The sequence below is a fragment of the Thermobia domestica genome, chromosome 7 (genome assembly GCF_964235325.1).
Source record: "Thermobia domestica chromosome 7, izTheDome1.hap1.1, whole genome shotgun sequence".
NCBI classification, from domain to species: Eukaryota; Metazoa; Arthropoda; class Insecta; order Zygentoma; family Lepismatidae; genus Thermobia; species Thermobia domestica.
In genome coordinates, this window is record NC_137460.1 from 270,245,799 (window position 1) to 270,317,887 (window position 72,089).

The window sequence follows — 72,089 nt, forward strand, 5'->3', positions numbered from 1 at the left end:
ATAAATAAAGATTTAAATGTGAATCCTCACTCGATCTAGTGGTTGAGGCAAGAATTATGACAAGTAAGCTGTTCTCTGTATTAATTGCAGCTAGAGTTCTTCTCATAATATGCAATTAAGATATCTGTTGCTAAGACAGAAGTAAAATTTTCCATTGGCACTGTGTACAAACTTGCCAACTCGAGCACAAGTTGACTGTACAACCAAAATTTATTAACGTATTTTATGAAACTTTTATTCACTGTTTTCTGTTTTAAAAACTTCCACACAAATAAAAAAAATATATATACACATGTGATACTATACACTACACGAATTAGTATCACAAATTCACCCATTACTTCATTAAAAAAATTTACACCAAATTTTCATTTTCTGAGAATGAAAGTTCTCTTTTAGCCAGTTTGCAACAATGTGGATGACTTTGATTGAGAAGCGCGAAATCAGCGTTTTTCGAATCAAGGTTAATTCAAACATCCGCTTTGCTCTCTCATTCGGGCGTTGGCTTGTTTAAAAGTTAACTCGGTGATCCCACACAACAAAAATTTTAGTGTATTTTTGGAAGTTTTTGCGCCTATATTACAATAATATCACAAGGATAAAACGATTCCTTGTCGTCGCCATCCGTGTTTCCACTTTTCACAAGTTTATCGGGCGTAATCACTAAAATGTTTGATTGAAAATCGGTGACGTGTCCCGTTTTAGTCTCTTGGTGCTCAAGATTCAACACGTTATTTTTGGTGATACTTAAATTATGTTACCTTAATTTCATAAACAACGCCAGTGCTTAAGTAAGCTCTGCAAAATCTGGCATAGTGTGTAGTGATTTGTGGACAGTGATACAATAAACAATGTGTAAAAAAATAACCTACAATTACAAGAGTGAGTACAAGAACTATAATATATCAATATTTTAAATGTGTATATGTATTTACAACTACTTAATTAATTATCCTATGTTACTATGAAAATCAAATATTTATTGATACCTATCGCTAGATAACTGAAACCAAAACCCGTTTAAGATTCAGGGGTAATGAATCGATGGAACCTTGCATTTCCTCAAGATTCGAAAGAGCGTTGGTTGTTCAACGGCTGCATCCTAACCGTGAATTGTTTCCAGTTATCATAATTTACTATCTACTAAAATATATACAACAATAAAAAGTAAGATTTGTGTTGATTAATTTTTTTTTTAAAAAATCGATTCTTTTCCATACTCCTATTTTCTTTTCTTTTTTTTCAAATAGTCACGTCATGTCAAAAATTATAATCATATTTTATTTAATCAATATATTCGACTAAACTTAACGTCTAATCCTTGTAAACATAGTCACAATTGGTATTCTACCTCAGTTATTCGGATTGGTGGCCAACCATCAGCCAAATCACTTTGGCTGTAGTCATAATTATGTACTAAAATCTAAATACTACAAATTAAGTAATCGCGCGTTCTTAAAATTACTTTATTATTTATGTATTATATTATTCTTATTATTATCATTATTAATATTATTACTATTACTATTATTACTATTATTATTATTAGAACTGCCAACAAGGCCTAACTTGTGAAACGGATTACTGTAATCAGTCATTGGACCACGATATTTTCTATCCGTCTCGGAATGTTCTTACTTCTTTAGGGATTTACTTCTCAGAAACTAATCGTCTGTTATCCCCAAATCTAAATCTCTTCTTTTTTTCTTCTACCATATATATATTAACTTATATTCTTCATAATTCACTTCTTAGCATGCTATATTTCTTCTCTATATATCACTTATTTTTTCTATAATTCTATATTTCTTCTATTTCTCTATTTCTTATTTCTTCTCAATATATATTATTAATAACGTTATTTTCTTCATTCTTTTCTATATCTATATTTACATTTATTTTATTCTCTTTAAATCTATGTCAGGTATCTATATCTATTAATCATAATCGCAATCTGATATTTCTCTAGCTACATCCTGTTTATTTATTTATATGCTATCTTCACTTATTTTAATTGAACTATATTATTTCTATTCTCCTTCTTTCAAATCACATTCCTTCCAAATCCTTCTCTATTTCTTCACTTCCTTCATTCCATGGACAAATTCATGAAAAATTAACGGCTAGATTTAACTATTTACTTCTTAAGCATTCTACTAAAGATAGAAATCTATTTTAGCTATCCTAGGATGCTATCTTACTAGATATTATTATAAATATTTTCCTATTCAACACATTAACGTTATCCTATAACTAAACTTTAGAATTCTGATCATCTAAAAAAATCGGTAACTTATCTAAATTTAAATCTTACTTCCGTATTCACTAGGTTCTTGGCTAAGTAGGAAAGATTCACCACAAAAAAAAGTTCACTAGGTTAGGTTCAGTTACCTTCAAAACAGAGCCATGTATACTTTTACAATTTGGCATAAAAAATTACTATTGCGTATAAACACGGCGTCCGGATGTATACTACAGTGCTGGGTGCGTCCGAAGAAAGCAGGTGTGTCAGCGGTGGTGGGTATGAGTTGGTAGCGAAGCAGATGGTTTTTGGCAATTATACTAGCTTCAATAGCACTTCATATTAGTAAAGCTCCAATTGTAAACAGTATACTGTGTCTTTCACACAATTTCAACAACTGACATTCGTTACTTTTGTATAATTCTATAAAACGCAAACAAGATATGTCACAATCTTGACATATACGAACTATTACCACACTGTCTTTCCCACCACTAATCATAGCAAGTGTACTTCTCCGCCAAACAGTCACTTCCACCTCCACATACAGTATCCCTTACAATATCAAACCTAGCCTACAGAAATCACTATTCCCCTCACCTGACTTTCACTTACTCTTCCTCTGAAACCAAAATAAATTCTCCAATTCACCCTGTAAATTTCCAAAAATTGGTCCGGCGATAGAAGACTTACACGATGAAGTGATTGCACAAGCACAAGGTACAGGGATTTAGTAAACGTTCCCTTGAACGTAAGCACCAGAAGCCATAAACACAACCTATACAAACCAGTGAAGTGCAAGGTGCACTTAACCATGTGTATGGAATACTTACCCTTGCACTTTCAATTCCATACTCTTGATTTTCCTACATACGTTAATGGCACCCACGGAAAAGTCGGAATATTATTCAGATAAAGTCACGAAAATTAGCATGTTGTGCATGTTTTTTTAAAACTAGATTCAAAATTTGCATTTTATATTCAGCTTAACCACGAAAAATTGTTACAAAGGAACTATGGTTGAAATTACTGTTTGACTACTGAAATATAATAAACATTTTAGACAAGTTAATTCATTTAAATTATCCAGGTACAATTATAAATACAAAATAATCCATTTACTTTTATATGTGACTCGTTTGATTGGTTGCTGGAATCTTTCCAATCTTCATTCAAATAATGCACAAACAACACATAAACCGATAACACATAATATGGCGTATGTTCATGTTACCTTATTGTCATGGGTACATTCTTCGGTACGAATTTACTGTACCCATAAGTCTTCCGTGTACCCACTAATACATGGGTAAGAGGATGAGATGCAATGTGTGCACACTAAAGTTTTCGGTACATTGAATTCTCATAGGTACATCAGCGAAGTACCTTCTATTTCATACGTACTTGTGCAAAATCATGGGTACTGTTTTTAGAGTGTATCAGCAGTGGAACAACTGAGCGGTCGAAGATTTATCATGAGTAAGTGAAACATTAATTATTCGAGCCACCTGGCCACTCTTTTATTGAAGGAAAGCAAATAGAAATGAAATGAAAGGTTCAAACAATCAAATAAAATTGAACAAAAGCTACTTAACCGCTTGTTATCTCTTAATGTTCTCTTAATTTGTGTAATTCATATTCAGCAACAAATTCTTTGCACAGTTTAATTAGGTTTTTTGATTTGTATCGTAAAGTGGTTTCTTTTTTATTCGTTAATATTTGTGTTGAAATTAATCATTTTAACATATGTATATTTTACGGTCAACCGTATGTGCCAAGCTTCGGGTTTTCGATAAGATATAAGTTTGGATGTATACGTTCACGTTGTGAACAATTTGTATGAAAAAGGATGAAAATAAATACAATACAATACAACACAATACAATTGAGATTTCCCGTAGTAAAGCTGGAGTCAATGCTTAGGTTTATAGAATTTTAACAACGGCAAAAAAGCACGATTACAAACACATGGCGACCATGACAGGACAAAATCATGAATCTTCGGATGTAATTGTGCCCGAAGATACTACCGAATTACTTGGTAAATCCGACAGTATTTAGAACAGGTATTGTAGTGTTTGCGTATAGAATCCAGAGTTTGAGTCACGTAGTATTTGTAGCAGACTAGTTAAATTTAATTTCCTTAGAAACTGTTCAAATTCGTGAAAAAGGAAAGAGAAAATAATAAGCAGGCTTTAAATAACATAAAGTAAATTTAATTAGTATAGGAATATTACTAGTATAAGTTTTTCGTAAGACATTAAAATATAACATTTTTATCTTTGTTCGCAAAATTTTTCTCCCGTCAACTTGCAATATTACGCAAAGATGAATAAACAACAATCAGCTGATCACAGCCGAACACACACCAATATAGGCATAACCTTCTGTTTGCACCTTTATTTATACTTATGCTAGGAATATTGTGAGAAAATAATTATAGAATACGTGTTAAGATATGTTAAAATAAATTAATAAGTTTTGAGAAGTGTCAAAAAAGAGAAGGTTTTGCGCAATTGAAATAATGACACATTAGTTTCAGAAAGTTGTTTGTTTACACTTTGTTGTTGAAGATAGGCGTTCGTATTTTTCACTTTTATATTGTGAATTAGTTGTTTGTAACATAAATAAATACAGAGAGTAGAAGTAGAATACATTAGAACAAATTCAAGCATTGTTAGAGAAACAGTCTATTAAATTAGAGCAGAAACTAGAAAATAACAGTGAACGTTTAGAACATAGAATTGAAAGCAATAGAGAATGAGTAGATGAATTAATAGGCGAATGCAAACAGTCAATAACAGAATCAGCAAATGAATGTAAACAGTGCATAACCAAATTAGCGAAAGAGTGGACGTAGAATTGAGTTGAGTTAGAAAGTAGACTTGATGGTCTGAGTAGTACGATTACTGATTACTGAATTCAATAATACGATTACTGAAATACGTTTGGAATTAGCTAGCCTAACCAAACGCGTTGAATCACTTAGCGAGGAATATAGGAAAATGTTGGGCAATTACAGGCATCCATACAAACGGTAGAGATAGAGTGTAGGCAGTCCACCGAGGCCCAACATTGTGTTATTGATACTTTGAAACAGGAGGAGCCAGGGCTAAAAGGCCAAGTAGAGAAAATAGAAGAACACCAGGTGCTCACAGACAGAAAATGCGAGGTTAGTTTTTGTATGAATAGACAGGAAAGTGCCGTACGCGAATTAAACGGATATGTAAAGGAACTCGCGGAAAAGACAGGTGAGATAGGTGAAGAAGTACAAGCGCAACGGAAATTCTAAAACTTAACAGTGAACGGTCAGATGGAACCAAACAAACCTTAGAAAGTTTCAGTGAACACCATAAAGCTACTGTTGAAATGATAATGGAGCATTTTGAGAAATTGCCCGCTGTTATCGTAAAATCCGAACATGATCAAGATATTACTGAGGAAATCCATATATTAGAGAGAGTAAACCGAGAATTATTAGTACGAAAGGAAATATTGATAAATTGCGACAATTGCATATTGATACACGTACGTCACCACGTAAAGAGAATCAGTTCGATCGTGAGTACCACGGCTGACATTATCAAAGTGAAGGATTCGAATCCGACGGCCCCCTAGTGTATCTATGAATATGTAATATTTGGCATAATTTAAATGAAATTTGTCGTAACTTCCTCATATATATGTATATATATATATATATATATCTTCTGCGTGTGAGTGCCCCCCTCCAAATATACAGAGAAATGGGCGCCCTTGCGTAGTACTATATACCTAGGTACTTGCCAGAAATTACACAAGGTTATTCGCTTTATACCCACCCATTTTCGATTCGGTGCTGCCACCTGGCGTATCATACTGAAATTATGGTCTCCTTACAAGGGCAGTGTTTAGTTACTAGCAGACAGAGTTAAAGATGCTTTTATCATGGAATCTGGAATGTCCCCAAAACTTTCCCTTCTGTTCTTTGAGATATTTGTTAGAGATTTATGACCTCGTTACCTGAAAATGAACGTTGCTACTTCCCTCTATTTTCACTTTCTTTTATCTTCCATTCATTGTTTCTTTTTAATGCTGAATTTTGTTGTTTATGAAAAGTTACGGAAGTACGGCAACACTGAAGAGAATGACAGCGCACGTGCTGCTTAAGATCTGCCCTGAATTGTGTGTGTGGGGGGGAGGTGTAGTGTTTGGGGCAATATATATCTAAGTTTGTCTCCAGTAGTTACAGTAGGTGCGTGAGTGATGGTAGTGACTGTTATCAAGTGGCACTGAAAATCAATGTCTTATTCCACGAGACGCTTAGGCTTGTTTTAGACGGAAGCATTTATCGTAGCAAAAATCGTATCATCGATATCCTACCGTGTAAAGTAGCAAATGCTATAGGATTTCCCGTGCCATGGCATATCCTATGGCATTTCTTGTGGATAGAAACTGCTCTATTTCGTAGCATTTTCCCCAGCATTTCTGCTCCGATTGCAGCGCCGTGGTGTGTTAAAAGAAAGCGATGTGTGGGAAATTGAATTGTAGTAAAGAAAAAAGTTAGAGTAGGGATACTATTATTATGTTGATTAAAAAAAATATGAGGAACATCCTTGTTTGTACAAACTTAAAGCGTGCAGTTTCACTATATGGATAGCCTACATACAAAAATTCATTAAAAAAATTTCTCGTTTGATTTATTGGTGTGCTCTTGCATTCTCCGGTGCAGGATCACTTTAACAGGTGGTAACGTGTAGTTTTACTATACGGATCCATAGTATAAGTAGTAGTAGTACTAGTAAGAGGTGGAGGAGGAGGAGTAAGTAGTAGTATTAAGCAGCAGCAGTAGTAGTAGTAGTAGTAGTAGTACTAGTAGGAGGAGGAGAAGTAAGTAGTGGGAATGGGTTAGAAGCCCCGATGGGGATGGTTGGGTTCTGTTTTCGATACAAAATGGGAAAGTTACAGACCTGCCAAAATTTTATGGCAGATTATTGAAAATTGCGTGCATTTCAGGTTCGACTTTAATTTCTATATTTCCACATAAATACGCATCTCAGATGTAAGTGCACACCATATTTTCGTTACCATACTAGAAATTTCTTCTGAAAATTATAAAAACTATGGATTTGTATAGTATAACTGCACCGTTAAAAGTCCTTTGTATCATAATAACCATATGCGAAAACGGGCTTTAGAAGAAATAGTGACTGAAACATCTGCTTTTAGTTTTGGAGCCATAATTGCGCTCTTCTCCAGTAATTTGTTTGCTACGTCACGAAAAAATGCTTATCAAAATGCTACCATGTAAAAGCACAATATACTTTTCATGCCATAGAATATTATACGAGATTTTTGGCAGCACATCTGCTACGAGAAATGCTACGATAAATGCTTTCGTCAAAAACTGGCCTTACACATACATGCAAAAGCCACGACCAGTTATTGTTCACAAGCGGAAAAATTGTGTTAAAATATTAAATTGTACGCACTAAGTATCTTAAGTCGCGGCACAAGTCACAATCAAAAGTAGCACTTGAAGCAATAATAGCACGTATATTAAATAAAATTAGTATACGCAACGGGAGTTCGACAGTCAATCAAACCGCAATGGCATATAAAAATACAGGATTTGCTATTCCCGCTAAAAGGATAAAGATGGATGGATACATTCTGAAACAAGAGAATAGCGGTATGTGATATTGAGCTACACTAGCGACAAAAGATCTCACTTGCCCGAAATCTGAACTAAAACGGTATACATCCTGGTTCCATTTCACTTTCATCCGGCTGCTACAATCAAACAAACAATTGCCGAGAGAGCGATCGGTGCTAAGGAAATAAGAAACTGCAGGAGAAGATGATTTTAAATATAAAGTTGCTTTTGTGAACGTTCTTGTAAATCATTTCATTAACACTGGCAACATAAAATATACGGGAAGTATAAGAACAGTGTTAAATTCTTATTATATTTCAATTCACAATGGCTGGTGAGCCGTCTGTTAAGTTGGAATTCTTGTGCAAAGAAGAAATTGCTTTTGACTTACCTCAGGAAGATCCACTCGAAGGGAAAGGGTGGACATACGAACAGATGACTGACAAGAAAGAGTTAATATTATCCACAACCGAAGGAGAGGAAACAATGGACAAGGATACAGCTATGTGTTCTTTGAATGTGAAACTAAACATTGATAGGGTAAAATCAGAATTAGCAGTAGAAGATGATCCTAAATTTGAAAGGAATATAGAAACGCCTAGAAAAATAGTGGTTCAGGAGACTTGCGCGTCGTACTCTAATGACTCCCAACAATTAACAACAAAAAATTTAAATTCATTTCGCCCAGAAAGGTAATGTTCAATTTTTCATATACTATTTGGCTCAGATTGATAATACGGTTACATGTGTTCGGAAATTTTGTTGGCTAAAAGCAATACTTCACGAGAGATATTTAGGTATGGGAGATATCTCGAACGTAAGTTAGTAACCTACAATTTGGAAATTGCATGACACCGATAGACAAGCTGTATACCAAATAAAAATAAGATCGATACGACTCATACAAATCTTATGTAGTTCAGATCTTGATAAACTAAGTATTTCTTTATTATTGATTACACACTTCTCATTAATTGTTGCACATATTTAAAATATGGGTGCTCGACAATATTGTTTTATTTATGTAGAGACTTATGTAAAATAAGAAATCGTGAGAATGGTATTTATCCTAAAATTTTCCAAATTTAAACGTGGAATGTTTTATATTGGAACAAAAACTATGGACTTTTGTGTTTTTACTTAGAATTTAACTCAAATGTGTCTAGCCTCATTTTTCCGGAGGGCTTCGAAAGACATTAGTAAAATACAAGATAAATAATATTTTAACCATCAATGGATGTTCATTAATTGTAGAGGTCCAGACATCAAACCATTTCATAGCTGCACTCATTTCTTTCAAGGAAGTCGACTCTTTACATTTCCAGGAATCATTTCTAGAGTATGGGCCTAAATTACTCAATATATATTTACTTTAGTGGCTTAGTGAATGTACATGATAAATGAATTGTTGTACAAACAACCCTAACCAGCATGTGCTAGATGTCCGGTAAACATAAGATTGCTGTGCTGATTACGGCATTACGCAGAATGTTGGTAAACGAGGATAGCGCAAAATTCTGTATTTAGGATAAACTTACATGTCTTACGTGTTGAATGTGTTCTTGTACGAATCTAAGTGTTTTATAGGTAACGTTCTGAAATGCTTTCTTTGCTTGTATATTTGTGTTCCAAATTAACAGAATATATTAGGGATGTAATTTCTTAATTATATGAATTCCTTCTTTCACAGACGTTTTTCTAGCTTTTTGTCATGATTTGGCACATTCAATTTTGATATTTCATTTCGCTTAGAATGGTAACTAGCTACCTTAACACGGGGTTACTTTGCACATCGGGCATTACTCCCACAATATATGAAAAGAGATTCAGTCATCTGTTAGTAAAACCATGAACTGTAAACAGATTGGTGGTAGTTCATATTTTTCTCACTGGGTGTCTGTACAGTCATATGGTACATTGTTACTCTGCCGGCGTCACATATTCTGTCTGCTTGTATGTGTGGAATGCGGTGAGCGGGTAATTGAATTTTTCCTTCATGGCAACGATCGTGACAACTATTCTACAACCAACCTTACTGAATAAATATCTTAGTTTTCATTTTTAGTATTTAAGTTCAACAAATTTAGATTTGTGCTTTTTACAACTTATAAGAAATTTATAAGAACATCCCTAGGTTTAGACTACAAAGAAAATTTTCAATTCGTTGTATTTCAAGCGCTTTCCAATTCGTTTTTTTTTTTTTTTTTTTTTTTGCGCTGCTTTGAGCCTATTGTAGAATATGTATTTGACATCCAGCTATTCCTAGTAGAAAAGGCAAGTAGCTCGCGAGTATTCTTTTTTTTTAATGAAGAAGGAAGTATTAATGTCCGTACTGACAAACAATGAAAGAAATTTCGATCCTAGCATTAAATTTGTTTCAAATTTAGTGATCAGAACGGCTCCTACTCTGCGGATGATATAATTTGAGATCGTTTCATTTCTTTTAGGCGAGTGAAATGAATTGAAATCTTATTTGAGAATATAAAGGAACGTAAGAATATCTCAGGTACAAAGCATGAAAAATTTCCCAACCATTCTATTTTTAACATTTTTCAAACTTTAACAGCTATTGCCAGTTATTTTGCTTCTAACTGCAGTGAATCTAATTTGAGATCACGTCTTTCTTATTAGGTGAGTTAAATAAATTTTGTTATTCTGCTTTTAGATTTTGGATAGAAGTGAGAATGGCCATAGATACAAGTCCCGCAGAATTTTGTGTTTTTTATTTAAGAACAGTTTTGGAATAGAAGATTAAGAATAGATTTCAATACAAAATAACTATGCAAAGTATCTCTTTTGACAAAATAGAATCTTAATGAGTTTTAAAAATGTGCCCGACGCCGGTTTCTTCTTTTTGGGTTCCCTTTAAAGGTGGATGGTCATTATGACTACAAATCGATTTCTAAGTAACGTTAGTTTCAGTTTTGCTTATTGGACAGCAGCATTTTATCTGATAATGTTCTCGTTGTACTGTTGAAAAGGGTATTTTATAAACGACTTTTCGTTCTTCTACATAGAAATGTAGAACTTCTGTATAGAGCATCATTATTATTTAAATTCATTTCAGAGCGATGTAAAATCAAATTTCATTGTGGGTTAATGAGATGTACTCATAAAATGCCAGCGAAACGTTATTTATTTATTTATTTATAAATTAGCCGTGTACAGTACAGATTAAGAATATCATAAATACGATATTTTAAGTACATCCCGCCTTTCGAAGAAAATTTCTTAGTATGATAGAAAACTATATCATTTAAGCTGCATTTCATTCTTGAATGTAGGTTTACATTAGTAAAGCTCGATGATGGTTGAGTCCAAGTTCTTATGAGGCAACGATTTAAACTGCTTTAAGAAAAATTATTTTCAACTTTTATTATATTTCTTACACGGGGCAATATATTCTATGATCCAATCGAAAGTGCAGGAACGTGAGAGTACAACGAACCAAGACAGACAAAAAGGTTATGGAGCTAATAGTTTATACTTTACTTGTGTATCGTTTTTTTTATTAATTATTGTATTAATTTGTATTAATTTCCAGTTTTTTTAAAACAAAGAAGTTGTTACTGCTAGTATCCCCCCCCCGCTCAAGGTCAATTGAGAAAAATGTGCTGTAACTAAAAATAGCAACTAGAGTTCTCACCTTTAACTAACGTGTCATTCATATATCTTAATTATATCCCTCTCGTGTTTCAGATATCGGGTTTTCTTAACAAATAGGCAAAACCTAAAAGAATGTTTCACTTTCTGAGTAAAACTTCACAATTTTCCTTGTTTTCTAGTTTAAGTACCATTTTCCCTGATTTGTATCTTACTTTTTCGTAAAATTTCGTAAAGGAGAAATTTCCGATACTTCCGTGATTTCTAGATTTGTAATGTAGCAAAAAAGTTTTCGAACTGCCACAAAATATGGTTAGAAATTCCACCTGAAGACTTTTAAGAGGTCTATGGAAACTCAGCCACGGGGAGCGTACAAAAAATATGTTACAAACATGGAGAAGCATTGACAGAACTCAGATCAGATAACCTCCTGGTTGCTATTTTTTATTAGGACTTTTCTATTATATGCTGTGAAAATGTATAATTAAGAAAAAATCCAGGTTTGTTGATAACTTCCAGGTTTTTCCAGGTGCAAAAACAAATTCCAAGTTTGCCAGGTCAATAGACACCCTGTGTTAAATACTCGCTCGTACAGATGAACCACTCGTCCCAGGCGAGTGGTGGACTAGAGTATTAAAGTAGGATAGGACTCACCGAAAGTAGATCTATAAATAAATAGCAAAATATTTTAGGTTCACTCGAGCAGACGGTTCTACCAAATATCATATTTATCGGTAAAATACGATGTGAAACATTTTTCGTGAAGAAATAAGTGTGAATATAAGTAATTACTGCACATCATATTGAAATGAATTTCGAGTGATAGTGAAAGTATTGTATGTGTAAGAGTGCTTTCCACTATCCTCGTTTATGCGTGTGCTCCCTACGGACGCAGCCCTCGTCGCCGCTCAGGTCTTCCTGCTGCTCTCCTAATCTGACTCAGTTAGATAGCATTCGTGCTTTTTAGTCGCCACCTAGCATAAGTTGATTCGTATTTCATGCACTGTACGCAGTTTTTATGCCATACGTCCACGCTATTTATACTGAGCCGTCAATCTGCAACTAGTAACGGCGTATCTCATTTAGTGCATGATCGGCTAAAAGAAATACTAAGCTCTAACCTAACCTGAAAATGTAAAAGTGCCAAAATTTAGTAGAACCGTCTGCTAGAGTTATCCCATGATATTCGTGTATTAACTTTCTTGTGTTTATAAATATAATTTTTTTGTGTGCGTGGCGGGGGGTACCGCCGTGACTTCATCTCGGATGTCTGCAGGGACCAGAATTTTTAGCGAATTTGTAATGTGAGACCCGACCCAAGTCCGAAATATGTTTTAACATTTAGGCCTGTGCTCGTGTGATAATCAAATGAATCCGAAATAAGCACAAATTACAAAAACTTTTATGCAGTTGTGCTCTGAAAGTTCCCCAGAAAGAATGGTCCAATAAATATCGTTGGAGAGCATATTTACAAAGTTAGGCCAGAAAAATATTTTTTTATATTTAATAATTTACTACTCAGGCCCGATGTGATTTATGCTTTGTAAGCCCGAATCCGGCCCGCGAGCTCAGTCTGAGCTCGTGCAGACCTCTACTTCCAGACTTTTTCCATTTGCTTTTATACTTTTCTTAGAAAACTACCAATCCAAAACATAAATCACACGAAAAAGTCACTTTACTGCTCAAAAAAGTAAGTTTTACTGACAAATTTGAAAAAAAGTAACTTCTAGTAACCAACTTGAAAACAAGTAAACTTTAGTTTAAAAAGTGAATCGCTATGAGCCTGTTCCATTCAATGAATTTACATGAATAAAAATATACTTTACAAAAAATTAAGCTAGCGCCAAATGTATTCCCGCACAACACTAGACTCAGTCTAAAAATATATATAATTCTTACTTCGACCGATCTCTTCATTTCTGAAGAACGTTTTGACTACATCCTTCTAACGTTCGTCCGTTGATACACCCTTTGCAGAGCAGGCTCGAAACCACCACAGAGGTTTGGCGGGCCATGAATATGTTAGGAGGGACAAAGTCATTAAAAATTCTCTTACAAATATCCAAATATTGCATTTTGTATTGAAGTCTGGAGGGGACATGAAAAATTTGGGGTGGGCCAGTCCCTCCCTAGCCCCCCTCTGGTTGCGAGCCTGTAGCAGAGTAGTACTTACCAACTGAATCTGGTATAGACTTATTACTATATTGTCACATTTTTCTTTATTGAGGAGGAAGTAGGTAGTGACCGCTGAAGACGTTGCCAATTTCAGTCATATGCATCTGTCCATCAATCTCTTTTCTCGGAAAGGACCGCGGAGCCCAGAAGGGTAGATATGAGCGGTCTGGTTTGTCAAATGTTTCGATCGAAATATCGCCCGAAAAAATGATTTCATGTGGTTCTCGAAGCCGTACATCAGAACGAGGTCGCTTCGTATTTTGAAGTGAAATAAATGAATAAGAATGTTGCCTTCTTTCCTTAACGCTAAATCTTTTTTAACTTGATGTAATAAATAACCTATATGATACAGATTGATACAATTGGATTTGGGGAAGTATTCCTTTTCCAATCAGGGGTGTGTGTAAAGAAATTTGGAGGGGTATTAGGGGGTGTAGATTACTCCCTGCTGCTTGTAGTAGACAACGCTAGAAGGAGACGATACAAGCGAGTCAGTTTTGTAGCATTCTGAAAAAAAAAATCCATTGGTTGTATAAGAAGTGGTGCCTCTTATAATAATCACTCTACGAAAGAAAACGCACAATTACCTGCCGCCCGAAATAATTCGTTCTCCGAAATAATTGGACTCGCAACAATTAACTTTCATTCACTTTCGCTATCTGACCTTTCACTTTCACTATTTGACCAATACAACACTTGTGGCCTATTTAGGCTTCCGCCTGAGGCACCACCACTCCTGTTACTGATAATAGTGTGCAAGAAAGAAAACGCAACCGCAGACGAAGAAGATTGAGAAAATAAAGCTACTTTTCTGAAAGTTCTCGTAAATCATTTCATTAACACTGGCAAAAAAAAAATAAAAAAATATAAGGGAAGTATAATAACAGTGTTAAATTCTTATAATATTTGAATTCACAATGGCTAAAGAGGCGTCTGTTAAGTAGGAATTGATGTGCAAAGAAGAAATTGTGTTTGACTTACCTCAGGAAGATCCATTCGAAGGGAAAGGGTGGACATACGAACTGATCACTGACAACAAAGAGTTAATATTTTCTACAACAGAAGGAGAACAAACAATGGACAAGGGTACAACTATGTATTCTTTGGATGTGAAACAGACCGTTGATATGTTGAAATCAGAATTTGCAGAATCAGATCCTGCATTAGAAAGTAATATAGAAACGCTAAGAAAAATAGTGGTTCAGGAGACTTGCGCGTCGTACTCTAATGACTCCCAACAATTAACCACAAAAAATTTAAATTCAGTTCGGCCAGAAAGGTAATGTTCAATTTTCATATACTAATTGGCTCAGATTGATAATACGGTTACATCGGTTCGGAAAATTGTTGGTTAAAAGAAATGCTTCGCGAGAAGTATTTAGTTATGGGAGATATTTCGAACGTAAGTTAGCAATCTACAATTTCGAAATGGCGTGGCACACATACACTAGATATATACCAAATAATAACAATGAATCGATTTTTTGTCAAGATATAAAGAATCGTTTTTTTTAAGATATAAATTACTACTCATACAAATCTTATGTAATTTATTTTTTGATAAAAAAGATGATTCGTTTATTACTGATTACACATTACTCACTAACTGTTGCACGTATTTAAAATATAGGTGCTCGACAATATTGTTTTATTTATATAGAGACTTTTGTAAAATAACAAATCACTAGAATGATATTCATCCTAAAATTTTCCAAATTAAATGTGGAATGTATTATATTGAAAAAAAAAAACTAGGGACGTTTGTAATTTTGCTCAGGATTTAGCTCAAATGGTTCTAGCTTCATTTCTCCGGAGGGCTTAGAAAGACATTAGCAAAATACAAAATAAAGAATATGTTTTATCAACAATGGATGTCTCATTAATTGTAGAGGTCCATACACAAATCCATTTCATATTTGCATTCATTTCTTTCAATGAAGTCGACCTTTTATATTCCCAGCAATCATTTCTAGGGTATGGAACTCCATTTCTCAATATAGGATCACTTTAAGGCCTTAATAAACGTACATGATATATGAATTATTGTTCAAACAACTCTAACGAGCATGCGCTAGATGGCCAGTAAAAAGAAGATTACTATGCAGATTAGACCATTACGCAGAATGTTGCTAAACGAGGATAGCGAAAAATACTTCATTTAGGATAAACTTACACGTCTTGCGTGTTTAATGTGTACTTGAACGTTCCTAAGTACTTTATAGGTAACATTCTGAAATGCTTACTTTGATTGCATATTTGTGTTCCGAAGTACCGCAATACATTAGGGACGTAATTTCTTAATTATATGGATTCCTTCATTCCCAAATATTTTTCTAGTTCCGCGTCATGATTTGACACATTCAATTTTGATATTCCATTTCTTTTACAGTGGTTACTAGATGCCGTAACACGGGGTTACTTTGCAGATCGGTCGTTACTTTGCACCAAAATTGAAAAGAGTTTCATAGTCCTCTGTCGGTACAACCATGAACTGTAAACAGCTAGTTTCAAATAAGCTGTAACATAGAACATGTAACTGTAATTTGGCTATAATGTTGGGGGTTAGAATCAGTTCTAATTACCGGGAGGATTTGTTGTAGTGGTATGGAAAGCAGTTATTGTAAAAACTGCCTAAATTTCAAAGAATTTCCGTCAAAGTCAGTTTCGTAGAATACTAGTGTGTATAATTGGACTTTGATGCAATTGTTGAAATTGAAATGTGAAACGTTTCGTAGGTGGGGTTACTTTTCACAACATACAAAAAAGTATGTTGACATACGTTTCTGTGCAATGTTTTAATTCAGTATTTCAACATTTTACATTCTACACAAAACTGCATGCATTTTAGTAACATTGATGTAATGTTGTACCGGTATCAGTACTTAGTTTGAATTATCGATATCTGTAAAGGAAATTATGTATTTTCTGGTACCGACTCTGGAACCACATTCTAATAGTTTAATATATGTTCCACAAAAGTGCCAACTGACGAAAAGAAAAAAATCATTTTCGTAAACTGATTTAATTTGGTTATTCCCTTTGTCCAAGAATATGATCCTTACACTAATCAGTTCAATATTTACGGGTTTGTAACTTTCAGGCTGAAACGTACCCAAAATTACATGTTTTTTTTTTTTTTTTTTTTTTTAACGACAAGTCTGTGATTAGACTCAAAAACAGTGACTTTAATCGGTTCTTACAGGTTTAGACACTTCCTGGAACTGTTTCTGCGTGAGTCACTTGTTTGAACAGTTCGTGTCTTTGCTGTGACGTCTTAGTTCAGAGATTGGTGGTAGTTCATATTTTTCCCACTAAGCGTCTCTGTACAGTCATATGGTAGTTTGTTACTGTGACGTCAAATGTTGTTTCTGCTTGTATGTGTGTGCTATTGCTGGTGGAATGCGGTGTGCGGGTAATTGAATTTTCGTTTCATGGCGAAAATCGAGTTAGCAGGTGCGATTTAGAAACCATAACATGAATTTAATACAAAGAATTTGAACTTGTCGTTGTTTAATATGTTTGTATTAGATTCGGATATTAATTCATATCAGTTTGCAGCACTGTGTGGTTTAATTGAGTTAGAAAAAAAATGTGATGATTGTGTTCGAAGGCTGAAGATATTCCCGACGTATGGTAAAAGTGGGCGTTTATTGGTTAGTCTTGTTTGTAATAAGAACAAGTGTGCTCGCTTTAATAAATCGACGTCTGTGCGGAAAGGAACACTTTTCAGTAATGTTAACTTGAGTATTGCGCATGTGTTCTTACTATCTTATTTTTTCGTGAATCAGCAATTATGAGTTCATCATTCATGAGTGTTCTGGTATGGCGAAACGGTGTGTGCTTTCGTTTTTAATTGATATTAATTTTATTCTTGATTTGCATTCCATTTGAATATTTGGCAGAGTATTTGCTTTGCTGCTGGTTGTTCCATTATTTTGGTGAAATGTAATTTATTTTTCCTCATCATGCTGCACTGATTTATAATTAGTGATGAGTGTTTTTTTTTTAATTTTTCTTCCTTCTTACGTTAGCTTTAGAGTAGTGTTTTGATTAAATATTATTGTCTTTGGATGTTTTTATGGTACTTTAATCGGTGTGGGTGGGGTGGTAGCCCCCATTTAGATATCAATATTGATAGTCACCACTTCACCTGGATTGATTAAGAATGGTGTTTAGTAACTTCTTGGCCCTTGTCTTTATAGTATAATTATTAACATTGTACATTATTTTGACTCGGACAGTAACTATAACCGATTCAACTGATCCGGTTCCGGGAGCACACCGGAGCAGTTTAGGAATCATTCCTAAACTGCTCCCGACACCGGATTAGATAAATCGTTGCAGTCACTGTTTGAACCGAAGTAAAGATTTGCCTGAAAATCTGTTGCTAGTGATCCCTACGTGTATAAGCTGCAAGCCCAGTTCCCAAAAGTCTAGCGATTTCTAAAAAAAAAAAAAAAAAAAAAAACAAAAAGTCCTTTTAAATGAAGCCCGTCTCAAACCACTTTTCTGGATCTGCCACTGTTGATTATTTGTTTTCTAACAAGAAATCCGTTCCAGTTTCTACCTAAATTTAAAACACAGGAGGCTCCAGTGGTAATAATTTTCTATCTAAGCGATATTTTGTACCGGTGCAAATTAACCCCTAATACAGGCTTAAACGCCTTCTCCCAGTTTTGCGTTTTTTATGGCTTTGAAACATTTCAATTTCAACTACTGCATCAAAGTAGTATTCTACGAAACTAATTTAACTTCGACGGAAATTCTTATAGATGATATCTGTTAAATTTTATCAGCCTTTACAGTGACTGCTTTCCCGGTAATTTGAACTGAATTTAACCGCAGACTTTATAGCCAAAATACAGTAACATGTTCTATCTTACGGTGGCACTTGAAACTTTCTCTCTACTGATCACGTTTTTACCGAAAGAGTACCGCGAAACTCTTTTCAAATTTTGTGCCGAGTAACCCCGTCTTATGGTACTTCAAAGTAGTTTTATGCAAGACATCATAGTTTTTATTAAACGGTAGGTTATATATCATTATTTGGTTTACCTTAAGTGGAAAAAAGGAATTATTAAAATAGATTTTATTAACTTTCTCTTTCTCTGTCATCACGTTAGGAGGATGAAGCTCGATTCGTGTACTAATTTATAACAGCTAGTTAATATACACTTATATCTAACATTATGGAGTAGGGTACTATAGATGTGAAAGACCCCAAAATATTAGGAATAGTAGGAATTGGAAAATGATCAAATAGGATCGCTATCGAATCCATAGGTTTCTGGCACAGTAGGTGTTGCTCATTGGTATTTATTTTCTTTAAATTTTATAATATTAGTTATTATTGTAATTATGATAAGGAATTGCAAGTGTACCGGAAAAGACATTAAAATCACAAGATTGTTGCTCCTCTTCTTTGTTATTCTTATCAGTTTCTTATTTCTAAACTTTTGTATACACATTATTTCCTAAAGTTAGTGCTATTTCGCCAGGCGCATGGTAAAATACAAGTTTCTGCAGTACTATCATATGAATTTTTACCTAATATTGGGGAAAGAGTTCGTAATTTGTATCATTTGTTTAACATAACATAAAAAGATATAGCAAAAATATATATTAATAATGATAACATATTGAGTAATCGTGGACAATACATAATGATTCCAGTATTGTCCACGATTTATTATAGTCTTTAGCCATTTCACTTGTCTTTTAATGGTGTGATTTAAATTATAACCTGTATTGTGAAAAGCAGAACGCACGCCATTCATAGATCCAAGTTCTAAACATGTTACAAATAAAACGATTAGGTATATTTGTATAGCTTTTACCTAGGATACTATTATTCCTTCCTACATTGTAGAAAATGATAACTAATTATTTCACTCATCCGGTAGCGATAACGTGATTTAAAGTGGAACACCTCCACCTTAGTTCCTCAGAGAGCGTAAATGAGAGGTCAAAATTTAGAGTAGGTAATAAAATAGAAGAAATGGATAATTTTAGTTTCTGTTATCTACGGACATAATTGTATGCTTTATATTGTATCATATAGCAACAAATGTGTTTCGCTCAGTTATTACGGATAAGACAATTTCAAATTATATCCTTTATGTTGAGAAGCGGAAAAACTATTATTACCAACCGCAAGTTTGATAATATTTCAAAAACAAGTATTGGGAATATTTTACTGACTTCGGATTTCCTTGTTTCGGATTTGTACCTTTTACTTGCAGCTATTCTACAGCCAACTTTACGGAATAAATAATTTATTTATTTTCATTTTTAGTAGTTAAGTCGAACAAATTAACAGTTTGTGCGTTCTACAATTTAGAAATTTGTAAGAATATCTTTAGGTGGAAACAACAAAGAAAGTTTCAACTCGTTCTATTTCAAGCGATTTCCAATTCGAATTTTTTTTTCGGTGCTCTGAGCCTATCGTAGAGTTATATATTTGACATACTCATCTTCCTAGTATAAGAGGCAAGTAACTCGTGAGTATTTCTTTTTAATGAAGAAGGAAGTATTAATGTCTGTACTGATAAACAATGAAAGAAATTTTGATCGCAGCATTAAACTTGTTTCAAACTTGGTGATCAAAACGGCTCCTACTCTGCGGATGGTATAATTTGAGACCGTTTCATTTCTTTTAGGCGAGTGAAATTAATTGGCATCTTATTTGAGAATATAGACGAATGTAAGAATATCCCAGGTACAAACTTTGAAAAATTTCCCAACCATTCTATTTGAAACATCTTGCGAAATTTAACAGCTGTTGCCAGTTATTTTGCTTCTAATTACAGAAAATGTAATTTACGATCAGGAGATTTCTTATTAGGTGATTGAAATAAATTTTGTTAGTCTGCTTTTAGATTTTAGACAAGCGAGAATGGCCCTAGATACAATTCCTGCAGGATTTTGTATTTTTGTTTAAGAAATGCTTTGAAATAGATGATTAAGAATAGATTTATCAATACAAAATAGCTTTGCAAAGTATGTTTTTTGACAAAATAGAATCTTAATACTTTTATAACTGTGCCCAACGTCGGCTTCTTCTTTTTAGTTTTCGTTTAACGGGAGGTGGTCATTATGACTCCTAATCGATTTCTAAGTAACGTTAGTTTCAATTTTTGCTAAGGGGCAGCAGCATTTTATCTGATAATGTTCTCGAAGTACATTTGAAAAAGGTATTTTATAATCAACTTTTCGTTCTTCTATATAAAACTTGTGTAGCATGAGATCATCATTATTATTTAAATTCGTTCCCAGCGATGTTAAATCAAATTATATTGTGGGCTAATGAGATGTACTCATAAAATGCCAGCGAAGCGTTATTTATTTATTTATAAATTACCCCTGTACAGTAGGGTGTACCGAAAAAAACTTTTTTTCGAAATGTTAAGGTGGGTAGTGCGGAAAAGTGGCCATTTGTGATCAGAAAGACGCCAGATTTTTTTCAGATTTTTTGGAGGTGGTTTAGGTGGCGCGCATCGACTTTGAAGTTTTGGTTATGCAACCACGCACAACAATTTCACAAAATTCTTAATAATTGATTATTTTATGTAATTATTTGTAGGTTAAAGTAATTTCACATTTGTTTCTCGAAAATATATTAAATTTGTGCCTCAAGGGGGGATCCTATGTTATTTACGTATTATTTTTGGCTAGAAAAGTGATTTTCGGCTAAAATTCCTTTCTTTCTATGGATTTTTTTCTAATTTCTTTTCAGCTTTGAATTTTTTCGATAGTTTCTCGATATAAAACACTAAAACACGGTTTTTCAGCGTTCAAATTTATTACCGTTTCTCGGTCTCTGTCCAGCTCTTCGCTTATTTTCATTGCTAATTGTGCTATGAAAATAAGCAAGAGCTCACCACGAGGAGGTAGCTGGACTGCGAGCTCCACCCACCCACCCACTCCAAATTATCATAGTAAACAGAAGTTTACTAAGAGGCTAGCCAGGATTTTCTTTTAGTTTTCTCCTTTACCTTTATAGTCACTTTTTGTTTGAAATGTCGGCATATGTCCTCTAGATTTCAATTTTGCTTTGATGTAGCCCTCACGTGCGCTGGCGCCGAAAACGGAAGGAGCAGCCTCTGTAACAATTTTCACAAGTCGCCCTACTCCTTGGGTGTGACAGGGGAAGACTTGAAATTCTACTATTTTTTTGTTTTTAATGTATTCATCTACTTCTTCATTTGTCATCTTCTTGGTCAGCGGAGGCTCGTGGAGGGAGCATGAAGCCCAATCAATCATCTCATAGTATTGCTCTGCATTAAAATTGATGACTGGTAAAACAGAAGTTCGTATTCTCTTGCTTTTTGTCAATCCTCTTGCTTTCTTAATTGTTCTCCAGCCAAGACTTCTGATGTCTGGATTTTGATCCGTTACTAAAGCCAGCAGAAGATTTTCAGGGTGAGCAAAAAATGCATTTTGTTGAATGACCCTATCAATCAGATTTCTCAAGTGGTCTGGAAGAAATCGGGACAAGTGGATCATATTCCAGAGGTGTCGGGCTCCGTCAGTTATCAATGGTTTCTTCTTGATCTCAAACCACACCTGTCCGTACACGTTCAGTATATTCCTTGCAAGAAGTTGCAGCTGTTCAGAGGGGTGGGGTGTGCTTCTTGCAAGGTATATAATGAACGTGTACGCACAGGTGTGGTTTGAGATCAAGAAGAAACCATTGATAACTGACGGAGCCCGACACCTCTGGAATATGATCCACTTGTCCGATTTCTTCCAGACCACTTGAGAAATCTGACTGATAGGGTCATTCAACAAAATGCATTTATTGCTCACTCTGAAAATCTTCTGCTGGCTTTAGTAACGGATCAAAATCCAGACATTAGAAGTCTTGGCTGGAGAAGAATTAATAAAGCAAGAGGATTGACAAAAGGCAAGAGAATACGAACTTTTGTTTTACCAGTCATCAATTTTAATGCAGAAAATTGTTACAGAAGCTGCTTCTTCCGTTTTCGGCGCCAGCGCACGTGAGGGCTACATCAAAGCAAAATTGAAATCTAGAGGACATATGCAGACATTTCAAACAAAAAGTGACTATAAAGGTAAAGGAGAAAACTAAAAGAAAATCCTGGCTAGCCTCTTAGTAAACTTCTGTTTACTATGATAATTTGGAGTGGGTGGGTGGGTGGAGCTCGCAGTCCAGCTACCTCCTCGTGGTGAGCTCTTGCTTATTTTCATAGCACAATTAGAAATGAAAATAAGCGAAGAGCTGGACAGAGACTGAGAAACGGTAATAAATTTGAACGCTGAAAAACCGTGTTTTAGTGTTTTATATCGAGAAACTATCGAAAAAATTCAAACTGAAAAGAAATTAGAAAAAATCCATAGAAAGAAAGGAATTTTAGCCGAAAATCACTTTTCTAGCCAAAAATAATACGTAAATAACATAGGATCCCCCCTTGAGGCACAAATTTAATATATTTTCGAGAAACAAATGAGAAATTACTTTAACCTACAAATAATTACATAAAATAATCAATTATTAAGAATTTTGTGAAATTGTTGTGCGTGGTTGCATAACCAAAACTTCAAAGTCGATGCGCGCCACCTAAACGACCTCCAAAAAATTTGAAAAAAAATCTGGCGTCTTTCTGGTCACAAATGGCCACTTTTCCGCACTACCCACCTTAACATTTCGAAAAAAAGTTTTTTTCGGTACACCGTACTGTACAGTCCAGATTAAGAATATAATCGGAAATACGAAACTATTAAGTACATCCCGTCTTTCGTAGAAAATATTTTAGTAGCATAGAAAACTACACTGTCTAAGCTGAATTTCATTCTGGATTACAGGTTTACATTAGGAAAGCACGATGATGGCTATGAATCCAAGGTTTTATGAGTGAAAGATATAAACTGGTTTAAGAAAAACTATTTTCTACATGGGGCAATATATTCGATGATCCAATTGAAATTGCAGGAACGTGAGAGTACAAGGAGCCAAGACTGACGAGAAAGTTATGGAGCTAATGGTTTATAGTTTACTTGTGTATCAGGTTTTATATATATATATATATATTTTGTGTTTCCACGTATATTTCCCTTTCTTTAATTTGTACCTTTTCTCAATTTTTAAGAGTTTTTTCACACTATTTTCGATTGAATTCCACCAAGATATGAGTTTTCTACCATTGGGCAGTGCTTGTATGTATTGATAGCTTTTATCATATTTCATACTGCCTTTTTGGACAGTTCCAAATTTTTGCACTTGAAGATGTAAACGCTGAGCTATTCCATATAAAATCAAGAACTTCGCGAATGATGCCTCAAAAATTAGAGTTAAATTTTACATATCAAGTAATACATACAAGTTGGCGAAAAAAAGTGGAAGGCTGAGATTTTTTGGAAGTCAGTTTTGAAATTACAGATTCTCAAAATACTGATAATTTACCAGCAAAATATTCCATGCTTGACATTTGTTCGATTAGCACTTGCAGAGTACTGAAAGCTCATAAGATACTGGCAAGTAGCAACATAGCACTTGGAATATAGATGTTTTCTATTTTGTATCCAAGTAGTATGAGAGTCGTCAATTTAATTTAAATGATTTTTTTATTACTTGTTTATGGTAATGAACAATTTGTTAAGCAACTAACTTATATTTTAACTGAGTGTGACGTGAAAAGCCACGAAAGTCCCTCCTTAATTATAGCGCTTTCAGTTAAACGTTTTCGGAAACAAAAAGTAAACAATAGATCATCTGGTTTTAATTTCAGAAAAGCCGATTATCATAAATTGTATTTAGAACTTCCAAAAGTTAGTTGGAATTGCCTTTCATATTAAAATGACGTAAATAAAGCTGTAAAAACATTTATCAATTAATTGACGACGTATTTAAACAATGCATTTAAACTAAAAAGAATCCCAGTAATAAAATCTTTCCTGTCTGGTTTAACTCAGAAATAATTCAAAAAATCAAATAAAAATCGTACTATCACAAAAACAGGAAGAACACAATAGACAATAATACATATTACCGTGATAAATTCTGTAGTTTAAGGACGGAGGTAAAGGCAAAAATTGCGAAAGCATACAAAGAACTCGTAGCTAACTCCGAGAATTGCATAGCAGATGATCCAACAAACTTTTGGAATTTTATCAAAAATAAAACAAGGTATTTGACTAATGGCCCCCTTATGTATAATGGTGAAAGTCTACAGTGTAACAGGGATATTGCGGAGGCTTTTGCACATTATTTTAGGTCTGTTTACAATCATGAACTTCTGAGTTATAACACGGATGCTCTAATGTCACACTAACCTAGAAGTATATCACTCGATATTTTCCAAATCACTGAAATAGCAATATCAAAAATAGAACATGCCATTAAAAGGTTGAAATCTAGAACAGCGTGTGGCCCTGATGGTATCCCACCCTATATAATAAAGGGAACTATTGATATCATAAAACATCCTATACACATACTATTAAACATGTCCGTAAAATATAATGTTTTTCCAGACAGATGGAAAGAAAGCTTGGTATGTCCTATTCCAAAAACTAGCAATGCTAAGAATATAGAAAGCTTTAGACCAATTGCAGTTCTATCCCCATTTGCAAAAACTTATGAATATATAATACACAATCGCTTACTTAATCATGTTAGAGCCAGTATCTCTGTATACCAACACGGATTTCTCAAGAATATATCCATTTCAACTAATTTGACAATTATAACAAACTTTATAGTTTCAAAACTAGACAAAGGAGGGCAGGTGGATGTAATCTATACAGACTTTCAGAAGCCGTTCGATTTAGTTAACCACGACATTTTGATTGAAAAACTAGCTCTTATGAATCTTTCTAAGCAAGCGTTAGTACTTTTCACATCATACTTACGTGATCATAAACAATCTGTAGCTTACAAAGGTCATATCTCCAACAATTTTAATGCTACATCGGGAGTACCGCAAGAAACAATCCTTGGACCTTTATTATTTCTCATCACTATCAATGACATAACTAAGCACATCAAGAAATCGAATACTTTACTCTTTGCAGATGACTTAAAATTATATACTCAAATTAAATCACTTGAAGACTGTAAAAACCTCCAGGAAGACTTGGAAAATGTAAAACACCGGTGCCACGTGAATAAATTTAGCCTAAACATAACTAAATGTAAAGCTATTACATTTACTAGAAAAGGAAAATACATAAATTATGATTATACTATTGACGGTATAAATCTTTGTAGGCCGGAAACTGTTAAAGACCTTGGTGTTACCTTCGACCCAAAACTGACTTTCGCAAATCACATTGAAACTATTGCAAACAATGCTTATAAGTCTTGGATTTGTTTGTCGTGTAAGTAGAGACTTCCGTAGCCACATGACAATTTTGAAACTATATTATTCGTATATCAGATCCCAACTGGAATACGCTTCTTTTATATGGACTCCTCATAATGGAAAATATATCCAAATGATTGAAAGAGTGCAGTGTAAGTTTTTGAGATTACTAATGTATAAAAAAACTGGAATGTACCCAGCATACATATCATACCCAGAACTAACAAACAATTTCAATATACCGACATTAGAGCAACGTAGGTATGAGAATGATTTAGTTTTTCTACATAAAATAATAAGTAATAAAATTGATTGCATAGTACTAAGTTCTAATATATTTCTGCATGTTCCGACGTCTAGAACGAGGTTAAGCAATAGTAGTACCATGTACTGTAAGAAAGCACGCACTGACATCCTGTATAATTCCCCTTTATGGAGAATGAGCTCTCACTACAATAATATTGAAGAAAAGTGTGAAATGATAGACATATTCAATATGTCTGAAAAAATGTTTAGGAACACAATTTGTAGTGTGATGAGCTGAGTTAATTAATGAAACAATAAAAACTTCAGTATGTTTTTCTTCTGTAAAAATAATGATGATATTTTACCATATATGTAAACAGACACTGTAAATGGGCAGAACGCCTGTTGTGTTGTTGTTACAATAAATAAATAAATGAAATATCAAACTGTATGGAAGGTGGCAATAATATCATGATATGAAAGCACATGATTTGGTCTACTTTCCTAGTGTAATCATTTCCACACCTGCGGAACTATTTCCAAACAAGCAAACGGAGTGAAATGAATAGTATATACCCAATCAGAAATGTCCAGAGGAATAGTAACTGTATTCGCATCACTGGTAATTGCATTTAAGCGCAGAACTGCACTTTAGAAAACTTGAAACCAGAATCTTAATGAAACGACATAATGATCTTACCTTCCTCCAGACGCTGTAGACTGGAATAGTGATGTCGTCATTTCCTTTCCGGTACCATGGTGATCGCCATGTTTGTTTTTTTTCTATACAAACGCGTGAAATTAATGCGGCTAAAGAGTTTATTTCTAAAAGCTCCACATCCCTAAGTAATAAGGTATAAATCGAATAGTTAAGGTAAGCACAATTATCATGCAATCCACCAGAAGAAGCAATTATATGCAATATAAACTCCCTTACGTGTAGATTGACAAACTGTTGGCACAGAGAAAGCTGTAAAAATATATGATTCTTAAAAAAGAAAAATGTCTTAGAATAATGTGGGGCATTTATACCTCTAATGGCTACTCCTTATAATGGGAGTGCTCAATATTATTTCTAAGTATACATTACAAAAGAAAGAAAAGTCTAGCCTTTAGAAAAATTCAATTCAGACCATCAGTGGATATAAATAACATTTTTCTTATATTCTCTATCAACTTTTTTTTAAAAGCATTTAGAAAAGATGCAACAATTACACATCCAATTATGAATGGTTCAATATATATTTTAAACAAATGTTAAGCCATAATCCTGTTCAAATTTGCAATATTACATCATACTCATATTATTGAATCAAAAATTTTACGGAATTATTTTAGTCAATACCTGATTATGAACAGGGTGAGTACACTTTAAGGTTTAATTTAACCTGAAAATATAGAAATTCTCAAAATATACGTTATCAAAGAACAAATTTCACAAGACATGTGAACTCGGTGGTTTCCAAGATTTTAATGCTTGTCATGCACGTAACTTTATTTAACATATTTGACATTTCTACACTTTTTTTTTCAGTTTCAATCATTCGAAATATTTAAAAAGAAACATAAGTATTTGTTCCACTCTAATGTTTGCAGTTCCGAAATATTTCATCACTGTTTTCGTTTTGCACATAGATTCTTTAGATATTTAGACTATTTGTTGTTTAGAAAATAAAATGGCGATCACCATGGCAACGAGAAGGATGTGAGGTCAGTCTATTATGTTTGGTCCTTAAATTTACCATGAAACCATTGCCTTCAGGAATCTTAAAAGCACACAAATCCTGAGAGATAAGGTTGGTATCTACTCTTTACATCTTTTATACGGTATAACTTCTATACACTATTCATACATTATGCAGTACAGCTTCTACACAATATTCATCTTACTTTCTTCTTTCCCCCCCAAAAAGAAGAAAACCGCAGCGAAATGATAGCTATTTCACAATTAGTTACTAGGTTTGGAAACACACCTGATCGAATCACAGGTACCGTAGTGACTGATCAAATTTTGCAGAAGGTAGTTTTATAACTTTTACGTTTGCATAGAAAATTTCAATCGAATATTTCTGATACAGGCATACACATTCAGGACAACAATGCTACCAACTTGAAATGTGCAAAATATAGCTACAGAATCAAATATTTAAACATGTACAAATTTTAGCATAAATTCCAAATTGAAAAGTTGAATATAGTATTATTCAAAGATAGAGTAGTCACATAGATTGATTGTTTTATATCTGAGGGATGAAAGCAGAATAACGATCATGTGGCATTTCGCTATATTTGACACAAAAGCCGTTACTTGTAGGGAGCGTAAACCCATGGCCGATAGGTTTTCCGACGTTTGGTCTACCATCCAGTAACATGTTTAATCATATTTGATATTTAATTTTCTAGTATAAACATTACAGAAACCATGACCTGTAACAATTTCCATCGTTTTTTATGTGATTCTCTTTCCCCTTTCCTAATTTTAATAGTCGGAATGTATTATTCCAATTTTTCCTTTTATGGTTAATTTTCACCATGTTATGCATTTTCTTTTGATGACCGCGTTTAGCTACATTACTAATCGGAATTTTTACATTTATTAAATATTCACTTATTTCTTTTTAATCCAATTTTTTATTACTTGTCCTAGTCAGCTAACCACTAACATTTAAGAAGGCTGGCGTTCTAAGAAATAGTAGCTCCTTCATCCAGGTGAATTGTTTCAGTTTATGTCTTATAACTGGACACCGAACATGACACGCCAGGATATTTCTCTAATTGGAGCAAGAAAGAATGCATATTTCGGCATCACTTAGAGAAGTACTAGATAGATAAGATAAATTACATTCACGCTGAGTTCTAAGGGATGAAAATTAATGCAAACAAAATGAATATAATAATGTGGATCATGCTGAGACAGAGAAAGATGGACAGAACAACAAAATTTTATCTCTTAAGCATGGACAGTCTGGATTTCCCTTCTGCCCCATCTTTCTGTTTGGGTTTTTCTTTTCCCTTATGGAATAAATTGCTTTTAGTATCAATGGCCAACATAATTTACAATGCTTAGTTCATTGAAAAACAAACTATAGGCGAATCAGACGGAGAATTTAGAATGAGTCTGACACGCTATCCAAATACGGGCACAATCTAAGGCGTATGTTCAAAACTGCTATATAATTGCCGCCGGTTCCATCTAATTTTTTAATTTTATTTACGGTTTTTAGATGTCTATGACTAAACGTGTGGCTCCAGCAAAAACCTTGGATCTGTAGGTCAAGGTCAGGCAAAAGTTAATCCACAATCTTCAGAACTTACTGTTGCGTCTACATATATGAAGGATTAATCGAAGATTTGCATTGAGAAAACCTAAAATATCGTAGATAGAAGCACTTCAAATTTGGTATTGGCTCACAATGTTGCGTATAGCATGGACAGAAAAAAATAAACAAAGACTAAGGGACGCTAGTGAAGGACAACAGATCATGAAAATAATACGAAAAAAAAAAGAAAAAGCATGCTTGGCCATCTTATTCCGCACTCCGATTGTATCACCATGCTGATAGCGGGAAATGCAATAGGAATACCAGGAAAACGGAGACCTGTGGCCGTGAAATCGTGTTTTTTGTCGTTGTTGGAATCTTGTAAATATAGTCGTAACGTTCATATTGATTTTCATCTTTTTCCCAAAAGTTTACACATCCCTCTCTTTCCCTGTTACTATTTTTTTCGTTTATCCCTGCTTTGCTACGGCAAATCAAGACTTCTTCTGTACCTACGTTTTGTCATAAACCGAAGCTGACAGAACGGTAGACAAAGCGAAGATATCGTAAAAATGAAAAGTGAGCAAGTGATGAAATTAAGCTTAGATATTAAAAAACTAAAATTATCTTGCAGTACAAATCACAAAACCTGGTTAAACTGTATAGAAAATCTAATAATACTAAATGTAATTCATACAAGTTAAAAGAACATCAAAAGGTTATAAATGAACAAGTAGCTTTTACTGTATATGTTTACGGCCGTTTCGACATCTTTATTTCCACCTTTATCTTATTTTTTTTCTTTTAATACAGGTGGCTGTGTCGCTCAATTGATAAATTAAGATTTCACTTACTCACAATAATCTTCGACCGGTCAACACCTTCAGGGGCGTTGCAGTTATTATGATCTCAGAAGTTCCACGTCGGATAATCCCAAGTGCCCTCCGGAGTCCTCTTCTCATAGTAATAAGCGATCGTCCAAGCCGGCACAATTATTCCGTCCTTTTCAATGATTTGGAGCCAGAGTTTGTTACACAAAACTGAACTTACAAACGAATGTTAAGATGCTAACACATTTCTACTAGTCACTTCAGTGCTGATTTCTGCACAATATTAGAAAAAATATTTTACACGAAGGTGTATGCAAATATCGTACAATCGCTGATGATAAACTAAAAAAAATGGCTCTCGTGTATGCAAACGGCGGTTTAGCTTGCGAAGCTGAATCCGTACAAGTGGAGAACTCATAAGAGTATAACGTGTGTTTACTTTAGAACAATGTACCCCACTCGGCTTCGTGTGTGCCTTTCCGAGCGACGACTAGGCGTCGTGCAAAACATTGAAGGTTATTTTATCAAACCAAAGCTTGTATGTGGTCAGCGGGAAAAATCTCGATTTTCACTCCTAGCATCGGGACCGAAATTATCGTCCTATTGTCTTTTAGTTATGACAGTGCGTAGGTGCAGGATGATCGTCCCGAAATTCAGATATAAGGAAACTGTCACCAGAAATGCAGCACTCACGTGATCAGTGTCCCTATTTCTTGAGCATGTGTTGCCATAAGACCGGAGATGGTCTTACTAACACAAGTGTACCAAATACCAAACTGATGAAAAAGTTTTCAAGATTGCTCCGCCAAATACGAGGCTTGGTTAATAAAGTTTAAACTTAACATTGTCCTATTTCTTTTAAATTCCAAAGAATGAGCCTCATGTCGTGATAGCCGAAACGTTGTCTTTATGATGTTATCCTATGTATAGTACTAAATTTTTGTACGAAACAATTTACCCTTGATTTAGTTTTGGATTTTTGCACAGTAAATAAAACGGACAAACCAAAACTTCGTAGGTTGATTCGGTGGTAAGATGGTTAACGCGTTGCTGTCTGGAATAAATGGTCGTGGGCTCAAGTCTCGGAAGTTGAAACATTTTCATTCTAAATATGTTTCTATATGTTCACATATATTATTAATATTTCTTTTCTTGCACTTCACATATGTTATCTTAGACCATGTGTTCATGGATTAGGTAATTTAAACCAGGTTTTGTTATATATACTTATAGTTTCCTACCTTTCCTTCAAAATGGATTTCTATATGTTCACATTTGTTAATATTTATTTAATAAGTTAACAAGTTAATAATTATTTAACAAGTAAGGATATATTAGCAGAAAATATAGAACGATGCCAAAGCATATTTTTTTTTGACACAGCAATGCATTATTTTTTCTTTATTCCGAAAGTTACTGCCAGTGTGTGCTATGCAGCCAAACCTTCTACTCACTGTTAGTGCGGTGGCATCAGTTTTCTGCACGTACACCCATTGTGAAATCAGTTTTTCTCTTCAAAAATGACCTATGGATTATTATTCTGATAAAATATAGAAAGTATCAGTGTTAAAACTATAATAGTTTTATTTAGACCCGAACACATTTTAGCACTATTTTAGAACAGCCATTTCAAAACTGGCGTCGAATCTGGCGTAATATCACGGCTATTTTTTTTTAACTATATACATATCAAATATGGAAGTAGTTCAAATTCACTATTATATCCAATTTCATTACTTATTTTCTTAGAGGAAGAGTGCTAAAAATCTATCACGTTGCAGTTTCTTGTAATCGATTCTGCATTCAAATAGTATGTTCATTTTTTCCGTTGAAATTCAATTCAAACTGGACATGGTTAAAATTATCCGTCTCGGGTTTCAACATTTATCGCTATAAAACGAAAATGGTAACAGGTATGTAGCAGCTGTTGTTTTGTAAGTGATTAGTAATCATGTTATCTGATTTTCATAGAGAAAAACTGTATAAGCTGTCGAGCAGCTCTTCTGCGATCGGGTCAGCGTCCGAATAATACGTTCTGTCTTTTTCCTTAACTTTCTATTCAAATTAGAAGTGCTTCAGATTAACAAGTTTTTTCAACATTTATCTTTATAGAAGTGAAAGAGTAACGGATAACTAGTAATAGATACTTGAGATAGATCCAGCGTCCAAGGAACAGATTCCTTCTTCGATCTTGTTAATATATGGGAACAAATTGTTATAGATGTACTACTTCATGTTTGAATATTGAATTGGCATATGTTGAATGTCGACTGTAAAGCGATATTCACTTGTTATTTGGGTATTGTATAAAGTGTTTAATAAACCCCACCAGGTTGATACTTTTAGCCATGCATAAAAAAGTTGTAGCTATATAACAGACACTTGGCAGAAGTTATGTGAATGGTTAATAAAAAATGTTCCGCCATGACTGCCATGAAATTTAACCTTTAACCTGATTTGAAATATTATTTTAGTACTAGGCAATGCTGTTATTTGTTCGTTTTCTAGCGAATGATGTATGTTTTAACCACTACAAGATTTTACCGTTGCGACATTTACGTTGGTTATTTCACACATTCCGCTAACACCGCATTAGTTGTTCATAAACGCAGATATTTTACGAATTATGTAACTTTTTGAACTTGTTCATTATAGTTACCTTAGTGTAAACATAGTGTTCGGCCGGTATTATGTATGTTGGTGATTCTACCTACCTGCACAATTGTATAGATCAGGGCTGAAAGGGTGACAGTTTATTATTAAAAACCAGGAAAAAGACGTTAAATTTTGAATAACTTACTTAGCGTGTGATGAACGAAAAGAAATTTTACGTGCTATATATTTAGTTTACATTTACACTAAGAAGATATCACAATTTTACACAAATAATGAAATTGATATATCTACGATAGGCGGATCACGTCACTTGCGTCGCTATGTCTGTGAACTGTAAAACTTTTGTGACATTTTGGTGTGTGAAAAACGAAAAGATAATATTATAGGATACGATACTCTAAGAGTGGGCTATAATGATCCAAGTTGGCATGGTTTAGTGTAGGATGATAGCCAGTCGAGAAGTTAAATTTGTGAGGTGTGAGACTTCGGGTTTGGTTAATCACTGGGTGAACGAGTTTCGTATATTTTTGAATGTATACTAAAATTTAAAGTGAAATATATATTTTACCTTTTAAGCTATTGCTGCTAAAATTACACATTGACAATTATTATGAAAACTTCAAATGAAGGTCACGTTTTTTCAATTAAGTTACTATTTCGGCCTTCGTTCACAATTTCGTGAACGTATGTTCAGTATGTTGTACTTTATTGTAACCAGCGAAACAAACACCTGATCTCGAAGGTGCTACCTCTGTAACAAAGTGTGCAGATAACCAGTGCTTAACTTCTACTTTGAAATTTTACAGATAGTACAGTAAATACAACCGGGACCAAGCTTTTGCTTATTGTCCCTAGTTCAGGATTTGTGCAGGAACTTGATCCTAACTCGTACTTTAATGAAATGTGGACTAGTTTCAAGACGCATTTGTGCGAAGAAATCATATTTTGACTGGAATACTATAAATAAAATATATACTCTCTTCGAAATGCGATGGCAAAGTTGGAAAAAGATTTTCTTGAAAATGTATTTCAAATGTTAATTATTATTATTATTTTGTAGTTTTTACGTTGTATGTGTTTATGAATGTCCAATGTTCGTTACAACATTAGTCATATAGAATTACGTAATTCTATTCCTCCAAGTCTGTGTTTAAAGGAGGCATATTTATGTATGATGCCGTTAAAGGTACGTAGATATACTTAGTGAACAATGTCTGTAAGTGTTCTTCCTTGAGTATTGTATTGTAGTAACGCGGGAATGAAACACAAAATATTAATGTGAATTATCGAGGGAGAAGTAGTGATTCTTCGATATTTTTCCCAAGAAGTAGGTAGATGTACTTCTCCATATAAGTAAATTGCTCCATACTACGTTAAAAAAGAACGCTCGGAAATGATAAAGGCGTTGTCTGAAAGAGAAACAATGAAAATACTTTGTTTCGCAGTAAATTTTTGTAAGTCGTATACTACAAGCCTTTTTGCGGTTTTTGACGTTACTCTTGTTAAAGCATCTAAAGAAGTCTATAAGTTGATTTGAAGTTTACAGCTTATTGTCACAATATCCCCTTGAAAACGTAGTTTTTCTACATTTTTTACGCTATCAACATTGTAATCACTTGAGTGCATCAGACAATGCGTGATGAAGTTGTGTACATTGCATATTCATTTTATATCATATGGTAAATTTGTGTATTATGAAATCTGCGCAAAATTGTCCGTTTTCATCTAAGTCGTAAATAACTTGCTCACTGGTATAGAGTAAAAATTTTTCATGACAATTTTCACCTCCTAAGCATAATCCACTCACCAGATACTCTGCTTTTAGTGTAGCACTTATAGATTTTCTCTTACTCGTGGGATCTTCATTCTGGACACAGTAACGTAAAAAAGATAACCAGTTTTCTAAATGAGATACATCATACATGTCTGGCTCATTGCAGACATGAAAAATTTAATTTCAATCGATTCAGCCATATCTGTAGTTAATATCAGATTAGGTTGATGTCAAATGTTTTGTACTAAGGTATAATAACAGATTGTTCCTCTTCTCACTCTTGAATGCTGTAATTCCGAAAACACTGCTGCACGTGACACTTTTTTAAAAGTGAAAAACCTATTGTGCCAACTTCCCTTTCTCTAACAGGAGAGACCACTTAGATTAAGAGTGTTGACCTACAAATTTAATCCCCATTTGAATTAACGTAACGTAATAAAATGCCATTTAATTGTAGACGCTCTGCATATTCAATTATTTATTTCAAATAGTTCAGCTGCCTGTATTTTATAATGTGATACATAACATATTTCTTCAATATTTCGGTACTCAAAGTGCAGCATTTATCTTCGCACGCCCTATTTACTTTTAACGTAAAAAACAATAATGACTAAAGTGTTTCACGATGCTAATAACACTCTAGGTGTATTGTTTGCAAAAGCCGTGAAATAGCAGGATTCCGAACCCAGTATATATATTTCGATTTCTGCGAATGACATTACACCGGGTTAGAGCACAAACATAAAAGCACTAGTAATAATCTAAGAGTAACGAAGGTTTTGATGGTTGTCCACATTACGTTAACGTGGAATTCTGGAATCGTTATATCATGTATTTCAAGTAAGTAGATTAAATTTACAAGAAATTGAAAAATGTATGCTTCTCGAAAGTATTTATTTAATAAGAATGTATCAGATGTAAATACGTAGCTACATATCAATATACGCAAAATTTTACTATCTCGAGGTATCAGACTATATAAAATCGCAACTTGAAATTGATATACATAAGGAAATCACATATCTTTTGCAAAATTTTAAAGTTTTTATATCGCCCATTTGTTTCTTTGTAATCATAGTGACAGTTTTTTGTAGCTCCAATTCCAACAAGTTCTTCCTATTTTTAAATTTTCTGACACAAAAAGTAATGATATATAATTAATGTTAGTGGCAACGGGTCTGTATTTTCACTTATAATAATGAAATATTTATTCCACATAGGACAAAATAAGTACTTTTGTATGTACCAGGTTAACTCTGATATCGTATAAATCTTGACGGACTTAAGTCTTTGACCAGGTAATGGCCACTGCTTTGAAACAAATGCAGGTTATGAGAATTACATCTATCATATCTGTACTTTGCTGTGCAGAAGAATTATACTTCTGGATCATGATCGCAATGGCTCATGGTGAGTGATTTGTCGTAGTTTGTCACGGTGGTGGCGGTGGGTCGCAGTGGGTTATATGCTGTTGACCCACGACCAAGTGACCCACCGATTCAACGAAAAACTCCAACTGTGCACTTTCCGGAATATCCGTACAGATTTTGGAAAAGTTCCAAAGATATGTAATGGTTACATTTTATGTAAAGGTATTACTAGTCTGCAGTTTCATATTTGAATGCAATTACGATTCGCCGTGACTTCTTCTATATATTTTTTCGTCACAAAACCAATAGAAAATACAACTTTTTCGATTCGAATTGGTTTGGGTTAACAGCTTGAAAATGAAATCCTTTAATGTCCAGTGATTATGCCTGTTAGGTTACTGAAGAGCATGATTAAAGCAAGTGAATTATGATGGACGAATTATAATGTAGATAAGAATTTTCGTACGGGGACACATCGTATTAAAGCCTATAAAAACGCCCGTAGCGTTAGCCAGTAGTTACAAAATAGTCGGGATTGGAGAGAAGTGTCAGTACCATCAGGACATACCCTCTCCATACGTCCCTACAATTAGTTAAATGTTATAACGGGAAGTTTCGAGATAAATTTCGTGTAGAATGTAGGGATTCTGAATTTACAAGAGCCGTAAGTAAATTTATTTTAACTAATAATTATGCCGGCTAAGCTACAGAAGGTGTCGATAATGAGAATGAAAGAAATTTTCGAATAATGAAAGTGGAAGGAAGCGGAACACGGAGAAAACTTATACACACCGTGTTTGTTCAGTACAATACTCATAAACGGGAATTGGGTGAATCAGGTTGAACCATTAAATTTACAACACTTCAATAATAATAATAATAATAATAATAATAATAATAATAATAATGGTATTAAAAGTTTTAAGTTGACCTAGAATTTGGCAAAACACTTAAACGTAGGTTTCGGAGAAGGGGTTCCGTACCTTCCTGAGACATTTCTGCAGCTACTCAAATTTAATCGAAAGCTTTCTGCTAAAATTTCCTGTAAAAAATATTCTATTGTACGTTTTCAGGAAAATAACTGTAATAAAAACAACTGAATATCATTGAACACTAAGGGTTATTATAAACTAACATGTGGACTTTGCAGATGTAGTTATATAAGCTTTGCTAAAAAAAACATATATATATATTCACATACCATAACTCTGTGAACTCTAAAATACAAAGTAAGAAAATAATACATAAAATTCAGTCTACAGAGCAATTGTTACCTATAGAGTGGCATATACTTTTTTGAGAATCGAGATGAGACGAGCAATGTTTACGATACTTTTCGTCTCGTCTCGATTGTCATCTCTAAAGCGTGACGATATTGTGAGTTAGCCTTGTTCCATCTCGAATTAAAACGTTAAGCCTCATTCCGATTTTGTTCGGTTTGTTTTAGAATCGAGATGAGATGTTCCCCTTTTAATGGGCAACATTACGCAAAACCGAAATATATATTTGCCTAATATCACGTTTCTACTTACAATGGTATGACCTGTGTGATAATAAGTTTTTATTGTTTAAATATTTCACAACATAATTATTATCATTACTAGTATTATTCCTGAAAATTTGATAGTTCAAGTACTGAAACAAACGAATATTCAAATATTTGAATGTAATAAAACGTCTGTCATTGCCGATAAATCGCAATCAAAATTCCTAACGTAGAGAAAAAAAAAAGTTGCTCGACGTGTATTCGGCGGAAGAACCTCCAGACTACTGGTCAAGTGTCTAGACCACTGAACCACGATCACTACGCTGCAAACCATTCATCTTTAGTCTGGTTACGTTAAGCTTCTCCGCCTCAGCTTGGAAAGTTGTATGTTACTTTTTTCTTCGTTTCAAAACGATTTTCGTGTTCCACTTATGATGATATAAGTGAATAATCTTCGGTAGATTTTATATTAGTAAGTTGAGTTGTTCTTAAACCTTTGGTTCAGAAGTTTGTGTTTTCTCCACACGAAACTACAGATATGACAGATTTAATTCTCATTCTCTCCATTTGTTTCAAAGCAGTCGTCATTACAAAGACTTATGACCGCCACGATACAAATGATTGTTCAATTTGATATAGAGAAGAAAACTACAGCCTCTTATTTTGAAAGTAGAAAGATACGGAAACTTCTCAGTGGTACTAGATTTCGTATTTCTACAATATTTCATGTAACAAAACAAATTGTGCGTAATTTTATCATGAAATATATCCAATGATGATACTTTTTTTTTCTACTTAATCATTATGTCCAATCACATTTCGTTGTTTGTTGAATATGTTGCAGGCCCCATAACGTATTTGATTCCCATGGAGAAGAGAATACGTTTATTATATTAAAGAAAACCATTTCTCATTCAGATGTGGAATCCCATACTTCGATGCAGTTTGGCAAAGGATTTCATCGATCACGTTTGTCAAGACGTATGGTGACACAGGAAAGTGGAAAGCGTCATATGTATCAAGACACTGATGAACGCTTTATTCAAAGTTCAACTTTGTCAATCGGTAAGTTACTGCATACTAGTGAGAAATCCCACATCTGCGGAGTATGTGAAAAGAAATTTCGTGTATATTCAAGTTTGGCTAGGCACATGTTAATCCATACAGGAGAAAAACATCACACTTGCCAACAGTGTGGTAAAGCATTTAATCAACGTTCAAATTTGGCTAAACATATGTTAATCCACACTGGAGAAAAACCTCACACGTGCCATGAGTGTGGTAAGGCATTTAATCAACGTTCAAGTTTGGCTACACACATGTTAATCCACACAGGAGAAAAAGATCACATATGCCAAGAGTGTGGTAAGTCATTTAATCGACGTTCAAGTTTGGTTACACACACGTTAATCCACACAGTAGAAAAGGATCACACATGCCAAGAGTGTGGTAAGGGATTCAAACAACGTTCAGGTTTGGCTACACACATGTTAATCCACACAGGAGAAAAAAAGCATTCTTGTCCAGATTGTGGCAAGGCATTTAATCAACGTTCATATTTGGCTAGACACATGTCAATCCACACAGGGGAAAAAAATCACACTTGCGAAGAGTGTGGTAAGGGATTTAATCGACGTTCAAGTTTGGTTAGACACATGTTAATCCACACAGGAGAAAATATGTACACTTGCCTAGAGTGTTGCAAGGGATTTAATCTACGTTCAAGTTTGGTTCGACACATGCTAATCCACACAGGAGAGAAACCTCACATTTGCGAAAAGTGTGGTAAGGCATTTTATCAGCGTTCACATTTGGTTACACACATGTTAATCCACACAGGAGAAAAGCACCACACATGCCAAGAGTGCAGTGAGGCATTTAAACTACGTTCACATTTGGCTACACACATGTTAGTCCACACAGGAGAAAAAAATCACACTTGCCAAAAATGTGGTAGTTCATTTAAACAACGTTCATATTTGGTTAGACATATGTCAATCCACGGAGGAGAAAAACTTTGCACGTGCCAAGAGTGTGGTAAGGGATTTAATCGACGTTCAAGTTTGGTTCGACACATGTTAATCCACACAGAAGAAAAAACTCAGACGTGCGAAGAGTGTGGTAAGGCATTTACTCAGCGTTCAACTTTGGCCACACACATGAAAATCCACACAGGAGAAAAACATCACACGTGCGAAGAGTGTGGTAAGGCATTCACTAAACGTTCACATTTGCCTAGACACATGTTAATCCACACAGGAGAAAAGAATCACACATGCCAAGAGTGTGGTTGGTCATTTGGTCGACGTTCAGATTTGGTCCTACACATGTTAATCCACACAGGAGCAAAATCTCACACGTGTCAAGACACTGGAAAAGATTTTATTCAAGGTTGTATGTGCCAAAAGAAGACTTATTAATAATAGTGAACATGATTTCACTCCAGTTGTTAACGTCTTCGATTTTAAAGCGACTTTAATGGCATTCTTATCTAAAGTGTTAATGACTTTTAAGGAAATTCGTGGTGTATGTTCGAAAAGAGTTTGTGTACCAAAACTTCGTTACACAGTATCTTCTACTCTTTTTCGCTCACTGCCGTTCCTGAAGCGCGGGATGATGATGTAAAGTGAATATACATAGCTATGTTTCGTATTCCTTAACTATTATTGTTGATAAATCAGGTTTTAAATTTTATTCAAAAGCCTTCTGCTTACTTTGTACGTATCTGGTATTGTAAGGAAACGTCACACCTGTCAAAACAAAACGGCATACAAAATTTTAGTCCATTTATTAATATAACTGTATATTATCACATTTGTATAAGGTTTAAAGGGCGATCCTTTAAAATCTAGCAATAACGATTTAGCAGCTTCTAATTCTAGTGCCTCATTTTATTTCGCGTTCAAGCTTGACAAGACAAATTTTAATATACGTAAGTGGAAAACATCACACATACGACGAGTTTAGAAAAGTATTTGGTGTATGTTCAAGTTTGGCAGGACGTTTTAATACACAGATGAAAATCTCACACACAGTTGAAAAGAAGATTTATATGGAGCTCACATTTTGCAATGCAAGATATGTTGAACGATTTACTGAAAAATAAAGTTTCTACATATAATGGTATAGTCAAGTTACACACGTAATAAAATATACAAATGTGAAACATCTTAGTTGTGAAATGTTTGCGGTAAAATTCTTTAAATATCACGTTCCTTAACTTTCATCCGCTCAAGTACTGCCAGTTCGCATTTCCGCTGGCGACGACATCAATTCGGCCTCATCGATTAATCACATATTTCAGCATTGTACATGATGCAAAATGTATACTCTGGAGCATTAAGGTTTATTAAATTAAGACAAATTATTGTTGACCAAAAGTATACTTTTAATTTAATTTAAATTACAACACTGCTAAATATGAGTGAACACACTGAACAAATCACAAAAGAACAGAATCTAACCTAATCAACATCCATGTCACTGAGCTAGCTGTGATAATATAGATTTTATTGCAGGTAGCAGTAATCATTGAGTGCTTTTTGCACATGCTTTTCCACAATATGTAGATGCCAGGCGGATTCAAAGTTAATCAACCTCCACGCAATGCCCCCTTTCTGAGATTGCTGTCATTTAGTAGTTGTTGTTCACTGCCTTCTGAACACGTTTTTCCCACAATCATTACATTCAAGGTGAGTTCTGTTTTGTCTTGACCAGGAGATGTAGCAGATATTTCTTCCGATATGATAGACTGGTTCATCATCGGTATTTTGCTTTCTGTATTCTGCCAAGAACAGCAGCAATTTTTTTTTTTTCAAAGTTTAGGTTTCAGAACGAGCTTTCAGGTTTTCATTTATTAGTTCTAGTGCTAGCTCGTACAGATGTGGTCTTCTGTATTATTTTTGATATTAGGGAGGTTAAAAATGAAACAGTGACTGAAAAATAATGAAAGTTTTACTTACATTTTATGTAAATGCGAACCAAAAAAAATCACGTTTTGCCTCCCTTTGACGGCAGATGGGGCATCCACCCTCCAATATCAACTTTGGGATTGTACTGAACCGGAAGTGATGTCTTTGATAATTTTCTCGTAGAAGATTAATATGTTTCAGGGTAGCGAGATACTGCTTTTGGATGACACATAACTTGTTAATCCAGTTTTATAAATGGAAGAGAAACGGGCTGTTTTCCAAGAACAGGGAAAACAGATTTCCCTGAAGCATCTATGAAAAATGAGTGAAAGCGGAAAAGAAATAATAGATGACGTCGAACGCAGAAAGGTTTTGCTTATATTGTTCTGGCCAGAGGCTCTCAGACCGGAGAGAAAAACAGTAACTCATCCTCTGCAGAAGTGATAGATAAATGAGATATAGTGGACGAGCAAACGGATTGAACAGGGAAGTACGTTGATTATCCAGTTTTGAATTTATTATAAAATAACTCATTAAAATTTTATGTTCTTCCCTCAACTTCTGCACCTGATGCATCATTGTACATTACAAGAGGTATGCTAGAAGTTTTAGACCTAAGACCAAAATTGTTTAGTGTTGTTGATGCTGGAATCTGATTTTTTTAAATCTAGTTTAGGTATTTGCTACATCTCAATAGCTATTTTCCTATATCAGAAATTCTTTTAAGGATATGTGTTCATTTGGAAATGCACGCCACAGTTCCCAAAGCTTTTTCTTATTTCGGAATGTGTGGCGACTCTGTTCGCCGTACTTTGTTGGAAATTTCATTGCTTTTACTTTTTGAACAGTACAAAATATTTATTGTTGCATTAAAAACATCGGAGAAATAACCCACTGTCTCGTTTATTGTTCCATCTAGTAAAAGTGTCCACTGTAACACCTGTAGTACTTTACAAATTTCAGCCAAAGGGGCCTTCCTTCAGCCAGGCACAAACATTCTTTTTTAGTTGGATTGCTGGCTGCTTTGGTTGGGAGTAACATATGGAACGGGGAACGCGCGGTCTGGGAGAAGCAACTTTTTATATGAGATGACACATTCTGTCGGAAAAATGGAGATGACATAACCTAAGCTGTTATTTTTACGCGCGTTATGAATATTGTACTATCCCAAATCGAGTCCTTGAATAGAATTATCGAGAAAGGGACTGATGTTATTCCATGTTTACTGTTGATACATATCTAAGCCCAAGTTATAGTCACCAAAATGAGCAACTTTGTCACCTTGTAATGGCAACTGGAAGTGATTAGTGGCATGTTTCAAGTAAATTTTGGGGACTGTTTCTATATGGTCTGCAGAAACACCCGACGAACTTTTTTGTTTTTGTACAGACTTAGCTCAAATAATTTCACACTCACGTACGAGATGATTCTGTGCTCTGCTGCCCCATTTATTTCAATACTACAAACTTTCCCACTATTGTTTTGCGGTCGTTTATCTATGTAGACAATTGGTTGAGAAACGGCATTCCACTGTTCATTACCGATTCTTTCAATCATGTTTCACTCACCACTAAACAGCCATATTCCGGCAACAAACTAATATTCATAGCACAGTCCGTAAAATTGTTTTTAGTTCTTTGTGTATTTTGGTAGTATACTTTAAATGTGGTTTTCTGTTCCCCGCACTTTTGATCAGCATTCTTCTATACATCACCACATTAAACAGAGAATATGGAGTATCTAATTTGGCACACTTCTCTGCCGAGGGATCACGTTGCCCAAGTCACTCTCACTCTTTTCTTGCCATCTGTGTTGAACAATGTAAATTATAATAATTGAGTGTTATGTAGCAATAAGAGATAACGGTATTTCACATCATTTCAAGTTGGAGATACTGTCAAATGCAGACCCTAGCCGTAAGCTTACTACTGGGTTCACAATGGAAATGATAAAGCACAGAGAAACCAAATATATTTTTCCCGAAACACGAGCATGAACTAACTTTTCTACAGTTTGATGCCATCTTTTTGAACTTTATTCATAGACGACCCTAAGTACATTTAAAGTTTTCTGAGTGCCAAATTTAACATACAGATTTACGGTGTGGAGCCGCATCATCCAAAATCTATCAAAAACTTTTGATCCTCTAACCGTAAGTTCGCCACATAGGTTTCTTTGTCCGATTACCTAGTCCCACTCTGGAGCTATACCAACTTTCCCCATATTACAGTACTATATCGAAAAACTAAATCTCACCTATATAAACAAACGCTTCAAATCTCAGCATCCTTTATTCATGCAGTATCTAGTATCTCACTTTAGACCCCACACCAAATCGCTATCAGCATACCCCTTGTCCCTAATGTTTACGCTCTGTCAGTACAATTTACCCTCGTGAGATTCACCATTTTTAACCCTACAGTGGTAATGTGAAAAAAAAATCATGAATGGTAACATTTTGCCTCCTGGGCCCAGAAATAGTTTTGCCTGTTAAGATGTGAACTAGGATTTAAATTTTTATTATCTTTACAATATTAAATACAAACACCAGACAGTGGGCACAATTTCAGCGAAACTGTACATTCATTTCACTGAAGCAATATATTACTTGTTATAATAAGCTCGATAACTATGTACTATTTTATTGCTTAAATAACGGCACTCAAAATAAAATATTAATTAAGTAGAAAGAAGTAAACCAGTATTTCTCCTAATAGCGGTGTATTACACATAGGGAAATTCACGTTTCAATTCTGCAGCAGTCTCCACACATCATTTTTGCGTGACTTAGGTAAATCTAAATCCACTTACAGCACTTCTGGCAAAAATATCTGTTCTTACTGTGCTTACACGTGTAACATCGTCCTCGTTTTCCTTAGAGTCAGGGGTACAGAAGCATTTTCTTCTAGAATCAATCCAGAAAACCTTGCCTCCGATTTTCGAAGCTCTGTGGGATTTTGTTTATTCAGTGCTCTCTTTCAATCACACTTTTCCCAGTTCCTTTAGGCAGGGGCGGATCCAGAGGGGGGCGATCGGGGCGATCGCCCCCCCACAAGAGGAAACTTTCTTATTTTATATATAAATAAACCCATCCATAACAAGTTTGGAGCTCTTAAAAGTAGCAATATTACCGCCGACCGCCCCCCCCAGAAGTCCGTCCTGGATCCGCCCCTGCCTTTAGGTATTTTCGCCCTTAGAATTTATTCACTCTTTTCGCTGAATGTGTAACATTACCATTGATCGCTTCTACATTTAAGAAGTGATAAAACCACGCCATTGGGCATCGTCTACTATTTCTGTCTTCGTCCTATTTAGTACCTATCAGGTCTAATGTGTCCACCCCAACTTTAGTTTCATTGTAAAGTGTGACGATCTCTGACTTCCTCTTATCTCCGATACTCTCATCTAATTTGTTGTGATTATGCATACTTGAGATCAGCACTACACACCGATTTTCCTTAGGTACGTAGGAGACAATGGTGCAGTTCTAATGAAAACGAAACACATTCCTGTAATCTTTTCTCTTTTGACATTCACAAACGCGGGGGCAACTCTTCCTTGTTTTTACAATTTGTCCCTATAATTGTTAACTTATTGTCCCATTCCATTGATTTAACTAAATTGCAGCTTGTAAACTAATTATTTTCAAAGGCCACGTTGCGAGATGATGCATAAATCGGTTGTCACAATCTCTTCACTACTTCCTCAGGTTTGTTACTTTCTGGAACGGACCTTCTAGTTGTGTCCTCACATACAGTTCCATATTTGTTGTGTAGTATAATGTTTCCCCAACAAGACAAAAAATTTTATTTCCATATTTTGCAGGTCTTTTGGCCATATACATACGAAATCCACATCTTCACCGGAAGTAGACAAGTGCCACATCCAAAATAGCTAACATACCAATTAAGAAAACTGTAATTGCAGTTTTTCACAAATAATTAAAAAAAAGTCACGAATTGGGGCTAATCTAGAGCTGAAGGTTATATCTGATTATTTTATTCATTAGCATCTTCCACTCTTTCATCAATCATATCCTGCACAGTAATCACTTTCTACTCAGTTTTGCTTCCCCAGTCCCTCATTCTCCATCCTCGCTATCACTTTACAAATTTTTCATTTTCTCTAGTTGTATTTATATTGAATCTATCTGTTTATATTAAGTTGTGACCTATATATGTTTACTTCCTTCATAATGCTAAGGATCGAAGTTCCTTACGCCCATTTTTTTCATTCTCTTTTTGATTTTTTGTTAGATATTATACCGTATAATTGTAAAATTTCGATAGAACACAGACCACGACTTACACTTTGCATGTAAATTCCTTTTCAGCACTCACGTTACAGAGGGCGTAACCTCATAGGTTACTAGCCATTTTGACTGACCGGTAAAAAGTAGTTCATTCGAAAACTTTCCCAGCTGGACTACATGTAATGAGGCCAATTTGCCAAGTCTAGGTTGTGTTTATTGCACTCGTGTTGGCGCACGGTGATGGTGACACATTAACAGGTGACAGGTTGCAAGAAATTGAGAGCTTTCATGAGCGGAAGCTAGCTGGAGTATACAAGTAGAATTATTTTTGATCATCATTATGATCATTTTCATTCTTATACTGATCTCATTTCATAGTTTTGGATACTGCTTCAGTTCGGTTATTTTATCCCATATGATAATTGACGACGGACAGTCTTTTACGCATCCTTTGAAAATAAACAAGAAGCGGAAAAATCGACGAGACAGAGCATACACTGAACCAATTTCTTAGCGTTCTTATTCTCCAATCAGTGGCAACTACCAAGCATCATCAATGAGTTCACCACTATTTAACCCGAGAAAGCTAACATTTCGTAAATTTTACGAGCGAGAAGTATTATTTTGATGCTCCTTCCCCTTGACGACGAAAATGGACTAGTCCGCTGAGTTCCGTTTTCTACTAAGCCTGAATTGTTGGGCAGTACTTACTTTCCTTAGCTTCCGGCTGTATTTCTATATGAGCTTGTTAGCCGGTCGTAAGATTTACGATACATTAGGAATAACGCATGGATTTTTTTAATATTGTTTACTATTATTTTGTACTTCTAGAGTCAACTTACAGATACATTTTAGTGAAAGTGTTGGCTTCATTTTATAGTATTTATTCAAGGAAAGTTAAGAAAATGAATCGTACGGGTATTGTTGACAGTGACCTTATCGAGACTTATAATGCAAAGAAAGGAGGCGTTGATTCACTGTACCAAATGTGTCGTGCAGCCGTAACACCAAAGGATGGGCTTTGTGTGTCTTTTTTGGAATGATAAACATAATCCTGGTTAATGCCTATTTCATTTATGTTCACAATGTTGTGAAAATGGGTCAAAAGCCTCTTTCTAGAAGAAAATTCGCGGCAGTCTTATTGAGCCATGGTTCCAAGAACGGATTCAATACTCAAATTTGCCCCGGAAACTCCGGCAATCCATTGCTGATATTCTGAAAATGCCAGTGCCAAAGAAGAATGTTGTCTTCCAAAAACCAGCCTCGCACAATTTGTGGGATTTGTCAATCAGCCAAGAGGAGAATGGCGTCAATGTATTGCTGCCGCTGCAACATGCCGATCTGCGGAGAACAATGTGGGAAATGCTGTGTATACTACGCGGAAAAAGTTTGAACAACCAAACTGGCTGCAAAAATGTTCACTCATATGTATTCTTACCAGCTGTAATCATTAGAGTCCCAGTTTCTAAAAAGATACGTATGTAATTAAGATTTTGTGACCAGTCGCAAATTTTACGATACGTTAGCTTTAACGTAACTTTTTGAACATGTTAGCTTTCCAGGGTTAAGAAGCATACAAATGCACATAGCATTTCGAGCTCTGACTCTCACTCCTACCGGCTTATCGTTCTCTGCACCATGTCTACAACTTCCTACTGCAAAACTACAATCCAAAGTACTTGAGTTAAAAGCGTTTACTTCCCTAACAACTTTAGCATCGGCAACGCAAAGATATTTCGCAAATGGTAGAGACAAAAAAAAATGATTTCATCATTAAATCACAGTCGGCTAACTTCGCAAAATAATTCGTGACAATCCAGTTTTGAAATTTTCAGGAAAACTGCAACTTTAACTTCTCTCAACAACATCCGACACTAGCAACCTCAGCCACATACCATGTCAATAGTATTACGAGGGGTTCCTCCATCTATAACACATGACGATACATAAGCTGGATTCCCTGAAGTGAGATGCAGTTTTAAAAATACATCGGTATTTGGAACAATCAGGGTCCAACGAACATAGTTCGAATTCTAAGAACATCACAGAATACTATCAACGACCTTTTGCATAAACAAATCTTCGTTTTTAAGAAGAGACGCCGATTTGAACCATCCTGCTCATTACGACCACTTTCTCTCCGAGGTAAACGCTGTCAAAAATACAAAGAACATCCTACTAACAGGTGCATCCTATGAACCTGCAGACACGTAGCCAGCCCAAAAATATAGAGGGGGCCCGGTAAAAGTTAGGGGGGGGCGAGCCAACCATATTATAGTTCATCAAATAGTAACATCAGCAATTCATCATCTTTGCTCTTGAAAGTTTAAGTATTTTGCTTCTACTTAATTCTATTATCCCTCTACACACACACACATTAAGTTAACATTATGTAATCTACATGAAAAAAAACGTGAATTTTATTAAATGGGTATTACTAACTACACGAATTAGAATTAAAATATAAATGTTCTAATAGTTCCACATGTAATACTAGTATTAAGATCAAGATCGAGAGATAAATAAGGAAATTCAACTTTACTTAGGCTCTTGTTTAGGGCTAACTTGCGAAGTTGCCCTTCCGTTTTTATCAACATATTGAAAATTTACCTACAAGAATTTCATTATTTGATTGCTTGTGTGTTTGATAACATGTAAGTAAAGCGTAATTTATGTGTAATACCTTTTGATAAGCGCTTATAAAGACGGGACTAATTCGCAAGTAGAGGGAACTACTTGTCTCTAGGTTCAGGACGGTTGGATTGTGGATAATTTTCGAGCAAATATGACTGCAAGTGTACAGGGTCTTTGTGATGGATGTGAATTGACAGTACTAACATTTGTAAAACATGATGTTATCCGGGCAAGCGGGGCCTCCCAGGCCCAGTAGCTTCATATATTTCTTTGAATTTCTCAATTTTCCTAAATATTTCGATGATATAAAATTCTGAATTCTTCTGTCTTTAGTCGAAGTTAAAGTCATGAACATATCGAGTTGGTAAGGCTAATAGAGTTGGAAAGACCCAGTTGCCTGTCTACGTTACAAAAATATCTTGCCCGGTCAAGGGTTAATCTTTTGAACATTTATGCCTTAATAAATGAAAGAACAAAGACCACCAACAATCGTTCATGACTTTCTGCTTGAGATAGGAAAGCTCCGCAAACCTAAGTACGTACTAAGGTAAGTGCGAAGAAGACATAACCTAACCTAAGTAACCTAATAGTGCGTTAACCCGCCTTGCTTCGGCTTCTCGCTTCGCTCCTTCTTCCCTCTCAACTACGCACTCCCCATTAACTACATACACCCGTGCTCCGCGCGTTTTATATAAATGAACCACCTGCACACTATAGGCATACTAAGAAGACACATACCAAAACAGTTTAAAAAATACTATAATGTTATTCAAAGCTACACTGAGAAAAATGTATGTGGCATACGTAATATCTTAGATTACATTTATAAATCCTGTAGCTTTTGGGCTTAACGTACAGCAAGCGTATAACTGAAAACGCATGTTTTATAATACTTTCTGTATAAGTGCTCCATCCATACATACTTTCCGTATGAAACAATATAGGTGGTCAGGATCTCACATAAAAATGGACGTATCTAATATATAGCTGACGAAGATAACACACATATATGTATGTACTGTTAGATATCAAACATCCTTTAACGGCTTGATGTAACACGTAAGGGCAGTACCTATATAGCATACGGATAACGTAAGCTCCGTTCTGATGTTTGTAGTAAGCAAGAGGATTCTGTATATTTGCACACTGTCCAGAGAACAGATTTTTCTCAATGTAAGCAAAACGCTGCACCCACCTAGTATCGAGTAAAAGCATCACTGCTTCTTTCATGTTAAATTACAACATTATTACGCATACGTGACTAAGAAATAGTTCCAATTTACAACGTTTTTATATGAAAACTAGCTACTTTCACGGGATCCCCCTCCCAAGTACAATACAAAACATTTTGCTACTTAATTTCTCCTCTAAATCTTGCAAATTTTTACTAGTCCTGGCTCCACAACCCGGAATTTAATCCTTAAACTTAACCGTTAAATAGGTTGACTTGCTCAGTTAGTCATCTAATTAAGATAATTTAGCTTAACTTTATTGTTCTACGAGAACAAACATATGGAAGTTTTTGCAACTATTACTTTTTCGGTGAATGTTCTACCACAGTCCTTGTTTTACATATCACACAACAATAATTTGGATCCTACAAGAATCAATCGCCTTTAACAGAACTCGGATCTCTTAACTCAATTCACAACTAATTGTTACATACTTAATCTAAGGTTTGCTGTTAACGAGGATTTTGCAATGTATGTATGTACTACAACTACACAATAGAATAACAATAACCTACCGCAGTTACTGCAGTCGACAAAAGATAAACGCTTTGTTCCTGATTCCGTTTTTATGATTTGACTTGCAGCAAGCACTTCATACTTCGTCTCATACCTTCCAGATCGCTATTACAACTGTACATGAAGTATTATGAACATATTCCTCCTTTTCGTAAAAAAATTGCTTCAATATGTATTGTGTCTTTTCATACCGTTAATCGAGAAGACTGATAAACTTTACTTGAACTCCTTTAAAACATGTTTATAAGTGTTCATCAAATAGTTAAAATGGAAACATTCTTGGAATAATCTCTTTTATATTGCATTTTATTCTTACTGTTTACACATAGAATTAATCGAATGTTTTTGCAAGCCTTCCATTAAAATTTAGGTGGGACGGTCCCTTTGCCCCCCCTTCCCCGTGGATACGGGCTTGTGAACCTGTTATCCTAGTAAAAACTGCACACTTTTTCTCTTCCTATGAAAAGCTGTCCGAATCTGTAAAAAGCTCCTACCTACAACACTTGGCATCAATTCCCGTCTCCGACATACAGCTAGAAGTGTGAGTCTCGGCTTGCTCCAGAATAGTTCAAGCACCACTATTCACTCATTATGTTCAAAATCGAAAAGGTAAGACTTCACGAGAGACTAATCAATTTCTTTATATACATAAACTATTAGCATTAGTCACCCGCACTCTTCAAAACGTTCATCTTTTGCACAACCATTAATATTTCAACACGTTCAGCACGCAGCTCGCAACATTCTTCACCTCGATCTTCATGCCACTTACAATGGTTCGTACGTGCACTTTCATCTATCTTCACTCGAAACAATTATTTAACTTCATAGTGATCATATACCTAGGTATTTTACTATGACTCTTGTTTCTATTTCTCAACATTCTCCTGTACTTACCTCATATACTCATATTTGAACAACTATTACACGAGGAACAATTTCACACATTACTTATCAGTAAAACGCATCTCACTCCCAAACTTAGTTGCAAATTTACCTGCTATCAACTCATTCGTCACGATAAGAAGCTTCCGGGTTGACGCACCACCAGCGGCGTGGCATAGTATTTTATCCTTACCCATTGTATAGTATTGACTCTCCATGTAATATTCCTGAATATCTAATCATAATTATTTATTACAAATCTTTATGTGTCACAATGACAGTCATCTATGTTCGACCAGGTCGTCCTATTCCTCTCCCATTCCAATATATTTCTAATAATTTCCGACATTACCTGATATCTTCCTATATTAACATCCATAGCCGCTCAGACCGAGAGAAACAGCTTTTAACAAATTTATTACTGCCTCCACTACAGGCTTCATTCAGCCATTAGCAAAACCAATCCGTTTCTTATCTAACACTACTCCTGACATAGTGAACACTTCATTTCTCGCCCACAGTATTTTCATCTACATCCTACATCTCCTGGATAGTGAACATGTGCCCATTACACTCACTAGAAGTTTGCACTACTTCCTCCTCTGTCTCAAAACCCCCTCTTCTCATACTTCGCTACTAAACTTACTAAACTCATACAGTCAGCGACCTATCCCTTTTTTTTTACTGAAAGTGAATTTAACCCTTCGAATACCAAGACTGGGTCAATTTGGCCTAGATATTCTTTTATAAACAAAAGGTATAATATCAAAGAAAGGTAGTGGGATAATATTTTAGGTATTTCTCCATTAACAACCATTTTTACTTTTGGAAATCGAAATTCATATAAAAATAAACATAAAATACCCAAAAATGACAGGAAAGGTTGCTGGGTCATTTTGACCTAGCCTTGGTACCCCGTGGCACGGCACCCACAATAAAATATTATTATTATTATTATTATTATTATTATTATCATTATTATTATTATTATTATTATTATTATTATTATTATTATTATTATTGAAATGGTATTTTTCCTTTACTTGCAACTATCACTTCCTCGTTCTACCGAGCTTTGATTGGGGTGAGAGTAGTAGAAAGTTTTGTTTTATCAAACACTTTTTCCAACTCTTTCCCCCATCCGCACTCACCCCTACTCTCGCAACCGAGCAGTTCATCCCTCAAACCGCATATATATCACCTCATCATTTTAAAATCCCTCCGCGCTACTTTCGTCTAGTTAAACAGTCACCTCAAATCTATACAGAATATGTTTACCCTGGCAACCGCGAAGCTCTTCAGCATCGTAGAGCCCTCCACCGAACAGTGTGTAATAATCTTAAAGTATAAAAATTACGACAGTGGATTAAAACCTGAAACACAATTTCTGCCATATCACACCCTTCGCAATATTAGATGCGTTTCAACGCATTAGCTGCTAAAATTACCCAAACCTCCTATCCTCTCTTACACCACGATCACGCATTGCACAGAGACCAAGAAAAGGCTAAAACCTTTGCTTCCTAATTATAGGAGATTTTCACACCTCTATATTTTACTTAGTTTTTTATTTATCTTCCTGTAGACCATTTCAACTTGAATTCACCACATACTCTTCTTCAGTTCAACATGGCGCACAACATATCTACTCACAAAGCACTCTCTGCCTCCATTTCTACACCGCAAATTACTAAGGTCATCTTTAATAAACGTTATAATGCCCCTGGAATCAATAACATCTATCGACATGCAAGACAATATACCAATACTGCTCAATCTTCTTGGTCATATTTATTCCACGGAACAATTATGTACCAGCTCATTAGAAATCATCCAAATTTCTCTTGTTCCTTAAAATCAATAACACCGTCCGATACAGCTCAACAGAATCTTCACCAAAATCATAGAAAAAAATATTGTCAAATGACTTCATGCTCGTCTTACTCAATACCATCTTTACCACACCATCAAGCAGGCTCCCGCCCACAAATTAGCATCAACGATCAGCTTCTGTGTCTCCTCAACTGCATCCGTAAGCAGTATAATACCACCAAGCCATCCTGTCTGGTGCTCTTTGATTTAGAGAAGGCATTTAATGAGGTGTAGCGTTAGGGTTTGCTTTCGAAACTGCTACAGTTTCGCCTTCTTATCACATATATCCGTTTTATTTACAATTTCTTTTTTGGCCACCGTACTTACGAATACATTAATCAACAGTTATATCAAACTATATTTATGCACTCAGGCATATCTATGGCTTTTTACTATCACCCTTATTATATCTACTGTATGTTGTTGACTTGCCTCTTCCCCCACAAAATGTTCAGTTATTTCCATACGCTTATGATACAGCTTTTCTTGCAATTTGCCGTATTATACACTAAGGCTAAGTAAACAATGCCTTACAACCAACAATACACACATTTGTTCTGTGGTGCAATAAACGGCGACTGAAATCCAATGCTGCTAAAACCCACACTACAGTATTTCTGCCTCCTATGGAACGCTTCACATTTCACAGTAATTCCAGTTACTTCCATCACTGTTAACTACAACCATCTTAGAATCTCCAAAACCGTTAATACTTAAGACTCACCATAGATAGACACCTCAGACGAAAGACTTATGTCCAGGACATCAACAAAAAGGTATACAATCGACTCAATCTATTAAAACGACTTACTGGCACAACCTTGAGTATTTCTGCAAAGCTACTCTTAAACACTTATGTAGTCTTCCTTCGACCTGTGCTTAGTTACGGCCATGCCGTTAAGACTCGGCAGTCACCCCCTTTGATCAAAAACTTAAGGTTCTCGAACATCACACACTCAGAATTCCATACCACATCAAACTCCTGAGCTCTGTTCCAAAGCTCTATGCTCGCGTTACATTTCCGTACATTTGGTTCCATGTAGAAGAACTTTGCCGCAAAAACTTCCGGACCGCTCAATCCTCATCATCTACTCCTCTTCGATTCCATCAACGCCCATATCTATTTTTATATCGTTCACAGCATCAGTCATTCTATCTCTTCCTCCTCTTTTCAATGTATCATTATTCCTTACCACCGAAATATCAAGATCTTCCGCTCATCTGAAAGTTTCTTCTCTGTCACCCTCCGCACAATATCATACAATCATATTCTATACAATAATTCCTTTGTCACTCACAGTTTCCCATTTCCTTTGATTACTGTTTGAAGCAGTCCCCAAGGGAGAAGAATAGGCTATATCCGTCACAATACAATATCCTATTTGTCTCGTCCAAATGCACCTCATCTCATAGATATCACTCATCAACGCAATAAAATGAAATGTAAATCCAAATATTTTCATCATGATTTCTATATTCATTGTACAATTTCCTTTCTCCACTGTCATTATGATTACGATTGTAAAGACCGTAATGTCCTATTTACTTACGTTATTTATGACAAAGTTATTATAAAATTTTGAAAATCCCTTATACCATGTCTAACTCCTTTCTCGCAGTAACATTGACTTCTCTTTTCCCCATGGAGGGCATAACCCTCGAGCGGGTGGTTAGCTAAACAAACATGCGCCATAGCTTTACGTTATACTTTCACTTATAATGTTATTTCTAAAGTGTGTTTTAGAAGGTAATTTATGTCTTGAAGCAACGTAGAGTTCTTTGTTGTATACCTTTATCAAAAGACTGAAGTCGGTGTGAGACCGAAAGTGAACTTTTACCCAAATATGTACCCCATTGGCAACTTTCAGACAATGATTTTTTTAATAAAATTCCGTATCAGGGAGCAAACACAAAAATTGGTGAAAATTGTGAGGTTCGGGACAGCTGGAGATGTGGGAAAGTGATATATCTCTCTGGTGATCTGTGTTAAGCCATAGTGGTTGCTAGCAGATGTGGCGGCAACATTTAAAGAGCATTGCTACCAGGTTCTGAACGTTCACAAGGTGTTAGAAGCAAAGACAAATGTTCCTTCACCGCTGATAACTATAATGTGTGATTTATATTATAAACATATTTGACTATATGAAGAGGTAGTAGAGAATTTAATATAAGAGTAGAGAGTTAAGTATTGAAAGTATATTTAGAACATATTTTTATGATTCTAATACCAGAGTTCGTAGCTTTATAGTGAGAGTAGTAAAAGTGAGTATACAGGGAGAATTACGACATGATGAATTGAAGAGTATTGGGACACTGTCCCACTCCTTCCACTCACAACTGTGAAAACATTAGATAGCTTTATTATAATTCATGTTGTTTTGCTTGGTTAACTCTGTGTTATCTAGAACTTTTTTCACATCTGTGTTTCAGAAAAATGTCACGCAAGTGGAAGAAGATAAATTGAGATCACATACGAACAGCAAACAGTGATATTCTGCAAGCCATAGAGAAAGTAATAGAGAAAAAAGAATACTATACGACAGGTAGAAAAAACACAACATATCGAAATCAGCCTTTGCTAGATATATTAAAAATACAAGGAAGACTCAAATAGAGATGCTGTAATATTTCAAGGAAATCTTTTTTGTGTGAAACTCTCGTTAGCGCAAGTAAGATGAACTATGGGCTTAGAACAAGGCATGTTTCCCACTTTGCCTTACGCATATGCAAATGCCTTGAAGAAGAATATGCCGGAATCTTAAACTGTGTACAAAAGTGCGGGATACGACTGGGTTAATGGTTTTATGGAGCATCCCCCTCAGTTATCACTGCGATCTCTGGAATCAAAAGTTTATCAAGAAGTACCAGCTTCAATAAACAGAACGTGGACGATTTTTTGAACAATTTGAAGTTAGCATATGAGAAGTGTAAGTTCACTCTGCAGTGTACTTTTAATTGTGATCAAACTGGATTTAGTACTGTACACAGGATACCACGAGTGATAACTTAACGAGGACAGAATCATGTCGGACAGGTAACCTCAGTAGAACGTGATGAACAAGTGATGGTGCTATGTACCTTCAATGCAGTTAGGAATAACATTCCTCCAGTTTTTCTATATTCGAGAGTAGGGTACAAGAATTTCTTCCTGAAGAAAATACCACCACATAGCTTGACATTAGCAAGGATAACTGGATGGATGATTGCTGAGATATTTATTCTTTGTTTAGAACACATTAACCAAATTTCAAAATATTCGAAAGAAAATCCAATCATATTGCTCTTCGATCACCACGAAAATCACGTAAACATCATTGTGAAAGAGAAGATATACCAAAATGGCGTGTTATGAAAATTTCCCCCCCCCCCCGCATTGCAGTCACAAACTGCACCTGGTGGAAGTTTCTCTTTATGAACTTCTAAAGACCGGGTGTCCAATGACTGGCTGGCTAATAATCCAGGAAAAACTATTTCTCCTCATTTAATTGATGAGTTTATACGACGGGTATATCCCTGTGCTATGGCACAATAGAATATCATATCTGGATTTAAAAAGACTGTAATATACCCTTTCAACAGTGCTTCTTTTAGAGAAGACTAATACCTGATATCTACAGTAAATGACCGTCCAAATCCCTCGTTGAGCTGAAACGCACCGTTTCTCCAGCAAAAGCTATATACAACCTTACCAGGAGACTGTTGCTTGAATATCTGAGGGTTCATCAGAGCTTCTGCCTCAATGATCCCTTACTTCAGATATTCAAGAAACTGCATCTGTTATATTCTGCAGCAATATCTTCCACTGCGTTTGTAACCACTCAGAATATCTGTCCTTATCCGAAGGCTGCCTACCTCTCTTAATAAAACAAACCGTGCGAAAAAGAGTATTGGTCGAACAAGAATAGTAATAGCAACTGCAGAAAATATGAAACTAAAGAATAAGGCCTTGCAAAACAAATGCGAAAGAGATGTTGGTATTAGAATTCATTTACAACAAGTAATAGAAAGGTTGATACAAACTCAGAGTACTCAATAGAAGACAGTATTTTCTCTCGAGAACAGTGTGTTGATATATCCTTTAGTAGTTGGTCTATCAATGAACGAAATAGGATGGGAAAACACCAATTTCAATGTTGAAGAAAGTAATATTATACTTCTTAAATTTTACATCAAAAAGTGTGTAGTGTATAATGTAGGAATGTCCTAAAATGTTTAGAGCAGTAGATGCAAAGTGAAAGTTATGCGTTACAAAGTAGGATTTTCTAAATTTGTTTCTCGTAAACAGCAAGATACTAGCTTCAAATTATAGTTCAGTTGATTTTCAAAATATAGTTCTGAAATTACCTTGTGCCATGGGTAAGGTAACAGAACGTATGCGGTCTTCGTATTCGTTTTGCCTTAACTTCTCTGCATATAACATCCATTAAACAGTAACCTCTAGAATATAGATAGATTTTGTCGTCTTGTGATTCAATTTATTTTCATATTCGCTGTAAACTGTCCCAGAAGAATCGAACTCGACTACGTTAACATGTGCATTGCTTTGTTGGCGTATTTTCTTTTCTTTTTAATTCTAATTTTCGACTTAAGCCTTGTTTTTGAATTTAATACAAAAAAACGAAACTATTGTCACACAGGAAAGTAGTAAGATGGCTGCTTACCTTTATTGGCAGAACTATTATTTTTTTTCTCAAACTGAAATATTTAGTAGGATGATAGCGTAGTGCACAATGTTGTTTAATCACTTTCAGTATAGCGATATAATATACTGCATTTCTCGCCACTTTGTTTTATTTCTGAATATCATTTTATTCTGTCCCACTCCTCTCTAGGGTCGACAAGAATGAGACAATTCTGGTATTGCCTAAAAGAATTCATTATTTTCAGAGTACTTCAACTTGAAACGCAGTTCGTTTATATATAAAATATGTATAGTTTATTTATGTACATAAATAAGTATTACAAGCCAATATCTCGCGAACTATACATCAAGAAAAATATTAGGAGTCAATGTACAATGCAGAGGGTCCTAAGAAATGAGTCAAGCATGAGGTTCCGGCCATTTTGTGGAAGGGGGATGAACGTGAAATGTTCAAATGGGAACATAAGTCGAGTGATACCTCGTTCGAAAGAGGTTGGAAAATTTAACAATTTTTGTAGGAAACAATATTTGGTATGGGTCACCGTTTTCAAGATGCCCCCAAAAATGGTCCCATTTTTCATCAGATAAAATTAACAGTACTTATAAATCTGAACATCTGAGTAGAAACAGATGAAACAAAAAATGAAAAAGTAAAAAGCCATAGTCAACGTAGAATGGTATTGTTGCGGTGTCCCCATTGCTCCCATCATGCGAACCCAGGACCAACTTGAAAATTTCAAATGGGAATATAGATCGAGTGATACCTGCTTGATAGATCGTGGAAAACCAAACAGCTTAGTACAAAAATTATATTGTTTTCGGCAAGCCTGTTTCAAAATGGCCACTCAAAATGGTTCCTCATTCAAATACAAAGAGCAGCGTTCAAACTCAATGTTACAAAGCCAATATTCAGCAAAATATGCATCAAATAAGAAATATGTTAAGAGTCAATATACAATACACACAGGCCTAAAAATGGGTCAAACACAAGGCCTAATTTTGTACTAAGCTGTTTGGTTTTTCACGATCTACCAAAAAAGGTATCACTCGCCCTATGTTGCCTTTTGAAATTGTACGTACACCTCTCCCTCCAAAATGGGGCCCCGTGGGATCCTCGTGTTTAACACATATTTTATGCCGTCTGTATTGTACGTTGAGGTTTAACACTCTTCTTATTTGGTGCATAGTTCGCTGGATATTGGCGTGTAACATTAAATTTGAGTACTGCGTTTTGTATCTGAATGAGGAACCATTTTCGGTTTCCATTTTGAAACTGGCTTGCCAAAAACCAAACAAATTTTCTACTAAACCCTTTGGCTTTCCACGATCTATAAAACAAGGTATCACCCAACCTATATTCGCATTATAAATTTTCAAGCTGGTCTCGGGCCACATGATGGGGCCCTGGGGAAACCGCAATAATACCATTCCACGTTGCCTATAGCTTCTTCCTTTTTCGTTTTTTGTTTCACCGTTTTCTACTCAGCCGTTTTTGATTTAAGGTACTAGAAATTTTAGCAGATTCAGGCCCCTTCTTGGTGGCTATCTTGGAAACCTTTCCCCATATTAAAAGTGGTTTCCTGCAAAAATTGTTCAATTTTCCAAGCCCTTTCGAACGACATATTACTCGAGCTATGTTCCCATTTGACCCTTTCACATAAATGCTCCTCACTCCAAAATTGAGGGGCGGAGGGACCTCATGTTTGAGTCGTTTTTAGGCCCCTCTGTATTGTACATTTACTAATATTTTTCTTATTTGAGGTATAGTTCGCAAGATATTAGCTTCTTATTTTGACCCACCCTCTATAAACTCAAAGTATCAGACCATCAAATAAAGTTAACATCTTTCTTTTATTCTTAATACGTGTGCAAAATATATATATACTTAAAAACTGTCACACTCCCGTATTAGATCTTAAGAACTTTTTCATTATTTTGTTTATTAAGTTATTTTAAGATACGTTGGGTTAGGCTGGCCCCCTGACACAGAATCGAAATCAAAAATATTAAGAACATTTCGCGAACACTCCGATTTGTTGTTCAAAACATTGCAAAAAATGTAAAAAACATGTGCTACTAATTACAAACAAAAGTAAACATACATAAAGGATACCCAATAGTGACGCTTTTCAGGATTACACTTCTGATAGTCACCTTGTGCGACCAGTGATCTAAAATGAGTATTAAAGTCAGCGTATTTGGAATATTATGATCACACAAACGAGGATTCTTGGATCTATATGGCAAATTATGAGCTCATTGCGTTAGAAAAAAGTGACAAGTGAGGAATGTATAAGTTGGTAAGGAAAATAATAATCATTTTGATTATCTTCAAAGAAAGGGACATTGCGACAGATCAAATAAAATTTATTGGGCCTTATGCAGAGTCGTTTTGACGTGTGATTAGTGGCATACTAAAGAGTTCGACTAACATATGTTCTCTGCAAAAGTCAGGTTTTTAGTATGACGCTAATCATAATGTCAAAACGACTCTGCATAAGGCGAATTATATTTCACATGTATACTATTTAGCACTATGTTGTTAATAGTGAAGAATTACTAGCAACGTTTCTACGACACACTTCCCAAAAAGAGTTCTATACAAACCTTGACTCTAAATTCACCCTCTTCATACGATATGTTTTATATTGATCTAAATTATAGTTGTAAAACTTCTGGAACAAATTCTCGGTCTATATTTAGTATAATATTAGTATTAGGAACAACACTCTTCTATATAATTACAAACAAAACTTTAAAAAATGATAGTGAACATCACATTACTAAAGAAAACTTCTTGTTCTTTCTTCATAATTCATAAACATTAACTTAGTCAAGATACACTATTAAATAATAAGCGTTTCTCTTAGTGGTTCACTTTATAATACTGCATTTTCGTGTGTAAACGTTGTCGAAGCGTTCCGTGATATTCATGTTTTTTTTTGTAATTTTTAATTAAAATGTATTGTAAAAATGCATTACATCTTTAATTTTTCCGTTACAAAATTTATCCCAAGTTGAATGATACTATTAAGTACTTTAGTTTCTAGCGTACTGGTACATTGATTTGTAAAGGTTTGACTGATATTTAGTATTGGGATTTATACACGTGTGTATATTAAGGAATACCAGTGTAAAATATAAGTCAAACCTTCAGACATCAATATGTTCCGGATAAAATAAAATAATAGCCGAACAAAGCAAATACGCTTTATTTAAAAGCCAAAAACGTGTAACGTTACTCCAACTAACAACTTGGCTTCATGAGTCATACTAATGCTATTTACAAACATATTTAAATATGACAGACACGGGACTCTTAGTAGATTAGAATGAAATGAAAGTGTTGGGACACACTATGGAAGGACTGTCAGAAAATGGAAGAATCAAGATTGATAGAAGTGGAAAGTGAAAACGCAATGAACTGAGGCTCGTGACTTAAAATTGATGAACTTTTGATTTATTATGCCTTATTCGTACTATAGTGTTTATTTTTATCTTTCTCGTATTTCCGAGGGTAAAATGGCTGGTATGCGCTGTATCTTACTTTAAATGAATAATTAAAATGAATCGTAAAAATCGTCTAGATGCAGCGTCCATTATTAAACTATTTCTAAACAGAAGGTGCTATGTTTAGTTTTATCTTCAACCATTTTGGGCACCATTTCCTGAAAATATTCTAATTAATACACTATGAAGCACATGAGTAGGGTGGTGGCACTTGGGAGAGTTCTTTTGACCTACTGTGCATGCGCAAACTGTTCCGGTTCATTTTCTGACTCCTATTCCGACTCAAGTTCCAGTACCTATTCCGGTTCCTCCGGAGCAGGCTGCGCGCAACGAGTAGCCTTTTACGCCTATGAACACCACAGAACCACCCATGCGCAGAAACATTACAGTTCGAAATACACCCAACAGCAAGCCTATGAACATAGCGGAACAATCATGACACTGCCGGTAGTGTTTCTCTACCATTATAACATCAGGGGTGTTTTCGTTCTCTTTTACGAGCACTTTTTTGATGTGAAAAAAAAGACTATAGCAACATAGTACAGCAGAGATTTAAAATAACAACAGGATTTAACAATATAACATAAGTCTGGTTTGTCACACACCAGGGGTGTAGCGAGCAGGTTTATGTAGGAGGGGCCCGTCGTTTCTCAGGGGGGGCAGCTACAAAGCCAAAAGAAATTATGTTGCAGCTGGTGTTTTTGAGGCCTGAAAAAAAGGAAAATTTTGGTTTCCTTCCGGGAAACTAAAAAACACTGCTTTCTAGCTTATTATTGTTATTGTTATTATTATTATTATTATTATTATTATTATTATTATTATTATTATTCTTTTTCTCCATAAATTATATTCCAGGTAGTTTATATTATGTTTTACCAATAATTACTGTCCCTGACCAAACTTAGCTTTGTGCATAACTATTTTAGTTTAAGCCCTTGTACACAGGCCCTCAATCTACATAAAGCTGATTTTCTTTGTAATTTCCCTTATTTTCTTTAAGATTTTCTGACAAATATATTTATTTATTATTCGTGACTAAAAGAAAAAAACATAATTATTTTATTAACATCTATGTCTCATTTCCTGTTCTAGGGGCCGTCCACATATTACTTAGCGCTATTTTTGACCAATTTTTACCCCTCCCTCCTGCTTGTCACATTTCGTAATGCAAGGCCGAATCCCTCCCCTTTGTTAAGTAACAGTTTTTGATTTTTGTTTTTTTCATTATTTTGATTATTTTAGGGGTTATTACAATAAAAAAAACTATTTTTAATGGTAGAACTTTTTATTACAAAATGCTTATATTATTGTGAATATATTTGTAGTGTTGTTCGCCAACAAATCAAAGTATTACAAAATGGAAGACTCGTAATAATATTTTATCAACATAAGGTTGTTTAATTAACCAATCATAATTCTTCAATACTACTGTCGTTTCCGAAGGAGATCGCACCCATCATTTTAGGTCACTGGTGATTGGCAAGGAGAAAGCACTCCGGAAGATGCAGTTAAAACAGGATTTAAAGAAATAACATCGACCTGTTCTTCCGAGATCCAGGATACTTCGTGCATTTGAAGTTCGCCAGTGTCAACGATGCAAAATTCTGTTCCTCCTCGACCATAGATTCGAAGTGGCTGAACACGTAAAGGAGCAGGACATCTCGTTTGTGAACTAGCTTTCGAACATCTTCTTTGGACTTCGGACTTCAGTTTACCACTTTACAAATTCTTTTTTTCCTAAATCAGTTCGAGAGTGCGAATAAACTCGATTTCTTCAGAAATATTCAAATCTAAAAATAATAATAAAAAACTAGTACGACATTAATATCCGACGAATTGGGTTTTCAATACCCTTAGATCTGCAAATCGTGCATCGCTCTGTCGCGGAAAATATTATTTCACGAAAAAATGTTCCTTCTGTTTCACATGCGAAACTTCTTCGAAGAAAAGAGTGGGTAATGATTGGAATCAGAAGTTTTAAATAATATTATCAGAAATAGCGACACAAGCGGGAACGTGAAGGAATTTTAAAGCAGTGGTTATGATCACTAACAACTAACTCCAGAAACGCGTGTGGCATGAATGCAATGCTGCGATAGCCACAAAACGGAGTTTTATTGTGTTGTAATACACACAGGGTTCTTCACCAGTCGTGCTGGTGTCTAGTGCGTCTTCGAATCCCTTCTGTATGATTCAATTTATATAGGCTATAGTTCGCAACTTTTCAAAATAATGGAAATATTTATCTATCTATATATACAGAGTGAACGGTAACTACGTGGAAGAACTTGGACGGGTGATAGTACATCTTTAAAAAAGCAAAAAAAAAGTCCTAGTGAACATAGGGGGAAATCCCGTCCCATTTAGGAATGACAGAGTGTTGAAAGCGTGGGAACATGAAATTCAGAGGCCAACAGCTTAGAAACAACACATCGTAGAGAGTGCGATTAAAAATGTCACTTAGAAAGTCGTACATACTCTATTGAAAAATGCATATTTGAAAACACAGCTACGTGTGCGCACGGGATTAACAACCTGTGACAATTCTTTCCTTTACAGCATGTCCGGGAATCCCTCCGTTAACTTGAGGAATCCCGTGCGCATGCATAGCTATTAGTACCATTGTTTATGGTAGTATTTATAGTACCTTGTTGAAACGTTTGTCTTCAAAGTTTATTTGTCTTCAAATATGAATCGCAGTAAATTGTGTAATCTGCTGTAAAAAAAAAATAATAAAAAATAAACCATACTGTTTTCCGATTCGTATAAGGAGGAGATACCATACTAGTTTTCGATTGGTATGGTAAAAGAGTATTTTTCCATACTATTTTACCGTAAATTATTAATTATATGTAAACTTTGTTATTTTTAAGTGGCTGAAGAGAGGTAATCTTACAATAATGTTTTGAAAGCTGGTCATTTGGGGGGGGGGGCAGGAAATCATTTGGGGGCCGGGCCCCGATGCCCCCCTTCGTGGCTACACCCACGCATACACACTTGATTGCTCATGTGCAGTAAAATTACATTTCCAATTTATTAGACATTACACGCATGCACAGAAAAATTACAGTTCCAACTCCCACTTCCGGTTCCTATTAAACACAACACCACCACCAGCAACAGACCATAGACTGCAACATACGACTAGGAACTCACATTCCAACTCCTATTGAACATAGTAGAGCAGTGGTTCGCTTGCCGTTTGCGTGGGATGCACGCACATATTATGATCTCTCTCTCTCTCTTACCATACACACACACTTGCTTTACGGAGCACTTGGTAGCGCATGAGCAATGCAGTGTCAGTCACGGTTCCGTAGCAGACTACCCAACGAGAACCCTTTTACGACTCTTCCCTATTTTAGCGATTGCGTAAACTGTTCCGACTCAAGTTTCAGTACCATTACCGGTTTCGGAGCAGACTACAAAACGAGTAGGCTGTTACGATCCCTGTTTTGAACCGTTATAAAATACTATGACAGATTTTTCACTCCTTAAATAGCATAGTACACACACTTGTTTACACATGCGCAGTTCCAATTTATTAAAAGTTACAGTTAAAGACTCCCACTTCCGTTTCCTATTGAACACAGCAGCAGCAGACTACAGACTAAAAAGGCTACAACATAGGACTATTAGCACATATTCCAACAAGTATTGAACATAGTAGAGCAGTGGTTCGCACTCCGCTCAATTGTGGTTTCCTTTCCAACTCACACACACACACGATTGATTTACGGAGCAATTTGTGGCGCATGAGCAAGCTGTTCCGGTTCCTGCTCCAGTTCTGGTTACTGTTCCTGTTCTGACTCAAGTTCCAGTAACAGAACTCCTTCCCCGGAGCAGCCTACCCAAAAAGTAGGCTGTTTCGACCCCTTTTTTTGAAACATTATAAGAGACAGTGGCTTATTTTTCATTCACAACAAACAAACACACACACACACATTGTTTACGGAGCATTTTGTGGCGCATGAGCAAACTGTTCAAGTTCAAGATAGAGTAAAAGTTCCAGTTTCGAATACACAACACAGAAAAAGTTGCACCCGACTACGAACATAGCAGCATTTTTAAGGTTACGCAAGAAAGGCTACGGTACAATAGCAACACACTACGCAACATATATTTTAGAAAGGCCATGGCCACAATCAGAATGAAGAAGTGGCGCCGGAATAACATACAAAGTCAATTCTTTTTACTCGTTACACAACAGTGAAGCAGAGATTAAAACACACAAACACATGGTTCACGGAGTACTTGTTTGCGAATGCACAACAAAACTACAGTTCCAATTTAGCAGAAATAACACGCATACGCAGAAACATTACAGTTCCAATTTGATAACACACAAGAGCAGCACGAGTATGACATTGGCTGCGTTGTTTTTGCAGCCCTTTGTGAGTATGACGTACAGTGTAGATATTATCTTATAGTTTATGTAGGGTACAGCCTTCTATAACAATTATAACCAATTTGGATAAAACTCGGTATATACAGCTTTTCTAAGTAAACTAATTTGCATAAAACACGGTATGCTATATCACGGTGTTTTCGAACATGCTGATTACGAATACCAAATTTATTATTATCTTGATCTCACAGTTATGTGGGATACGCCCTTTCTATGACAATTTTAGCCGATTTCGATGAAACTCGGTATATATAGGAATTTCGAACATCCTAATTACGAATACCATATTAGTTTTTACGTAGGTTTTATAGTTAGTGTGGGATACGCCCTTTTTATGATAGTTTTAACCGATTTGGATGAAACTCGGCAAATAGGGGTTTTCGAACTGGCTGTGAACGAATATCATATTTGCTTTTGCCTAGGTCTTACAGTTTATGGGTGATAAACGTTTTTATGACAACTTTAGTTTTTGTAGAATTTGATGACCACTTTCATCATTCCCTAAATAACTTTCAATTCCTACCCGTATTGGTGTGAAAAATGTCTGTGGCAACATAGCAGAGCAGATGCGGTTCTTCACTGGTTTGCTCTCACTTCGCGTGTGGTGGATAAACCTTCTATTTAGTTTATTCGGCATAATCGTGGGGCTTTAAACTTTATCTCTCTGGGTTGCGCACACACACACACACACACACACACACACACGGAGTGATTGGAAACGCATGTGGAGCTCCAATTTCAGTTACAGTGTCAGTTCTGGTTCCAATTACCCAGCAGCAGACTGCGAACATATTTAAGATAACAAAAATTATAACAGACCACTACTTAAAGCTACTACTACACTCTTTAAACGGTAGGTTTCATTGCAGACCATATGTAACCGTATGCTAATAAATCAAAATGGTTTGTTTTTACATCTTAGTAGATTAGGTACCTAACTTCTGGCCCACTTTTCCCCCCACCCCCTAACTACCAAAAATTACATATCCGCCACTGACCATTACACTTTAACACGGAAGGATAGTATAAAGCGAGATTGAGTCGAGCGCACTGCGCATATGCTTTTATGACATTTAAAATCATAAAAACTTACATCTAAAACTTATAACTTATAGAGCTTTCTTTGATTGAAAAAATGGTTTTTGTTTGATCGAAATCGGTTCAGAAATAGCTGAATTATAAGAAGATAAAGTTTAGTATGTTGCATAGGCTTTTATGACATTTAAAAATCATAAATAAATTTTCAAAGTAAAAAGCAGCAAAACCTGTGCACAGGTGGACCTGAGAGGACTTACGCCTTTCTCTTATTTGTTTGTTTGGTTTGCTTTTGGCTGCCTCTCAAGCTCCTTTTTCTGTTTGTTTCTCTTTCTGCTGCTGCTTCTGCTGCTGCTTCTGTTGTGCCTCCGTTTCTCTTTCTGCTGCTGCTTCTGCTGCTGCTTCTGTTGTGCCTTCGTTTTCTTTTCCCGACTAGCGCTAGTCTCCATTCACGTCAACTCAATCTGATTTGCTGCTTATAGATGAGAGAGTGAAAATCCTTCTTCTGGCTTGGAGGCGACTCGAACCTGCGACGTCCACGCCGATAACTACTTACAGCTGGCCAGACTGCAAGCGAGCGAGCTCGGCTAACACTACGCTCAAGAAATCAAGTGAAAATCGGGCCTTATATATGAACAAATACTTCTACAAGCAACGCCATCTATTAGCAAATTGATAAACTAAGTGATATGTAACGCCATCTATTGAGTAGGTGAGTAACTGCTTGAATATGTTCACCTGCCCGGCAAATTTAAAATGAAAAATAAGAAAATTGTGGATATCTTGGTTCCTATAAGAGATAGAGGGTTGATATTTAATTTTTGGCAATTAGTGTTTGGCTGACCCATAAGTGTTGCCAACCTATAAAATTAAAAAATCACTAAGTCTAGTAACAAATTTGGTCCTAAGTTTGCAACACTGCAAAAAATAAAATTCATAAATTTGAAAAATAAAAAATACTAGCATAATCTACATAAAATTCTAAGACTTTTTTAAAGAATAACATTTTCCCGAAAACTCAAAAATAAACCCGTAAAAAATTCCCGAAATTTTGAATTGGCTGTAACATTGTCAAATATTAACCGATTTTCAAAATTCAAACGTCAATCAATAGAGAAATAAATTGAAATTTTTTTGAATGTGTTGTAGATTGCATAACTCTAAGGATATAATTACAAAAAACTCAAATAAATCTCTTATTTATACATGTATCTTTAAAATTCGAATGACATTCAAAAGTACTGCTTCTCCTTACGCATTGTGCTTGTATAATGATCTTAGTTTTATGGCTTTATCACCATAAAACACTTAGAACATACTTAAAATTACAAGTTCGGATATTGATAATGGAATCTTCTGTTAACCTCGTTCTCTATAGGAAACAATGACTTCTTAAACTCTGTCCATTGATCGTAATTCAAGCTGAATAGACAACCGTTAATATCAAAAACTACTTGAACTTCGGTTTGCACATTTTTCACAATTACATTGAAGTTATTAGTAAGAATAAACTTCTTTTGGGGATCCATTTCTAAACACTCCATTTTTTACTTCTGACAACATATTTTTGTTCATTTTCGTTCATTTTTGGATTTACATACAGAACTCAACAGTTGGATAGTTACCTTTTAGACCAGTGTATTTGATTTTTATTCCATCTTTAGCGATCTCATCAATCATTTTATCTGTTAAGTGTTTTGTAAATCTAGGTGGAAGAAAAACCTTGAACTTCTCACACTCAGCTAATATGCTCTTCCCAAACTTAGTTTTAAGGGTCAGTGATACTGGCTCTTAGATTCTTGAACCGTAAGGGGTGAGCAAAACGCTCACCCTTAAAATCTCTATATGTCCGTTGATATTTTGTTAATTATCTAAAACTCTTCTACTACTTTCTCATTCTTGGGATCATATGTAAAGTTCTTTCGTCCAATTAAAATCGCATAGCATATAGTATCAGCAGCCACAGCTTCTGCAAAGTCTACAACAATCTTTATGTTTGTTCTCTCGTTTACTGATACATTCTTTCTCTTACTGCAATTAATCACATACATTGGTCTGTTATCTATAAACTCTTTAGGATCATAGTACATTTCGGTGTTGACACATGTTATTCTCTTAAATGCAGTATAATCTTCATACATCTTGAAATAATCCTTGTTAGCAATATCTAAGTTTCTTGATTCTTTTGGAAATACCTCATTCCTCCCATTCTTAAGATAGATATTCTTTACCTTACAATGATCAAACTTACTTGCATCTGTTGTTTGTTTGCCACTTCTATCAGTTTGGAACATTACAACTACGAAATCAGGCATATCAAATTGTCTAGAATTAAATTGAGTAGTAACATCAAACTCCAAGAAAGAACCTACAACAGCCTTTTGAACACATTGATAAGTATGAAATGAAAACATGATTTTCGGTTCTTTAAGAATGCTCAACTTTAACTTGTTTTCATAATTAGATTCGTATTCAACAATAGGCATTCTTATCTCCATACTCTTTATTGTTATTTTTCCATCATGAGGAGCTGCCCCTGATCCAACCCATTTGTACAAAACATCGTTATTGTTGTTAGCTTTTGTAAATGTTATTCTCAATCCACCTTTCCACATAACCTCTTTATAATCACTTAAAAAGCCTGGAATTAATCTTAATGGGTACAAAACACTAAAGTCCTTTCTTAGACCAAGTTTATCATCTGTTTCAAATCCTGCTTGTTTTAAATATTCAACTTCTGGCTTGGAAATCTTTAATGTTCCGACAGCTGTAGATGTTATCCCTGGTAGTTCGATCTTATCTATAACAACTCCATGCTTTCTAACCTCAATTTGAGAAAAGAAGAATGGGAAGAAGTTATCTACAAGTTTTATAGTATCATTTGCACCAAATGTTCCTCCAGCTGATGCACCAACAACTTCAAAAGTCATATGACAATCTGCTTTGTGTGGATGTACGAACCCATCACCCACGTTGAAATCAAACTCAATATCTTTGTTAGCTTCATTCAAATTATTAAATGTTCTTGTGTTAGCTTTAAAACTCTGTAACTCGTAACTTTCAACACTATCCATTTATTATAAAGAAAATCTTGAAACAACGCTTTGATGGGATATACCCATAAAAGACCCATACATAATAACAATCAAAAACTTATAATCCCCATCCCAACTTAACCTTAGCATTCATAGCAGTACCAACCCCAAAAGCAGCTAATCGTTCACCAATTGGCGCATCACTACTAAATGCTCTTTTCCATGCTTTAGTTTCTAGTTCCTTATCTGCAATATGTCTCGACTCTGTATCTTTATTGTCTCTGTAGTATATATCGTGTTCTTTACAAGCCTCATCTAATGGGTTAATACCTTCATCACCTCTTTCTAATCTTTCTTGAAGCTTAGTCCCAGGCCCGCAAAATCTGAAACCTGGAATATGTAATTCAAATGGGAGCTTATTAATCAAATCATTTACTAATCCTTTTCCAAGCTTCTCATCATTTCAGAATCGTGGTGGTAACGTATTTAAGATCTTAATCAAATACCCTATACCTTTTGGATCATTAGGAATAAATTGCGAAAGCTTATTATTAATCATACTCACTATACCTACTTTCTCATTGTAAAAGTTATCATTTCCAGCCTTTTCTTCTCCATCTATAACTATTAACCGATCAATTAACTTTCTCACATCATCCATCCATATATATTCTTTAGGTATCTCTGTATATTGTTTAATTCCTTCACCAGTCCTTTTAGGTGTCGTGTTCTTTTTAGGAGTTGGGGGTAAAGTTGGTTTAATATAATTATCCCAAATAGGCTTGATAATATTAATGTACTTTGAACCTCTACTAGATGCTACCTTTTTATCTCGATTATATTTTTGGAAGGCAGCATCTGAGTCTATTATTATTTCTTTGTACTGTTCAAAATCATCATCATCATAATCTTCAATGGTTTTACTAGTATTCGTCGTTAACAATTCCCATAGACCTTCTGTTCCTTTATAAGTTTTACCATTAATTATCAAATCATCACCATTCACTTTAACTTCCAAATTTCCTATCTTGTTTATTATTTTTCCATCTTCTTCTACGGTTCTTATTCCAAACACAGTATCATTTCTTTTACTATAATATTTCGTCGCAATCTTACCAAATGACTGTGCTGTTGTTAAAGGTTCTACTCCTTCCACTTTGTCTTTAATTTGTTTCCTCATTTGTTTTATTTCTCCCGTTATAGGCGTATCACTACTACTTGGAGAACTATCATAAGTTATCTTTTTAGGTGTTTCTAGTAGACTGGGATCTATTGAAGCCGTCTTATGTGCAACTGGAACAAGTTCAGTTATTAGATTTTTATTTTGTTCTGCTACTTCTTTGATCTCACTTCCCAAGTTTTGAATAGCATCAATTACAGGCTGTTCTTGTGTCTTAAATTTATCGTATATACCTGCTCTTTCTTTCTTCCAAGATTTGAAGCCCTTTATCAAGAACTCCTTCAACTTAATATTCTTATCAATTTCTTTCTCATCCATTTATTGTATAGCAAACGAACGAACGTCAATAAACGTCAAAGAACGTCAAACGTCAATAAACGTCAAAGAACGTCAAACGTTAAAACGTCAAACGTCAATAAACGTCAAACGTTCAAGAAGTGTTTTATCTTGTTCCTATACTTACCATTGTTTACCTTCCTTGTCATATCAATTACTATGAAACCATAATCTTCTTGCCAACATTTTGAACATATCTCTTTAAACTTATCATAAGACATATCTCCTCCAACAAACTCATTATACACATGTTTAAGATTAGTATCATCTTGTCTGAATATACATAGGAAGTTGACGTTATCTCTTATAAGCTGTTTAGGTACTTTTGAATATGTTTGTGCAAGATAGAAACAGTCTAAATGTCTATGCCTACCTCTTGTAAAGTAATTTCTAACAGTATCTTGATTCTCCAAAATGTAATCGTCAAACACAACAACAGAGTATTTTTCACATTCATCAATAGGCACAATAGAATCATTACCGCTTAAGAACGTTGCTATCTGCTTCTTAAACTTTAGTTCTGCTTTCTCAAATCGATCTTTTAACTGCTCATACTTTGGCTGATTCATGCTTTTAGAATATATGTAGAAGTAATTATTGTTTAACCAACCTGGCTGTAATAAGAAGTTAAATAGCAAAAACGTTTTACCACACGCCGACGGACCCACGATAAGACAACGAACATCATCAGGTATAAGCTCTCCATTTCTTTTCTTAGCTGTTGTTTCTTTTATCATCTCTTTTACATCCCAATTAATAGTTTTCTTACTCATTTATTATAGAGAAAATCAGGGGGGCCACCAGCACTGGCCCCCTTTCAAACAGTTTGAGGATGAACTGTAGGGTGAGCGTTTTGCTCACCCTTAAGAACATTTTAGACTTTCGAATACAGCGGGGCAAATCTTATGATCTTATATCTTTAAGTTGTTCTCTGATCTTAAGCAACGTATCTTTTATATATTCGTTGTTCATTTCACCATTCAATGTTATTATCATCTCTAACTGTTCTTTAAATGAGTTAATACAAGTGACAATGGCTTTATATTCATCTTTTCTTTTGCTTATGTTTAACTTCGAAGAC

General features: G+C 35.1%; 1 protein-coding gene across 5 annotated transcripts; it reads left to right on the forward strand.

Moving 5' to 3' along the window:
* The first annotated feature begins 7,658 nt into the window (after positions 1 to 7,658).
* Positions 7,659 to 56,145, forward strand: LOC145690915 (uncharacterized). 5 transcript variants are annotated; one of them, XM_081766349.1, is made up of 2 exons: positions 7,659 to 8,569; positions 55,293 to 56,145. In XM_081766349.1, the coding sequence occupies exons 1-2, from the start codon at positions 8,205 to 8,207 to the stop codon at positions 55,324 to 55,326; spliced, it is 399 nt and encodes a 132-aa protein (XP_081622475.1). In that variant the 5' UTR covers positions 7,659 to 8,204; the 3' UTR covers positions 55,327 to 56,145. The 5 variants fall into 5 exon arrangements, with proteins under 5 accessions (XP_081622475.1, XP_081622472.1, XP_081622476.1 ...); XM_081766346.1 differs by lacking the exon at positions 55,293 to 56,145 and adding an exon at positions 38,405 to 42,355; XM_081766350.1 differs by lacking the exon at positions 55,293 to 56,145 and adding an exon at positions 10,325 to 10,476 and having other exon boundaries at positions 7,662 to 8,569.
* The last annotated feature ends 15,944 nt before the right edge of the window (positions 56,146 to 72,089 follow it).

What these genes read in the sequence shown, in the direction of transcription:
- LOC145690915 (XM_081766346.1), top strand. Translation starts at nt 8,205, where the DNA reads ATGGCTGGTGAGCCGTCTGTTAAGTTGGAATTCTTGTGCAAAGAAGAA. An exon ending in AATTCATTTCGCCCAGAAAG is followed by an intron (nt 8,570 to 38,404) that starts GTAATGTTCAAT and finishes AATATGTTGCAG; the next exon opens with GCCCCATAACGTATTTGATT.